This window comes from Aplidium turbinatum, chromosome 2 (assembly GCF_918807975.1).
Source record: "Aplidium turbinatum chromosome 2, kaAplTurb1.1, whole genome shotgun sequence".
NCBI classification, from domain to species: Eukaryota; Metazoa; Chordata; class Ascidiacea; order Aplousobranchia; family Polyclinidae; genus Aplidium; species Aplidium turbinatum.
The window spans coordinates 37,023,743-37,095,831 of NC_137473.1; the positions used below are offsets into that span (position 1 = coordinate 37,023,743).

Genomic DNA, 72,089 nt, shown 5'->3' on the forward strand with positions numbered 1-72,089 from the left:
AATACTCAAAATGGAAAGTTGTACGTACACCATCAAAGAGGCCCATGCTGATCTAAATGCCCTTGATTTCGGAAAAGATCCGCTTGAGCTCAAAAATTACATTAAGAAGCGATTAGACAAAAACGATGTGAAACAAATTATGGAGCTACAAAGACAAGACATTTCACCAGCGCTTTATGCAAAACTGCAGAAGTGTCAACCCACATCAGCGTCTGTGGAGCGCTCATTTTCCTTACTAAAGTCATTTTTACGTCCAAATCGTAACTTCAAAGACTCTAACATTCCACACTACATGAAACTGTACTACAACAGTGGTTTAAAATAAAAATGGATGTGTATTACTGTTATGTTGCGTATGTTTTGCTCTTTAGTTCCGTGAGTGACGTTGTTCGCATGCAAAAATAAAGATTTTCACATAAAGTCATATAAAGTCATATTTTCCAAAAAATAAAGTCATATTATTGATTTTTTAAGGTCATATAAAAATGGCCCTAGTTATTATACATTTCTAGAGGTGGGCAAAAAGTAGCGCCTCTCCTGCTACTTTTTTGGTAAAAGTAGCAGTAGCGGCGCTACTTTTTAGTTGGAATAATGTCTGCAGTAGCGGCGCTACTTTTTTTCCAAAGTAGCGGTAGCGGGAGAAGCGCTACTTTTTGCCCACCTCTGTACATTTCAATAAAAAACCTAGAACCCCTGCAATTAGTTCACCACGGATTCCTTTTTCTTGAAAGTTATGGCAGCAATTCAGTGGTGGTGGCAGTTTAATTTTATTTTCCGAATCATAATGCAATTAAGTTCATCACGCCCTGTTTGCTAGGCATCTTTTAGTTGTAACGTTTATGAGTTACTGCGCCAAAGGCGACACCCAGCGGCAGGGGGTCTGGGGGACCTCTCCCAGAAAATTTTAAAAAATCACTTTGAATTTGGTGCATTCTGAGAGCATTTTCAACAAAAATATGGGTATAAATATTCCTGTAAAATAGTGCTGTCTAGTTGCATAGCAAAAGGATAAGATCATGTTTTCTTCGGCATTTTTTCGGTAATAAAGCTAACTCTCTATGTTATCTTGTTGCTGATTCCTGGCTGAGATGTTTGAATGTTTGGTATTGGCAAAACTCGCTCTTTTAATGCAGTTTCGCTTAAAATTAGGCAAACTTTGTTTTAGAGACATAGAGACTGAAAGCATCATTCTCAATATCGTGACGTCACACGCGTGCCAAAGGGGGGGGGGGGTTGTAAGTCCGTTGTGAGACTAATATCAGCTGTTTAGAAGCATATAAAACCATTCAACAATTTCTCACAAAATATAAAGCATATAAAAATTCAACAATTTTCTCCGGGCCTCTTGGCCCCCCCCCATAGATCTCCGCCTGATCCCCACCATTGATGTGCTCGGGATGTTGCTGCAATAATTGCAGCTAGGCATGAGCATGTGAGCGCTTTCTGGACTATTTGACGTTCGCTACATTTGGCATATATTGTTTTTTGTTGTGATGGTCAGAAATAAAAACAAAACAAACAAATTCGTAATGAAAACAAAGTTTTGTCAAAACGAAACAGTTGAAAAAATTTGAATCATATTTTAGTCTTAAGTACCGGTACAGTAGTACTGTTTTAAAATTTTTTTGAAATCCAAAGCAGAAAACAAAAAGTTGAAATTTTGTATAAAGTTTTAAATACGGTTAACCAGTAGGAATTTTCTTCTTAAATGAAAGTTATATATTTCGTTTTTTTGTGAGCTGGCAAAAAAAGGTAAAATATTATGGCCACGAAACGGCAGCACTGGTGTTTTATAAAAACAAAGACTTGTTTAGAGAAGTAACTAATAAAACTTTTCTGTTTTTAGTGAACCACAACCACCCAGTTAGTAAGTTGTTTAGAGAAGAGGTTAGGTTGTTGAGCCTATACATATAGGCTACACAATTGGGAGCAGAAAGATTGCATTGATGACGATTATGTGCTTGATCTGATGCAGACGTTGGGGACCGTGGTCTTCCAATCTTCTCTGTCGTTTCACATCCTTATAAAATCAGTAGTAGTATGATTGTTTGCATTATTGACTCAGGCCTATGGATGATCTGACGCGACATGGGTACGGTAATTCAACAGATTTATGGGTAATTTGGCTAGACTTATGGTGCTTATGGGTACGGTAATTCGTGGGACCACATAGTTTCTACTTCGGCGATTCTCGACAACAGTTTTATGTCGGTACAGTAATGGTTTTATCACTATAAAAATAAGTTTCCTACAAGTCGGCAGTTTTGTGAACTGAGCAGATGACAACTGAGATAGCAACATTTCAGTAAGTGGCTGAAAGTTGGCAAAAGATGAAACTGGAAAAGTACCGTAACAACTGCGCAAGCCGTACGGGGGTCCCACGAATTACCCATAAGCCCCATAAGTACCCATAAGCACCATAAGTCGCGTCGAATTACCCATAAGTCGCGTCGAATTACCCATAAGCCCCATAAGTCGCGTCGAATTACCCATAAGCCCCATAAGTAGCGTCGAATTACCCATAAGCCCCATAAGTCGCGTCGAATTACCCATAAGCCCCATAAGTCGCGTCGAATTACCCATAAGCCCCGTAAGTCGCGTCGAATTACCCATAAGCCCCATAAGTCGCGTCGAATTACCCATAGGCACCATAAGTAGCATTGAATTACATAGAAGTAACGTCGAATTACCCATAAGCCTGTATAGTGTAGAGTGTAGTCTATAGCCGTCTAGAAGCCTAGTAGTCGGCTGCATAGCCGAGTGGTGAGGAGCACTGGCTGGACGTTCCAAAATATAGTTCGACACCGCTCAAGAGCAGGACACTTGAAGGCATGCCTAAAGGTGGACACGAAGATTGGCTTCGTTGCCTTCCCGTCCGCTTATGTGTAATCTGCAGTTTGCTGCAGCAGATGGAGTGTTTTGTCCGATAAAACACCTTAACATTGGACAATTTTCCCTATGAACCAGGGGACTGCAGCATAGCAATCGTTCTCGCACTCAGCTAGAGACTTAATTCTTGCTTTGAACTTGATAATAAAGAAAAAAAAGAATAATGGCAAGGGTGGGAATCAAACCCGTGTCACCAAATTCAATAACCTTTGCCTTAACCACTCAGCCACGCAAGAGCTCATGAAATCTTCGCTTAATTTGTTTATATGGGTAATGTTTCGAGAACGCTCACAATATTATCAGTTTAGTTTGTTTTTATTTCTGACCATCACAACGAAAAAACAATACACGACAAACTTAGCACAGATCTATAAAAGGTAGAAGCGACAAAACGCGGACGTTATAACGTGCACAATACCAAAGCCTGCAGATTACATATACGCTGACATGAGGCGTAAGTAATTCCACGTTGCTTATGGGTAATTCGACGCGACGTATGGGTAGGGTTGCCAGATGTTCACTATTTTAGTGAACAAATCACTATTTTAAGAAAATGTTCACTGTAAACTATTTTGCTAATAGTTGACAATTAATTTTTGTCTACAATTCTGTCAATATATTTTAGCCAATAGCCATGGATTAACCAGTGACTACACACTTCTGCTGCTTAGAAAGTAAAAGCACATGAGTCTGGTGCTTTGAGGAAAAACCCCTAATATGCTACCCCAGTGTAATTTCGCCAAAGCCAGGCTTGGCCAGCACGAAGTCCAACAGTGGAGTGTACACTGTACAGCCAAGGTAGCTGACAAACTGAAAGCCACTAGCCTGAGCAACTAACAGCCTAGAAGTTTGGCTATTTAACTGTTTGTTTATAGAGTGTGTAGGCCAGCTACTCAATCATGTGTGATGTGGCTAATAAGTGAAGAATTAAGATCATCGCTGGAAAAGTGGACTAACTTCTTTCAGAAAGAAACTGTACCTAAATTGTTAAAATTTGTCCAGTATACAATGTCTATCCCTGTATATAATGCCAATGTTGAGAGAATTTTCAGTGTTATGGGTAACATATGGACAGATGAGCGCAGTGGCGTAGCCAAGGGGGAGTGTTTTGGGGGTTACTACCCCCCCCCCCTTTGTCACGCGTGTGACATATTGAGAATGATGCTTTCAGTCTCTATGCCTCAAAACAAAGTTTGCCTAATTTTAACCGAAACTGCATTAAAAGAGCGAGTTTTGCCAATACCAAACACTTAAATATCTCAGCTGGGAATTAGCAACAAGAAAACATAGAGACATAGCTCTATTATCGAAAAATGCCCAAGAAATAATGATCTTATCCTTTTGCTATGCCACCAGACAGCACCATTTTACAGGAATATTTATACCCACATTTTGGTTGAAAATGCTCTCAGAATGCACCAAATTCAAAGTCATTTTTCAAAATTTTCTGGGGGAGGCCCCCCAGACCCCCCGCCACTGGGTGTCGCCTTTGGCGAAGACGCCGTCGGGCCTCGCCCGCCGGCCGTCAACCCCTCCCCCTTTCACAATTCCTGGCTACGCCACTGCTTTGAGAACATTGAGGATGCGGTCACGCGCTTTCAAAATGTTCACTATTTTGAGGAAAAATATCTGGCAACCCTACTAATGGGGCATTTGGGTAATTCGACTCGCGTCGAATTACCCATAAGTCGCGTCGAATTACCCATAAGCAACGTAGAATTACTTACGCTTTCATGTCAGCGTATATGTAATCTGCAAGTCGCTGTTGCGACTTGCGATCGTGTCACTTGTTTGTTTGTTTGTTTGTTTGTTTGTCTTAAACTGATTGTCCTGCTTTGGTATCATGCACGTTATAACGTCCGCGTTTTGTCGCTTCTACCTTTTATAGACCTATGAACCAGGTGACTGCAGCATAGCAATCGTTCTCGCACTCAGCTAGAGACTTAATTCTTGCTTTGAACTTGATAATTAAAGAAAAAAAGAATATTGGCAAGGGTGGGAATCAAACCCGTGTCACCAAATTCAATAGCCTTTGCCTTAACCACTCAGCCACGCAAGAGCTCGTGAAATCTTCGCTTAATTTGGTTTATATGGGTAATGTTTCGAGAACGTTCACAATATTATCAGTTTAGTTTGTTTTTATTTCTGACCATCACAACGAAAAAACAATATACGACAAACTTAGCAGAGGTCTATAAAAGGTAGAAGCGACAAAACGCGGACGTTATAACGTGCATGATACCAAAGCAGGACAATCAGTTTAAGTGACACGATCGCAAGTCGCAACAGCGACTTGCAGATTGCATATACGCTGACATGAAGGCGTAAGTAATTCCACGTTGCTTATGGGTAATTCGACGCGAGTCGAATTACCCATAAGCCCCATAAGTCGCGTCGAATTACCCAAATGCCCCATAAGTCGCGTCGAATTACCCATAAGCAACGTGGAATTACTTACGCCTCATGTCAGCGTATATGTAATCTGCAGGCTTTGGTATTGTGCACGTTATAACGTCCGCGTTTTGTCGCTTCTACCTTTTATAGATCTGTGCTAAGTTTGTCGTGTATTGTTTTTTCGTTGTGATGGTCAGAAATAAAAACAAACTAAACTGATAATATTGTGAGCGTTCTCGAAACATTACCGATATAAACAAATTAAGCGAAGGTTTCACGAGCTCTTGCGTGGCTGAGTGGTTAAGGCAAAGGCTATTGAATTTGGTGACACGGGTTTGATTCCCACCCTTGCCATTATTCTTTTTTTTTCTTTAATTATCAAGTTTAAAGCAAGAATTAAGTCTTTGGCTGAGTGCGAGAACGATTGCCATGCTGCAGTCACCTGGTTCATAGGGAAAATTGTCCAATGTTAAGGTGTTTTATCGGACAAAACACTCCATCTGCTGCAGCAAACTGCAGATTACACATAAGCGGACGGGAAGGCAACGAAGCCAATCTTTGTGTCCACCTTTAGGCATGCCTTCAAGTGTCCTGCTCTTGAGCGGTGTAGAACTATATTTTGGAACGCCCAGCCAGTGCTCCTCACCACTCGGCTATGCAACCGACTACTAGGCTTCTAGACGGCTATAGACTACACTCTACACTATACAGGCTTATGGGTAATTCGACGTTACTTCTAGGTAATTCAATGCTACTTATGGTGCCTATGGGTAATTCGACGCGACTTACGGGGCTTATGGGTAATTCGACGCGACTTATGGGGCTTATGGGTAATTCGACGCGACTTATGGGGCGTATGGGTAATTCGACGCGACTTATGGGTACTTATGGGTAATTCGACGCGACTTATGGGGCTTATGGGTACTTATGGTGCTTATGGGTACTTATGGGTAATTCGTGGGACCGCCGTACGGTACCTTGGCATGTGACAAGTCAGTAAATTCAGTTTTGCAAGCGGTGACTAGGGATGCACAATACAGAATATCGAATCTTAGAAAATGGAATCTCAATGTATTTGAATCGCATTTACAGTTTTTTTTTATATATCAGAATTCGAAGATAAATCTGTTTAATGAACAGTGTGCGACGTTAAACAAATGTAAAGTTGATATTTTCTGTCTTGCGCGCCGACTTTTTTCTTTATGGACTGTTTGTTCCAAGTGACTTTTTTCTTCCTTCATAGGGTTTGCGCAGTTATCAGAACTGCAGACACGCAGTGCGTTTCTGTGTGATCGTATGATGATGCTTGATAAAGCATCGTATGATGCTTGATTTATCATATGTTATACGGTACTCTGTTTGACATTTGATACTAATACAATTCAAAATGAAGTACAAATATTTTTGCTTTTTGTTTGATATTATTTGGATAAAATTGTCGTGTAATTTCAGAATAGATTCGAAATTAAGTGTTCTAGAATATTGTAGGACGGAATGGCCCGTTTCGGTGAGTCCGATTCGGCTAATCCGATTCGGCTAGTCCGATTCGGCGAGTTCCCTATTCGGCAAGAGCCTTTTTCGGCGAGTGCCCTATTCGGCGAGTTTTTGAAATTTTATTTTTGAAAGGGAATTATCGGGTACCGTAGCCTAACTGTTTTCACATCGTTTTAGCGTCGCTGAACGTGCAGAAAGGAATAATAATAAAATCTTTAAAACTATTAAATTAAAATTCGTCATGTCAGATCAGTTCAGTTGTTTTTATTTCTGACCATCATATTAAATACAATACACGTCAACATAGCAAAGGTAGAAGCGACAAAACGTGAACGCTAAAACGTGCTTGAATTCGTCATGTCCGTTCAGTTGTTTTTAAGGTAGAAGCGACAAAACGCGAACGTTAAAACGTGCTTGTGACCGAAGTAAGTTATTGAGTTGAAAGAAATTTGACACGGTCGCAACACCTTCAGAAAAATTTAAGATGTGAAGGAAAAATAAAAAAAAGAAAATGTTACAAAAAAAAAATTCATGTTTATATCTATAAGTTAGTACTTTTGAATAGTTGAAATGATTAGTTTGGATCAACAAATGTGTGGCCTACAGCTTGGATTGAAAGGAAATTATCGGGCCCCGTAGCCTAGTTATCCCTACCAGCAAAAATTTGTTCCATGAACCCAGTTAGCCTAACAGTTCATTTTTACATTGTAGTAACAGAATGAAAAGGCTAACCAAATGTGTGGCCAGGGCTGCGATTTTTGCCTTTTTCGGTGACGAGGTCACTCGACACGCGCCATCACTATTCGACAAACGCCGTTTCTTACGGAAAAAAAAAGGAAAATAAAAAGGAAAAAAAACTAAGAGAGGACTAAACATCGTCAGGTCGAGGAACAATCGGGGGGGGGGAGCATTACCTGATGCAATCATAAGAGTGCTGACTTACGTACACTTTCGTTCGCCAGGTACTTCAAAGCAAGGTCTAAAAGCGACGCTTCACACGAGAAACTCCCAAGGCGTCAGCGCCGCCATTTTGAACACTGCGGTAGAATGCTTTGATCGAAGTTCCAACGCCTGGCATCAAACATTTTGCAACACACGTTTCGTGCTATTCGACACAACGGGTTTCTTTTATAGATGAAATAACCTAGGCTACGTTGAGTTGTCAACGTCTATGCCAGTTTGTATTTCGCCGTTTGAGCTAATTAACAATATTGCTCTGGTAAAATGACTGTTGGATACTTGCTATGAAAGTTTTTCACATGTACAAAACAGCCTAGTTCCCGACCAGACGTTCAGAAATACAGATGAAAAAAGCCGCTATTTTTATGGAAAGAAACATTTTGAACACTGCGGGAAAATGCTTTGATCGAAGTTCTAACGCCTGCCATCAAATATTTCGCCACACACGTTTCGTGCTATTCGACACAACGGGTTTCTAACTTTCTTCGAAGTAGGCTACTTTTACTTGTCAACGTCTATGCAAGTTTGTATTTATGTCTGACTTATGCACTTGTTGTTCCAAGAATGGAGAATTTTTTTGCAATGTGAATAAAGAATAGTAGACAGATAAACACGGTTGCAACTCGACTTCCTTCCACTAAAAGGGTTTCTGTGATTACGTAATGGGCGATTTTGCACTTGCATTCACAAAAGCACAGAACCTAGCTAGCAAAACCCGTCGTTTTTACACTGATTCAACGTCTGCAGACGTTGAATCGAAAAAACGAGAAGTGAAAAATATACTAGAGTAGTCTATCACGACCGCACTGTTTGATTTGTTGTGATGTAATAATACCAAAAGTAGCGATACGCACGCTGTTACGTTAATTCACCTTAAATAACTCAGGGAGGAAAAGTAAGTTAATTTTGGGTTACCTTTAAAGTAAGTTAACAGCACAAATCGATTTAAATTTCCTGGAGGGTTATATTGCGTAGGCTACCCAGACAGCAAAAATCATCATTTTACATTGATTCAACGTCTACACACGTGAAGTCAATGCAAAAATAACGAATTTGATGCCTGCGTATCAATGCCCAAGAAGAAATTTACGTTTGCTTTACATTAATTCGACATCTAGCGACGTTGAATTGAATTATCATAAAATAACGTTAATTGTTCGACCAGGTACCGGTAACAAATTAATAGCTCACTGCGAGATGATTGCCTCGATTTACGTTTACACTAACATAATTTCGGCATAATTGGGATATTGCGAGCAAACACGAGTCTGTTTGATAAAGAACTAGCTGTCAGAATCGGAATTATCAGATGCTGTATCGGAGGATGAGGTTGTCGCGTCGTCACTAGAATACTTGAAGACGCAAAACTGCCCGTTCATGAACGCGCGATGTCATATGATCGGAAGCATCACTTCACTGCCCAAGAACCATTTATCGAATTTCGTATCACTTTTTTAACTTGACCCCTTAGCTTTTTTAATTCCAATTTGTTTCCGTCATAAAGTTCTTTGCAAATATTGCAAAATACCCGCTAACTTTTCCTTCTGTTTGATAATCTATAGCAGGTAAATTCTACTTTTTAACTGTATCTTATTTCACCATAATTTATATTCGCAAGGACATCGGTAAACAATAAGCATTCGATGAAAAAATAACTTTTGCGTAACAATAAGCCGGTATTTATAAGGTTGCAAACTTTTTACAGTTCACAAGAGCATTGTCAGCGCATAAAATAGCTTGCGTGATGCTCTGGGCTACCGCCATGTGACACGCGATGAAGAAACGCATAAAATTTTGCTTGATTAGCCAAAACATTAAAGCATATGGCAATTGCCGCCGTAATCCAAGGTTTGTTGATTTGGCAACGGCAATGTTTTTGCCGTCGTAGATACAAGCTAATTTCGAGGGCTGTATACATGTCCGGTAGGTACATAACTTAGCGCTTGATACTCCTTTGCAATCACTCAACCAGCGTGCGATTAAAAGCTTAATTGACTCTGATACCACACAACTTGTGCGGTAACTCGCGGCCAAACGCTTATAATCTTACTCTTGTGACGTCATATTACTATTCGACAAACAAACGCAAAATTTTTGGTCGTTCGACAAGAAAGAAAAAATTGCAGCCCTGTGTGTGGCCTATCGTTTTAACGTCGCTAAACGTTGAAATCGTGTAGAAAAGAGAACTTTGATGACTAGGATACGTTGCAAGCCTTAAAGCAGCCGGCGGCCATGGCCGCTAAGTAGTGCTTGAATGACCACCTGTGCTACCTCCTCCGTCGGCCAAGTTCGGCCGCCGGTTTCTCAATTATTTAATTTCGCAATAGAATGTTCGTGGATTAAATGTCGAAAATATGTAGTATCAAAGAGTGACGCAGAATTAGGTCAGCGCGTCAGAATCACTACTGTTGTATTGAATATATTCAGCTGCGAGCACCAGCGCTGTAAGTCTTGTTTGCAATTCCCGAATGTTTATTTTAACGAAGTGTTAATCCGAAGTGCTAATTTACATCGGCTGGCGATATTGTCGTTTTTATATCGATTCAATGTTGTCGGACATTAAATCGTTGTTAAAAAGGAGAACTTTGTTAGTTGACATCCGTGGGTAAAACACGTGCCTTCATAATTGAGAAATGTCCCCGCTGTGGTTAGTAACTTCACACCCTCAATGGTGACATCATAACGATATAAATGGTCAGGTTTTATGAAAGGCGGTATGCAGTTGAAACAATTTACTGAGCTGCGAGCAGTTAAAACAATTTAGGGTCGTTAGATGGTCCCGCAATACCGGATTACAATCCTGATAGAGCATTTAATGCGTGGTACAACGATTCTATTGCAGGACGTCGCCCAGACTTCAACAACGCTAAGTGATTATTTTAACTATTTTAACTATTTAGATTATTTTATTGTTGCAAGTTTAATGCTATTTACTTGTGCTATCGTTATTGTATTTTGGCCTCCAAGCACGCAGATTTGGCCGCCGAAAAGGAGCTCTCGGTAGGCCACGATGGCTGCCGGAAAAAAACACGAGTTTTAAGGCCTGCGTTGAAACTGAGAAACATTCACAGTAGCCCTTCGATACGTTGCATTTTTAAGATTATGCATTTTTAAGATAATGTATTTAGACGTTGAATCAATGTACAAATGAACTGTTAGGCTAAATGGGTTCTTGGAACAAATCGAAGGGCTTCTGTGAATGTTTCCCAGTTTCAACGTATCCTAGTCAGCAAAGTTCTCTTTTCTACACGATTTCAACGTTTAGCGTCGTTAAAACGATGTTAAAACGGCAATTTCTGCTGGTTGGGATAACTAGGCTACGGTACCCGATAATTTCCTTTCAATCCAAGCTTTTGTTGATCCAAACTAATCATTTTAACTATTCAAAAGTACTAATTTATAGACATTAATTTAAGAAAAATGTGAACACTATAATATAAACGACAACCTTTTAGAGTACATGCATAAAAGTGAGACAAAGTCCAATTTGAAATTCTTTTGTTGTATTTTTCCAGTTAGAAATTCCTTTGTTACATTAAACATGATTTTTTTTTTGTAACATTTTCTTTTTTTATTTTCCCTTCATTTTGTAAATTTTTCTGAAGGTGTTGCGACCGTGCCAAATTTTTTTCAACTCAATAACTTACTTCGGTCACAAGCACGTTTTAACGTTCGCGTTTTGTCGCTTCTACCTTTTTCTACACCTTTGCTATGTTGACGTAAATTGTTTTTGATAACAACTGAACTGACATGACGAATTCAAGCACGTTTGAACGTTCGCGTTTTGTCGCTTCTACCTTTGCTATGTTGACGTGTATTCTTTTTCACATGATAGTCAGAAATAAAAACAACTGAACTGACGTAACGAATTTTAATTTAATAGTTAAAACATTTTATTTTCATTCCTTTCTGCACGACTGCAACGTTTAACGATGTAAAAACGGCAATTATAATTAGGCTACGGTACCCGATAATTCCCTTTCAAAAATAAAATTTCAAAAACTTGCCGAATAGGGCACTCGCCGAAAAAGGCTCTCGCCGAATAGGGAACTCGCCGAATCGGACTCGCCAAATCGGACTCGCCGAATAGTAGCAGACCCATTGTAGGATAGCCAGGTATTCTGTATTATGCATCCCTAGCGTTGACCAAACAAGTCTGATGCTACTTGAAAAATCTCATTTGCGATCTTGACAGTAGCTGAAAATGCATTTTCTGAGTTTTTGTATGCCGAGTGGTCTAATGGCCAATAAAAATACAGAATGGCCTGTTAAGGATGATTCCTACGGTATTGTTTAAATGTTTTGTCCCTTTTCTATTTACAATTGTTTTTACCTGAACTGATGTGACAGTTATGCGTACCACTTCGTGGTTAGTGTCTCATCTCGTTCTTTTTTTTGTGTGATGTCCGGTCACGCAGTGGTGGTAAGTAAACTTTAGTTTAAATTGCTTCCTATTGGTCAGTCACTGTTAAAATTATGCTGTTTGCCACTTATTAACTACCGGTACTTTCTTTCATAGGATAAGGCGCTCGCTTTCCAGTCATGCAATCCTGGTTCGACTCCCGGCTTAAGCTGGTTGTTGAAAAACACCGGTCACCTCTACCCAGGGTGTAACAAATTGGGTGGGCGTAGTTGCTGAAGGAAAGGCGGCCGAGAGAAAGGAATTGGCCACCCTACTCTCGTTAGTGCCGAAGGCTTAGTCTAATGAGAACCTAATCTTCTCGTTCCCCGATGCTTGGATCAAGTATGGGACTCACCTTTACCTTTACTTTCTTTCATATTACAACATTCATGTCATGCTTGGGTAGTAAAGATTATAATGAAGTACACGTTTCTGCCAATTTTTAATTTTTTTAGAAATTAGAAAAAATACCGTATAGAAAGTTGCTAGTTGTACATTGAATGTTTTAAATTTTATTGCAAAGTTTTGCATCTTCGGATAGCTGAAGATGTATGCTTTCATTTGATGTCAAGATTGTGCGTCTACGTCGGTGCAAATGAAGTGCTCAGATCCAACATCGGCTTATATGCAGGGCAATTAGAGCAGTAGACCACCTGATCTCCACAGGACATGTACTTCTGGAGTAGAAGTTGCCGGTTTAAAGGCGCAGCTTTGTGCAATCTGTTACCTTTAATAATTACTTCTACTGGAGACGGATAGATTGTGTGGAAATGAGGTGCGGGAAAACGCTCTACTACTCTTGATATTAGCACATCTCTACAGGACATTTGCAATGCATCCTGAACACAAGTTGCAGCCAGATGGAACTTTACTTAATCTGTTATCGTTCGCAATTACTTCTGTTCGGGATGGATTCCCCATGTGACGAAAACGCGTAAGACGTTCACATGAATACTACTGTTCACATGAATACGTTTCTACGTTGAATACGTTGAATACGTTGAACACGTTGAATACGTTTCTTCAGGGAATATAGGCTACACCTTGGCTACAAGTTGCAAGCATAATGGTGAGACTTCGCTCGTTATTGAACCTAGTCCGGGTTTTGACGAAAAACTAAGTTACTCTTCACTCAAGCCTACCGCCCGCTTGAATATTATACAGCCTACGGTACATTTTTTACTGATGTTTAGTGTAGGCCTAGTTATTATTTGACCTAACTAAAAGTGAACTCATACATGTTCGGAAACTTGAATAATTTATTGATAAAGCTTACGCTGACGCAAACCTGGACTAACAACAAATAAATGCTGAACACGCGCATTAAAAAAACAACATATTTTTCTGTTCAATATAACATTTTATGTGAAAATCATCGCCGGTTTAAGCAGCTTCACTCACGGAAGCCATAATATATTTTTCTGTTCAATATAACATTTTGTGTGAAAAGCATTTCCGGTTCAAGCAGCTTCTCCCATATATTTTTCTGTTTAATATAACATTTTGTGTGAAAAAGCATTGCCGGTTTAAGCAACTTCACTCACTGAAGCCATGACCAACAACGCACAAGCATTAACAAAACAACATATTTTTCTGTTCAATATAACATTTTATATTAAAATCATTGCCGGTTTAAGCAGCTTCACTCACGGAAGCCATGACATATTTTTCTGTTCAATATAACATTTTGTGTGAAAAGCATTCCCGGTTTAAGCAGTTTCACCCATATATTTTTTCTGTTGAATATAACATTTTGTGTGAAAAAGCATTGCCGGTTTAAGCAACTTCACTTACTGAAGCCATGACCAACAACACACACGCATTAACAAAACAAAATATTTTTCTGTTCAATATAATAGTTTGTGTGAAAAGCATTGCCCTATGCCCCTACCTGCCAAGCTGATACAGTCTACAAACTTTACTAGGAATATCACCAAAATGACCGGGCGCCACAGTGCTCCGCACCTAAATATCCAGATGCCACAGTGTGCGCGCCTATTAGACCAGCGCCTAACTGTCAGCGCCTAAAAGACGTGGACTCCCAATTGGTTGTATTGCATTGTTTGTCAATATCGTCCCTCCATCTTACTTTTGGTTTTCCTTTCTTTCTTTTGGTTTCTCGTGGTGTCCATGTTGTTAATTTTTTAGTGCATCTATTGTCCTGATATCTTGCTATATGACCTGCCCAGGACCATTTTAGTTTCTTGATTGTGCTTAATATATCTCGTAATTTTGTTTGATTTCTGATCCATTCGGCAGTCTTTTTATCTCGCCATGTTAAACCCATCATGATTCGTTCATGTGCTCTCTGCATAGTTCTTGGTTTAAGTGTTAATTTCTTTGTAAGGTTCTAAGTTTCTGCACCATATGTAGCGGTTGGAAGGATGCATTGATCGTAGACTTGTTTCTTGAGAGAAAGAGGCAGTTTTGACTTAAACATCGAACTTGCTCTTCCGAAGGCTTGCCATCCAAGTGATATTCTTTTTTTGATTTCATCTTCTTTATTGGAGTTGGTTGTAATTTTTTGGCCAAGATATATATAGTGATCAACTTTTTCGATAGTCGCTCCGTCCAAAAGAATATTGCTGTCGATGTCTGCCAGTTTGTTAAACATAACTTTCGTTTTGTGAAAGTTCATATGAAGGCCAATCTTTTTGCTTTCTGTATTGAGTTCACTTAACATTGTTTGTAGTTGTTTAGGTTGCTCAGATATAAGGATGATGTCATCAGCAAAATGTAAATGGTTTATGTATTCACCATCAATTTTGATTCCTTTTTTTCCCAGTTAAGTTGCTTAAAAATTTCTTCTAAGGTTGCTGTAAAAAGTTTTGGAGATATTGTGTCACCTTGACGTACCTCTTTTTGAATCTGAAATGGTTCAGAGTCTTTGTGCAGCCGAATTAATTTCCGCGTAAATGTTTTTGAGAAGTTGAGTGTATGATTGGTCAATTCCCTGTTCTTCCAGTGCTGAAATGACAGCTGCTGTTTCAACAGAGTCAAATGCTTTTTTATAATCTATTAGTCCAAGGCAGAGTGGGATGTTATATTCGTTTGTTTTTTCAATTAATTGGTTGCAGGGTTGGCCAAGGAGGCTTCCCCCACTTTAGTTTTACCTGGGTAAAACCCTGGGGGAAACTGGGAAAAACCTTTTGGGGGAAACTGGGAAAAACTTGAGTTGTTGAAATTTGCAAATGTGAATGTAATAGTGATTACTCATCATAGTTAATGTTTATTACCATCATATTTTGAATGAACCTATAAGAGTTCCTGTGCTTATCCTACAAAACAAGAAAAATACTGTGATTTACTAATTTCTAATAATAGATAGGTCCAATCATTAGTTTACATAGATGAATATACGTATGATACCAGTATGTTATCAAGTTAGATGCTCCCCTGTGCCTAACATGCAGTCAGCGAACAAAATTGTGAACATTCAACAACAAAAGCCAAAGAAAGAAAGATGAAGAGCCGGTATAATCTCAGTCATTGATAACATGTCGACAGTCTTCATTGCCCACATTGAACAGCTCTTCATCTGGGGTTTCAGATTCTTTCCATCCAAAGTGTCTATAAACATGCACTAATTTGGCAACCCTCTCATTGCCCAGTCTATTTCTTTGCTTTGTGTGGATTAAAGCCATGCTACTGAACAAGCGTTCTATTCCAGCACTGGATGGTGGGCATGGATATTGCAATCATCAATGAACAAAACTTTGTTTGCAACTGGCTCATTGTTTACAACTTTTCTTATGTATTGCCAATATTTAAGCACTTGGTGACAATTTTTTCATTGATTTGATAAAAGAGATGTTTGGAAAAATAGATGTATCCTTATTCCTTAGTCCTTAGTTTCATATCCTGCCAGTAGGAGAATAAATTGTCATCTTGTTTAAAAACAAAGTTGCGTGCAGTTTCTTGCTCATCTGCAGACAAAGTCATATATTTTTGAAACTGATCAACATTGTCTCCTTCATTTTTCTCCATTTTTCTTCTCACTTTTCTCCTTCCCTGAGAGTAGCACACTAGACATCGTTTTTGAGGCCTTTCTTTTTTTCTGTGCGAGGAAGCGTTTTAGGAAAGTGCATACCTCTGAGAGACTCGGACTGGGAAGGCTATGTGGACGACCTCTACTGCTTTCTGGCAAAGTGCTGGAAGATATCAGTTGGTTCGCAAGCTGCAATTTAAACTGAAGCAATTAGTCACAACAGTACAACACTGACTGGCGTGGTCTTTGAGCTGGGGGTAGACCATCTGAATTCAATAAGAAATTACTATTGGTAGTTTGGTACTGCCAGCAGTCAGTGAGCTGTTAGCAGTCAGTGAGTCAGTACGCATTGAGAAAGTATCAAAAGAAAAACCTGAAATATCACTCTGTGATGATCTGAAGCTTTATCTATTTTATCTAAGTATTGATGCAATTCAGATGGAAAATGTCATGAGATTGAGATTACAGCTGGCTAGTCATTATATTGCATAAGAAATTCCGCAAACAACATATTTAGAAGTTTTAAGGGTTTCCCCCAGTTTTACCCAGTTTCCCCCAGTTTTACCCGGTTTTCCCCAGTTTTACCCGGGGAAACTGGGAAAGACCTCCCAGTGGTTTTACCCAACCAACCCTGATTGGTTGATAGTATGCAGGTGGTCCATGGTTGAAAACCCTTCCCTAAAACCTGCTTGTTCTCTCGGTTGGTGGTAATCCAAATCTTTAGCAATTCTGTTGGGTAATTACTCAGGTAAAAAGTTTGTAAATTGTTGGAAGAAGACTAATCGGACGATAGTTTCCCAAGTCTTTTTGGTCTCCCTTCTTATAAAGAAGTATGCTGATAGCATTCTTCCAGTTGGAAAGAGTTTGTCTTGTTTTAATGCATTCCGTAAACAGATGGGCAAGAGCTGATGAAATTGTTTCTTCTGCATCTTTAATTAGGTCAGGCGTGATATTATCTTCACCAGGCGCTTTATTTCGTTTTATCTGACCAATTGCATGTTTTATTTCAGAGATATTTACTTCTGGAGTGGTTGCTAAAATTTGAGATTTGTCACTGGAGTTGTCGACCGGCCCTTGACCCTGATTGCTAGCATAGAGATTTTGATAGAATTCTCTTGTTCTTTCTATTATCCGGTTTCTGCATTTCGTAATGGAGGCATCTTATTCTTTTATTCCAGTCATATGAATTTTTCCCAAGCTGAGCTTCCTTTTGGCAGCTTTAAAACCTTGACCTTTCCGGATTGTTTCTTCAACAACATTAGAGTTGTATTTTCTTACGTCTCTTCTTTGTTTTTTACTGATGAGTGTGTCAAGTTCTGCTTTTTCGATTTTGTTCCTTGCTGGGTTTTTTTTTTCGCTGACACTTTTCGGTCATTTGTCCGAAATGACTTGAAAAAATTCGGTCATTTTTTATTTATTTCGGTCATTTTTTCTGAGGAAAATATTTCCTTTCAAGTAGCTGATACAAACCAAAATTTGCACTTCCTGACTAGCTACAACATAGGCGCCAACTTTTTATGCTGTATTGATACATAAAACAACAGATGAACTAGCGATCGGCAGCAGGACAACATTTTTTGAATGCAAACCGCAACAGCTTCGCGATAAATAATCACTAGAACAAGTAGGATGCTACAATTCCACACCAGACAAAATTTGTCATTTTTACATTGATTTAACATCTACAGACGTTAAATCAATGTAAAAATGACTGATTTTGCTGCCTGCGACAGCAAAATCTACCATTTTGTGTCGATTCAATGTCATCAGATGTTAAATGCACCCAAAAACAACATAATTTGCTACGTAGACGGAGCGTGCGTTTAGCTTTATGCGCTTGCAAACAGACTCGATGTTGCTTTCGAAAGTCGAAACCTCTGCAGTGAATTGTCGCGGCAGTGAATCGCTCGCTGTGAAAATGAACTTGAAGTCTCGGCACGACGTAACCACCAACCAACGCAACAAGGGCTGGTTCAAACCGCATTGCGCACATGCGGAATAATCAACGCAACAACGGACTCGCGCACACTGCATGGCGCACACACGACCGTTGCCATAGAAACCTGATCAAAGGCGGGAATATGCGCATATTTTGTTTCATCTGCAACACGAAAACAGGTCAGTCATAAGTTGCGATATTGTAGTGAAAAGGGAGCTATAATCAAACGTCTCTCCGTAACTATTTTTCAAGGGCTGTTTACGGATGTCAGCAACTTCTAAATTTATTCAAGGTGACGTGCTGTTGAATTGATGTAAACGTGAATGGTTTTACTTTCAACAGGTACATTTTCAAGCGTATAATCAAGTTAGTATTTGCAGTCCATTTTCAAGACATTGTCATTCCATTTACAGTATACCTTTTACTTTTTAGTAAACCTTTTCGTCTCTTGTTTCATGGTAATAAATCTAATTCGTTGCTAAACTTTATGTTGTGCTTAGCTTAAAGAGTCGCAGTCCATCAACCGCTAGTTTACGCAGACGCATGGCATGTGTTTGCTTAACCGAAGTGGTCGAGTTTTGTTTATAATAATTAACGGTAGGTCGAACGTAGCGATAACTCCGAGTGTGGCAATAAAAGCACTCCTAGTGTGACGACATAATTATGTCATCCATCTGCGTGACATTTTGCTGAATTTACGTTGCTGCTGATGAAACACGCTTTCACCCCCACGGCCAAAAAAATAGTTAGGCGCCTATGAGCTACAACAAGTTTCGCTGAGAAACGTTGTCGTGTTTTATCTGAGAAAACTTTCTTCAACGTTCATCAGCGAAACTCAACCGTGCAACACCCAAATTGACTATATATTTTTCGGACATTTTGACCGAATTGACTATATTTTTTTTTGGACATTTTGCTAAAAAATCGGTCAATGACCGATAAATGACTGAAAAAAAACCCCAGGTTCCTTGCTGATATTGGTTGCTTGAGATCTCTACGCTTCTTCGTAAGGTTTAAAGTTTCTGTTGACAGTTTTGAACCATTGTTATTTGTTAGGCTTTACTTCTCTATACTTTTCTGCTGTTTTTGTAAGATTGATAACGATACTGTTATTTAAATCTTCAACTGTATTTCCTGTGTAATTGATTGGTTGGTCTTCCAAGGCTTGAAACTTTCATCTTTCTTTCTGAATGTCTAATTTGACAATGCTCCTCAGTATTCTATGATCGCTTCCAGTATTTACTTTGTTAAGAGTTTGAACGTTTTGGAAGATTTCAGGTTTGTTGGTAATTGTGTAGTCTATTTCATTATGTGTTTCATGATTTGGGCTTCTCCATGTCCATTTTTGGTGCTGTTTCTTTTGGAACATGGTATTTGTGATGCTGAAGTTGTTGCTCAAACAGAAATTGATTAAGTTTTCTCCACGTTCATTTCTTGTTTCGTATGGAAATTTTCCAAAGCAACTCTCTTTTCCTGTACCAATTTTTGCGTTAAAATCTCCCATGATTACATTAAATTGAGTTTTTTGACAGTCTAGAGTTCTTTGCAAATCATCATAAAAAGCCTCAATCTCTTCCTGAGAGCTGAGGGTTGTTGGGGCATATAGGCTACTTGGATAATTCTGAGATCATATAGTTTCGAAATTTACAAATTTTTATAGTTACACTGGCTACCCTGTCCAACTCGCCATGAAATTCTTTTACATTATTGACCAGATTTTTGTGGATAAGAAATCCTACGCCAATCTGATTAACGTTTTCTCTTCCTATGTGGTAGAGCAGATGGCCATCCTTGATATTCATTAGTTTTTCTCCTTTTCTTCTGATTTCACAAAGACGAATCACATGCCACTTGATAGTTTTTATTTCTTTCATTAGGCTGATAAGATGAACCTCTTCTGACAAAGTTCTAACATTGTAAGTTGCAATGAAAAAAGTTTTTTGTTGTTTGATGTACCGGTAGCCTACATTGATTTGTTTGTGCACAGTAGTCATCTTTGCACACAGCACCCCTGTTCACTGCAGGTACTGAGGATGGACCTCTTTCTGTTGATCCACCGGGAACGGGTATTCTTGTTTGTATGCAGTAGTCATCTTTGCACACAGTATCCCTGCATACTGCAGGTACTGAGGATGGACCTCTTTCCGTTGATCCACCGGGAACGGGAGGTGATGTCTTTATTGGCATATTTTCATTGGGGTGTGTTGGTCCATAGCCTTCCATGCTGGCCCAGTGCAGGTTGGAAGGTGGGAGGGTGATGTTAGTCTGACTACTCGCCAAGAACCTCTCTGATTTCGTTGAACGTGTTCAGTACAGCTTCTTGGGTCTTTGTAGTACACAAGCTTCAACACCGCAACAAGGTTTCACCCAAAGTTGAAGTACACGATTATAGGTTGACCTATATTTTTTTGACAAAATCCATTTATTTTTTCATGTAAAAGTTGACTAGCTTATTTCTGGCTCAACCTTCACAATGACAAGATTTATATCTGCAACCACAACCATTAAAACATTTTTTTCTTTTATCAGTTTTCCATTTAATTTTCTCATATTATGAGGAACTTGACATATCTTGTTGCCTTGACGAAAACTTTATGGAAAGTTTTATGACACGTTTTGCTCGTCTAGTTTTTATTGAAATCAATGACTTTGATCTTTCAGGGCTGCACTTTTCCAGCTGTTTTGATGACATCATAGTGAATTATGCTTTTCGCGTCCCGTCACTAGGTAGACACGCTTTTTCAATGTCTTTGCTCAGGCAATTCAGTATTTTGTTTGATCACTGCGGCAATTACCGATGCCAAATGTGAAAGCTGAGTTCAATTATGATTCAACAGAAAAGATTGTTTTGCTATCAGATTCATAAAATCGTAGCGATTGTGCTTACTAACACAACAAAATTAGCATGTGACTTTTCCAACTTTCCATTGTGTGCTAAATACAACCGAAAGCGAGTGATAAGAAGTCATGTGAAGGAACCGACTTAGAAACAAAATCTTGTTTCGTTTATTGGTCGACCCCTGCTTTTTCATGTGAAAATCACTTCCAAAAATCCCAACCTATACTTGAGTATATTTGGTATCTCCGAATCAGCGCCACTGCATTGGAATCTCCAAATAGTCTCAGACTGATAAAAATATGCTAGTTTTGTAGGCTGTATCATTGTAAGTTTTCTGAAGTTTTGTATTTATATTCTGGCCTGTATATTCAGTGTATTATTCCGCTCTGGTCAAAAACACTATGGCGTCATAATTATATTAGAATTGACCAAAAACTACAGGAAACTACTAATATGTGTAAGAAAAGCGCCTTTACAACTTTTCCTTTGTTTCGCTATTTTGTTACTAAAATAGCAAAGGAAAGATGAAGCAGTGAAAGCATGAAACAGAACCTTATATTTCTTAATTGATTCCAATCTACGATGTCTTGGTATTTTTGGGGAAGACTAACCAGTTAAATTTTAAAGGTTACTTTTTGTATGCTGTTTGTACAAGTATGTCTAAAATTAAAGCTGTGATATTTGATTTTGGTGGAGTCATCATACCACAACCACAAAAGGCTATAAGTGCATATGCCAGGGCATTAGGTTTGTCCAACAACTTTTTGCCTGAGTTGTTTTTGGAAGGTGTTCCAAACAATGCTTTCTGCAAACTTGAGCGAGGTGAATTAACTTTGTCAGAATTTTATTCCCATTTTGATTTGGAAGCCAAGAAAAAAGCAAAACGTGAGTTATTGGATTTGCCAAGGTCATTTAATGCCCAAGGTTTGTTTCAAGCCATGCATGGAAATATGCAAAACTTTGATTGTGGTCAATCTTCAATGACTGCTAATATGCTTTCTGCTTCAACCATTTTATGTAAAAATGGAATCTTAACTTGTGTTTTGACAAACAACTGGATTGATGAAAAAAATGCCACTACCACTTCACGTTTCATGAAGATTCTTAGAAATTATTTCAATCTTGTTATTGAGTCTTGCCGCATTGGTGCACGGAAACCTGAAAGTAAAATATATGAACACACATGCAAGGAACTGGGTGTGCGTCCTGAAGAATGTGCTTTTTTGGATGATATTGGCCAAAACCTCAAAGCTGCAAGTAAACTGGGAATTGTTGGGATTAAAGTGAAAGATTCAAAGAAAGCTTTGAAAGAACTTGAAGTGCTGACTGACATTAAATTATTAAACTACAGTTCTCTTCTTTTTCCTGCTCCATCTATTCCATCTGCTGTTGCTCATGGATACGTCAAGGTTAAGCCAGACATTAATATTCATTTTGTTCAATCTGGAGAAGGTCCGGCTGTGATACTTCTTCACGGATTTCCAGACTTTTGGTATGGATGGAGGCATCAGATTCCTGCACTTGCGAATGCTGGTTATCGAGCAATTGCATTGGACCAAAGGGGATATGGAGAGTCAAGTTCTCCACATGGTGTTGATGAGTATTCTCATAAAGAGCTTTGCACAGATGTCATTTTGCTAATGGATAAGTTGGGTATTGGTGTTGCTACTGTTGTTGGTCATGATTGGGGTGGCTCTTTGGCATGGAGTTTAGCTCTTAAATTTCCAGATAGATTCCGAGGTGTTTGTGGAGTAAATACTCCATTTTACAAAACTAATCCAGTTCAAAGTCCACTTGTGGGGATGATGAAAAACCCTGGAGTTTTTGATTATCAATTATATTTTCAAGACCCAGGTGTTGCAGAAAAAGAACTTGAACATGATATTGAACGATCACTATCCATCTTTCTCCAAGGTTATGATTCTTCACTTGGTGATATTACCTCCTCTACCAGCAATGTTAGAAAAAGGGGTGGCATTCTTGTTGGGTTTCCTGAAAAAATGCCTTTTAGTAGCTTTGTATCTCCTTACGATATGAAGGTTTATGTGAATGCTTTCAAAGAGAATGGCTTCAGAGGTCCGTTGAACTGGTATCGTAATTATGAAAACAATTGGGAATGGCTTAAACCAGCTGCTCACAGAAAGATTACAATGCCTGCTTTGATGGTGACTGCAGCTAATGATATGGTGTTAAAACCAGAATACTCATATGGGATGGAAGAGCATGTTGTGAACTTGAAGCGTTTACACATTGATAAGTGCTGCCATTGGACAATGCAAGAACAGCCATTCCAACTCAATGATGGATTGATAAAGTGGCTTGACAGTATTCACATTGGAAGTCAATGTGCCAAGCTCTAATTTTTCAAGCTGTGGTAGTTAAGTTACGTATACTTATATTATATGTAATTGTGCTAGCTGTGTAATTATTTTGCATTGATGAGGTTAAATCTGCTTAGAATAGCAGAACTTGTAATCAACAGTTGATCAGCTTATTTTATTCATCACTTCTGTATTCTAAAATATGATGAACTGTTTTGACTTGGTATAATCATTCTTTATAAATAAGGTTTTAAGCACAGGTTTCCGTTGTACCACAGCTTTTTATGGCACATTTAATTTTGCCTCCTGCTTTTTGTCTTTACTTAAAAGGCATAGTCCAATGTTGACTTCTCCAAAATAGTCAAACCCACAAAAAAAAGCAAAATCTGTAAACAGAATTAAAAGAAAAGCTTGTTGCTGGTTCCACAACAGTCTGCAAAGATTCTCATGAATAAAAGGATCCAACATAAGAAATTGAACCTTAGTAGATTGGCCATGTAGCAAAGAGTAAGTATATAAATAAAAACATGGCTACAACAAATGTGTATTGGACAAATTTAATCATTTATATTGAAATATGCATAAGTTACTTGATCTGTATGTATACTATCACTAACCAAGTCTGGTTAAGTGTCGCTCAAGTTTTTGCTGTGTGTTACCTTCATCTCAGTTGTCATCTACTTGGAAACGAGTAAAAAAATACATGTGGAAGATTGTAAAAAGAAAATTTTATTTTGGTGAAAAGTAAGACATCAAAAAGGTTGTGCATTCAAGGGTTAAAAAGATAACCCATTTTGTATTTAGTTTCATTATTTTGCTATAGGTTTCCATTCATTTAGAAATAATAGTATATAATTGGTTTAAATTTTCTATGCAATATTGTAAAGCATGCTTTGTGCTTTTTATCTATTGTCTGCTTAATACCATTTGTATTTCCTGATCTTTGGAATGAATTTATTTTTGACCTTATTTTTATGAAGTACTAATAGCTTATTATTTTCACCTGACAACAATAAACTTGCTTTAAAACATATAAAAGTTGTATTTCGTAGAAACAAAAATGGTAATAAAGTAACATTGGCGCATTGCATCCAACCCTTAATACGAGGAAGGAACATACCTAGATGATTTCTGTAAAACTTGTTATCCTGGCGATGAAGTCTCATCATAAGAATAAACTATAGATCGTAGTTCCTATCTTGGGAAGTATATTTACTGGTATTTGTGATTGCGATGAAGTCTCATCATAAGAATAAACTATAGATTGTAGTTCCTATCTTGGGAAATATATTTACTGTTGTTTATATTTGAATAGTGGTCTATCACATGTATTTCACAATGGGATCTCATAATTATAATCAGATCTAATCAGTGTTTCACAAAATTACTATGAAAATGCGGTATTTTTCATTTGTCACATATGATAATGCTGAATTAAAAATTTGTGTTCTTCAGTTTTTCTGAGCCATGCAGCAAGTGATAAGGTAAATTACTTCATGGAAATAGGCAGCAACTGTTTAAAGCTGATGTTATTGAAATTTATTGGCGACTAGTTTTGAGATGGCTAGTTTAACTGGTACCCGATTAAGAAATTGTTTCAGAACACATTCCAAGCCAAGTCTGTGTGGTACATCCGTTTGAAGTATGGATTGATTTTGTGTCAAAGCAATTCAAACTTAAAGAAAAATTTGACGATTTTTTTCATGTATTTTATCAGCTGTAGCCAATCAAGTTGTGTTGCAGAGACTTGATTTAATTATTGTTGTGATTCAATAGTAATAATACGGTAACATTCAACTTCAATAACTTTCAATTCAATGTCTGCATACTTTAAGTCAATGTAAAATAGACTGGTTCATTGGCTGGTTTGCTTCACCTGAATAGTTTGCAAATTGTTTGTGAAATATGAATAGATTCACTGTTGCTGGCATATTTCCCCTTGTCATAATGTCACAAAACGACTTAATATGTGGATTGTGGAAACAAAAACGATTGAACACTGCAGTTGTGAAATGGATTGAGACCAACCATATTTTTATGCTAATGCATGAAAGGAACAGTCTCACAAACAACCTAGGCATGTGCTTGATTGTGACCAGGTGCAAAAGTAAATATTGGTATGGCGCTTATTTATTAACCATATATCATTCCTTCACATCATACAGTGCTATCTAGGACAAACTTTGTATTTGCAGTGTTGTGCCAAAACTAATTTATAAATTTTGCTTTTTTAATTGTGCTATTTGCCTTATTGAAATTATATTTGTTGCATGTTACAGAAAGTAGTTTTGCAATCACATTTGTATTAATACTTTATATACCATGGGATGTGATGGAGGTACAATCCCAAAGCGTCATGAACTTGTAAGAACTAGAAAGAAGCCTGAAGAAAAAGATAAACAGTCTGATCTGGCATGGAAGTGGCAATATTGTGCACTTTCCAACCAAATGCTGAAAGAACCCATTGTCGCTTGTGAACTGGGAAAGTAAGGCTGCAGGAGTTTTTAATTTAAACAGTTTAATTTTATCCTGTTAGTGCAAGTGCATTACCGTAATATGTAGACTGTAGAGCAGTGGTTTCATCTGATGTCCATTGGCACCAAGAAGACCACTGCCCGCAGTAAGTTTTTAATAGTCCACCAATGCATCAATTTCAGAAGAATGTATTTAATTACCCTAAGAGTAATTTTACAAAATAATTAAAAAAGGTTTTCTTTCTGCAAAAAGCTTGAAAACTGCTGACTACAAGAGTTGTCATATGCTTATGTACCGTAGTATTGAATACTATATTGATATCTTATCAAGTTCAACCATGAAAGTTGTATCTCTTAAATGTTGATTTTAACATTGTTTTAAGATTTAACATGTTCTGAAATTGTCACAAAAGTTGTAAATATCATACAAATGTAACATTTATTTTGTTTTATAGACTGTACAACAAAGATGCTATTATTGAGTATCTGCTGGATAAACAAGAAACCAACAAAATGGACAAAATGAAACATATCAAAGGTACGCATCACATTATGTACTTTCTAGCTTTGGGCTCATAGCCTGGGTTTGAACATCGTGTTTACCCCTTTGAACTGATAGGACATTTTGTCCCATAACACATTTTGCTAAATTTTAAATAATTTATTAGGTTACGTTTTTATTTATTAATGAAATACAACTACAGTATTGACATGGCGATCACATCACTAACGCAGTTGGTAGATGGCTAATAAACAAGCTTGATAGCAAAAGTAGTTTGATACCAGTGATGGAGTTGGTTTGCTACTGTTAGTAAACCATTGATGATTAAGACTTGATGGGGTCATAAAATGGAGCAGAAGATCTGCGTGTCTTGGATAGTGAGACCAAAGTCTGGCTGCTCTGTTAGCCTCTCAGTTTCCATAAAACATCTCTAAACTAGAGTGGTAAAAGAGTACCCCTTTGCTCTCAAAAGTTAAAACAACAAAAACAAATTTCAGCATTTTAAAAGGCGCATTTTGCACACTGCCATTGTGCTAGTTTCAGGGTTATAAAAAACCCGAGTTTTTTTTTCTGTAAAACCCAGCCCGCCCAGGTTTTTATGGGCAAAAATGGGTTTTGTCACTTAAAAATAGCCAATTTTTTTTTTGCAGAGCTTGATTTTTGGTTTAAGAATAAGTTGACCATTGTTTATGCAATACGCATTTATGTGAAAAATCATGCTCCGAGACAGCGAGTTGCTAAGCCTGTTAAGTGACAAGAATTTGATTATTTTTTTTCTTTTCTAGCAATATTATAGATTTGCAACAACACTAATGCTAGAAAAGATAACAATCCCGGTAGTCAGCCAAACTTTGCAGTGTTTATTTGATCAAATGTTGAAAATAAAACTTAAAGTTTTGAAAAAAATCTTCAATGCGTTAAAGGTGTTGACTTAAGTTTTTTTCTTGGACAGCTTTGAAGTTTTCTTAAATTGCAGCAGAATTCTTCATCTGACAACACTAGTTTTGTAGATCTAGCACTAGTTTTGTAGATCTTTTTAAAACACCCGTGTTTTTTTTTATAAAAAACTCAACCCACCCGGGTAATCGGGCACCCAGGCAGCTACCCACTACAACCCTGGTTAGTGTAGGCTACAATATCTCATGACTTAATGCTGCGAGCACGAATTATGTGATCCCTATTCCAAATGACCCGAATGCCGCATAACGTAAATGACGCAAAATCTGAATGACGCGACACCTGAATCCTGCAAGACGCAAATGATGTAAGATTTGGTTAATGTGCAAGACATGAATGACACAACATTTTGTTAATTCTTGTGTCTGTTGTTATGGTTGTGCTGTTCAGAGGTTTCGCATTCACGGCATTAAAACTTCCTTTGCAAATCTCATCTGAAGCTACAGTGTCCACCAGTGCAGTTGAGAGGATAATTTTGGCCCGGTTCCAATCAGAGCCTGGTTTGTACCACACAAGATACTCCAAAAAAAACAAAAACAATAAGACTTTAAAGAATAGGCATTAGGCAATATTTTTTTCCTTCAAGGCGACAAGAATGATAGAAATGAGGCCAGGCTCCACACGTAACCCCTGGAAAATAAAAGCAACTTTTGGGTGTTAGTCACCACGATTGCCTGAAGATATAAAAAAAAATGTTAAAATTGTTAAAAAATGTCTTTTTAAATGTGTTAAGTTCGATAGGGTTGAACAAACTACTTTTTACACTAGTTTAACATCTGAAGATGCTGATTCAGTGACACTTATTTCTTGTACTAATAGGCTTGAAGGATGTGCACACTTTGAAGTTGAGTAAAAATCATGATTGGGAAAAACGTTCAGAAAAAGGAGATGGATACATCGACACGCATCTCTCAAAATACATCTGCCCAGTCGCCGGCATTGAAATGAATGGGAAATACAAGTATGGCAAGCAAATCATCATGTTTTGATAGGGTTCAGGATTAGTTTAATTTTCCCTTACAGGTTTTAGTATAAAATTAATTCTGATCATAAAGATTCATATAGCTAAACAATGGTATTTGACTGTAAAAATTTATTTTCAAACTTAATAATTGTTGCCATAATCTTTTTTTTATTTCAGAAGAAGCATAATACCTAAGCTACTTTGATGCCATACTTGTGAAGCTGATATATATGGTCGTTGTTGATTACTCGTTCATGCATTTCTTAGGTTTTGCTATTTGTTGTCTTGCAACTGTGTGTTGAGCAAACGAGCGTTAAAGCAAGTACGTGGAAAAATTTGTCCGTCTTGTTCGAAAGAATTTTCCAATGAAAATGATGAGGTCATTTTGAATCCAACAGAGGTACGAATTTCTAGTTATTTATTTCATTTATAAAAACTACCGGTATATTTTAAAATTTCATTTCAAATTACTCAAGTTTTGCGCGATTATTTGCCTCAATAATAATGATAAATCTAGTAATGTATAACAGTATTGTTTACTCTGTGTTGGCTGAAAAACTCTATTTTATGATAGATACTGGACGCAAATGCGACCAGATATATGTGGATAGTGACTAGACATAGTTTTAACAATTTTCTGTAAATTCATCAGGATGATTCTGGCTATGCCCTTATTATAACTGCCGACTGTATACTATAGCTGAACGCTCGAAAAGACGTCGTGCATGAGTGTCGTTCGACACAGTCCCATCGTGACTGGCAAAGCCACTTTATGACATTCTTGAATGTGGACAAGAAGTTTTGCTTCTCGTCTACGTACTCTAAATCTTCAATCACCTGGCATTAGCTTGGTTGTTACATAAAAAAAAAGTCCTTATTTTTGTCAGAAGAAAGGACTTTTTGGTTTAACTTTGGAAACAAGTTGTTCAATATCTTTGTACCATCATGTGAGTTTCCATCTTTGGATATATTCTATTCTTTGTTTTCCTTATAAGCTTTTTATATATTTTTGAAGGAAGAAGAGGTCCTTCTTAATGAGAAAATGCAGAAAAGAAAAGAAGACAGGAAAAAGTCGAAAAAAGATAAAAAGAAATGCAAAGCAGTTAAAAATGGAAGAGAAACGGATCAGGTACAATGTGCAAAACTTTTTCAATTTCTATATCTACGTGATAGAAGTATAATTCTGAATTTCGGTGCGGCCCCTGGAATTGTTCATTTACTTAAAACCTACGTAACCAAAATTAAAGCACATTTTTTACACCGAACGCTATTGATCTCAAAACGTTTATCCTGATTGTGATTAATATTTTTCACAATTATCCCACTCATTTTCTCATTTGTTTTGCGCTTCGTAATACTGTCCAATAACTGTCAAAAATCCAGTTTTACGGGGCAAAGGTGAATGGTGATTCCAATGTTAAAAGGACACTAGATTTAGTAACAATGTAACTTACCTCCCATGTGTGAAATCTTGCCGTCATAAGAAATTTCCATTTATAAAATCAAACATATTTTCATTCCGCACTGGAACGTGTTGAAATTGTATATTGTTTGGATCCGACTGTTAATTAATTTTAATTTATTCCTCATGGTCGTCTCTTTAGGTAAAAGCTGCCAATGGACTTACTGAACATCCCGACTCCTCCGAGACAGATGTTGCTTCCTCCAATGGCAAGCAAGATGTTGCCTCCACATCGAATCATGAGTTGTCTTCAGGTCGAGTGAAAAATCTGACCGCCTCTTGCACCGTACAAGGAGCAAAGCACAAACTGAAGGAGGAAAAGATCTTCCAAACAAACGCCTTCAAATCCTTGTTCACGTCACATTCATCCGCCAAGCGAGCCAAGGATAAGAATGGACATTGGATTACATACAACCCATACCATTACGCCGGATAGATCACTTGTGCATTTTCTTTTATTAACTTGGTTTAACTTCGTATCAGATCCAGGAGTGTGATTTTGTACTGCATGTCCTCATGACCAACACAAAATCAACGGGAACGTCATCGTGTGAACTTCTGCGGCTGAGGGTCTATCCTTTTACCACCCCAGATTTGCGATGTTCCTTGACCACATTGGAAGGCTGTTCGAGAGCAGCCAGTCTGTGGTTTCATCATCCAGAGTGAAGTCTCAGAGTTTGCGGACTGCGGCACCACATTCACAATAGAAGGAAGAAGTCATTTTCCATTGGTGCAAGATTGAGCGGAATAGTCCGACGTCCGTACGAAGACGGTTGAGGCGCACCCACGGCTGTCTTTGTAGTGTCAGGCTGGGGGCGGGAACCGGCGTCCGGGATGTACAAATGGAGTCTGGTGATCTTGACTTTATTCGATCACAAGATAAGTGAGAAGTCACTAAAACGATGCAAAATTTGAAAAAGTTTCGATTCTTCGGAGCTGAATGTATTTCGTTTGTTTTTGCTTTTTTTCTGCTTTTCTCGATTTGCTGCAGGTCAAACCCACTGCTGGTTTGTTATTTCTGAGGTCGTGCTTACACATTTGAAGTTGTATAATATGCATGTGCAAACATGTTATGTTTCTTTCACAATCATTCGAGTTTTCATATTTTGTAAAATATTTGAACCCTCTCATCTGGAGTTTGCCTGCTTCCTTATTGACATTGAAGATTGGCGTAGGATATAAGGTTTTCTTTGTCTTTGTTCGCGTAAATCGCCTTGTGCGGACATCATAAAAATAGAGTGTGTTTTATCGGAGATTTCCCCTTCTGTAGTTAATTGTGGCATATTTACCTTCAGACTAAGAAAACTTCATTGAAAAACCGATTCTGGCAGTTTGATATACAGCATTACTGTTACATTCAAGTCATCAAGGTTTGCAGCGTTTAAGCCAGGGATGTCTAACCTTTTATTATAGTGGGCCGCATTGTCACTGAAATAAATCAATGGGCCGCAGGACCTCTTAAATTTCAAGAAAAATAGGTACATAAAGAAACAATTAAAAAACCCCATTAATTTCATCTTTGAAAATAGGATCAAATAACACACACATAGAAAGAAACAAAAACTTATTTCTGCAATACAAAGTCAATGAGATTTTTGACATTGTTTTCCAGCTAAAAGGTTATCAACATTTGCATTAAAGCACGTTGTCTTGATTTTTAGGATGTTTGCTAAGTGTTTGTCGGTCTATCTGTTTCTTTCTGTAGTTTTGATGTTTTTCATGGATAAAAATAACTGCTCGCAACAATATGTGCTTCTTCGTTTGAACCTTCTTCGCCACTCCAAGGGTCGAGGGGCTCTGCCTTTTACCACCCTTGGGCAGTGGCGGCGACGCGGTCTAGATGTTTGGGCAGGTGTCGAGCAGCCATTCAATTGATTTGTCATCCAGTTCACGCAGACCACGCACACCATTTGGCGCATGGTAGATGGCGCAATTACAAATGGTGTGGTCTACGGTTTGTTCCTCCTTGCCACACTCACAAATCGCGGATGGAGCCATCCCCCATTTGTGCATGTTCGAGCGGAATATGTGCTGCCCCACATAAAGAATAATTTTCTGGACAAATTAACTAATTTAATAAATTCATTACATGAATGTAATTCTTTATAAAATAAAGGAAGGGTGTGTTCTCTGTGGAAAGTTTTCAAACTTTCTCGACTTTGCAGTTCAAGTTGGAATTCGGGTGGCGCTTTATCACACTGAAATGAAAATGGGTCACTGAATAATTTTAATTCAATTTCAATCTTATTGAAGTCAGAAAATCTGACTGTAAATTCAAGCAAATCTTCAGATAACTTAGCATACTTTTCATAGTTTTCAAACCTGTCTTGAGCTCTTTCAGATAGACTACAAAAATGTAAATTTTGCCAGCTTTCAATTGTGTTACGAAAAGTTATAATATCCTGGTAAAGCTATTTATTCGCTCGAACATTGAACTACAAAACTGGCATTTCCCTTGTAAATGCAAATTAAGCTCAGCTAGCACTTCTGTGAGGTCAACTAAGGAAGACAAATCATTCAACCATTCTTCATTTCTCTAAAGTTCACATTCACACTAGCGGGCCGTACAAAAATCTTAGGTGGGCCGCAATGCGGGCTGCAGGTTGGACATCCCTGGTTTAAGCTGGGTTTTATGTATCTTCATTTAACTTTAGCTTCTGGAGGTAAAGGGCAGGCTGAATTTTGTGCTTTATATATTGAAGTGTTTTTGTTTTACTATACTGTAAATTCAGTTGTGAGGTTGATTGTATAGGTGAAAATACAATGTATAGACATTAGACATGGAGTCGATATGTGGTTCCTTACTATGTCGCAATAACAATGCCATGGTACGATGGATCTGTTTCAAGCGCGTTTCTGACCGGGTGACGATAGAAGAGCTGAGATCCAGGCTTGGCATTGTTAAATCCAATCTTCAACGAATATCCCCGAGGACGTCCAAAGGAGCGTTGACTGGGCAGCTTTCGGGAAGATCTGCGATTAGAAAATTTTGTTTCGGTCGACCCTCCGTGCAGGTGGCATGGAAAAATGCTATCAGACAATATAGACTTTCGTTGGCGTCCGCACTTACTGTTGTTTCTCTGGGCAAGAAACTTAACGATAATTGCCTCTACCTAGTGATCGATTTCGAGTAACGGGTAGTATCAAATTTAAGTCATAAGTAAAGTAGACAACCGGAAAACAGACATTGCCGTCGGCTGCAGCGTGGGTCAGGTGTATGTCGGAAGGCGTACACCGATGCATAGCGCTCAAGTCCGCTTTCCCGCAATGCAGGATAAAGATAAACAAACAAACAATTCTTCAATACGGGGAAAAAAAGATGTTAATCGTGAAGATAGAGAAGCCACAAAGAAAGTGAAACTCCAATTTGTCTAACTAAAATGAATGTAAGAACTATAAAGCAAGTGAAAAGTTTTAGTTAGAACAACAATAAACTGGCACGCAAAAAAATACAAGGAATTTAATATACATATTGCTCAAGCAAAAACCGCTTTTCAGCAAATGAAATCAATATTGTGCAACAAGTACAATGTAGCCTACATATCTCAACTACTAGGTAGATGCATAGTGTTACAATCATATATCCAGTTTTTAAAAATAATTCAAGAACCTGGATAATCATAAAATAATGACTAAAAGAACAAACCAGTTTGAAATGTGGGTATTCCGAAAATGCAGAGGATTACCTGATTTGTCAGAAAAATCAACCAAAGTATTTTAAATCAAGGTAATCACACGAAGAATCTACTAAAAATATCATATCCCTGAAAAATATCTAAGAAAAACAACTTCAATTTCCGAGGACACGTGCTGCAAAAAGGAAAATTAAAACATCTCTTTCCCAAGGCAGACGAAGATTAACCAACGTAAAACAACACCAACATAGCCTACACCTAATTCCCATAGCAAAAAAATCCAGAATATTGGAAACTTTTCATACAAAAGGCAGTCAATGCTTGGAATCAAGTACGACAATGAAAGAAGAAAAGTAGCTTAGCTACTTGATAAATCGGAATGGCGCGTTTCGGTGAGTCCGATCCCTATTCAGTGATTTTTTAATTTTTTTTTTTAAATTATCGGGTATCGTAGCCTAATTAATTATCATTGCCGTTTTAGGGTTAGAGGTTAGGAACTCACCGAATAGTAGCAGACCTTGATAAATAGCCTACTGCTGAAATAGAAACTTTAATCATTTTAAATTAAGGAGTCATTGTAAAATTTCCACAAATTCACATTCGAGACTAGCCCTTTATGTAGCTAACGGGGTGGGGTATACACTGGTCACGCCAAGCATAGGCTACTTTTACCCATGTTCACGTCACTACCATTTGTAGGCCTACTTAATAAACTCAGCGCTTGTTGCTGAAGATACCGTAGTTTAATATAAAAAAAAATGACAAGGTAGCACTTTTGATGGAAGGTAGTCGCTTTCTTTCAGTTGCAACATTTGTCATAGGCAGCACCTTGACTGGTTAACTCAGTGCTTCCACTTTCAAATTTTCAATTTCCCTAAATTTAGTGTACAGTTTGCTTAAATTTCCCTTAATCAAACCTTGAAATTCCCTAAAAATTTCCCTAAAATAAAAGAACAAATATGTGTTGAAAAAAGCATAAAAAAACCAGGTTTCCATAGCCTATGTAGCGACAGATAAAAAAAACAACGAATGATAGATACACATGAGAATTTGATAAGCACACAAAAAATGGCAAAAAATGAAACAACAAAAGAATCTCGCTCAATCAACAGAAATTTTTAAAATTATCCAATTGTTTCGGGATATGCTACTGCCACAATTATGCATTTACAATATACACAATTACAAACCAGCCAAAATTTTGTTCTGAGTTCTCTTGCTTCTTCATACTGTGTGAGCCATTTAATATCAATTCATTGATATTACAGAGAGAAAACTTTAATTTGTCTATAGTACGGTACAATTATATACAATATGAATAAGATAGCACCATAGCAATCTAGATACCACAACAGACAGGAAGCAACAAAAGAAATCAGTCATCGAGTCAGCTTCCCTGTTTTTAATGTGACAAATGTCAAGCATCGGCAAATTACGTTTTGTTATTTTGCTAGTTTCCCTTTTGTTACTTTGCTGTTCACTACATGTTTGTGCCAGCAATGAAAAATAAAATTGAAAAGAAATTAAAAATATAACAAGTTTTCTAAACTTCTTATTTCAAGGGCATTTTTAAAAATGAATTTTGATGTCAGAGAAGACTCCACCAAATAAAAAGTTACAACAAAATACAAGTGATACTTAAACACGTTTTCAAAAATGGGCTGCCTAAAACACAATTTGAACTTTTGAAGGCACTTCGCAGCAGCCAGCTTCGATAAATTCTATACTGTAGCGAATCAGTGCAAGGCCATTTAAATTTTCAACTTCGTTGACTCCTGGCCTGAAAATTTCCTGCGAAATTCCAGTGTTTCAAAATAAAATTGAAAAACCTAAATTTAAAGCTTTTGTAGCGGACGCTGCTTTCAGCATATCCACCCATACACAGCCATCAGTGGGATGGCAACATTCCTGGGCAAAGTCGGCAAGGAATGATAGGACACGAGGTCGATTACGCTGCTGTATTGTTTACTAACTCAACTCAGAAGATCAATGCTTGCTCACAACGTAATTGTTTATAGTTTTTAATCTTCGATCCAGCAACACAGAAAGTAAAGGAAAACACCGGAATATTAAAGCTCCACCACCAACGACTGGATACGAAATGTCGTCGCTGCTACATTAACAATAAACTGATCCAAACGTCATCCTGGCAGTGCCAAAAATAGAAAACGGTAGCAACAACGAAACTGATATATTGCTTTAGAATTACCAAGACTGATTTCTTGATACCGGTTTTAAGTTCTGACTTTTGATATTGCATTCAACTGATTTCCATATTGAAAGAACCGACTTTTCATATTGAACAAAAACTCAACAAACTATTGATTTTCACATAGCAAAAACTTAACACACTCTGATTTTTACATGTTGTAGAACTCTACAAAAGACTAAAATTTCACATAGCAAACGACTGATTGATTGATTTAAAATCATGAGCTTAACTTCTTTAAGAAGGTACTAGTGTGAGATTGCGAGTTTTACATATGATCACACAACGCAACACGACTGCAATTCTACATAACGATGAACCAAGGTAGGAATTCGGCATAGTGACGTTGATTACAGAAGTTGAATTCCCGAGACGTGCAGTTATGCGCTCAAGGCGGAGTCTTCTGGAAGATTCTAGTGACGTTTACGTGTGACGTCAGAGACGACAGAGCTCTCTGGCGCTACAGACACCCCCGCAAGAAGGAAAACGGGGTGGCCGTTTGACTTCTGATGAGATGTTTGCAGCATGAAATGAAACAGGCGAGGCACAGGATGCGTATTATAACATAGACACACGGTGAACAACAAGACGGGGTCGGATCCCCTCCGCACGGCGCGAGCGCTAACAGTTCCTCTGATTCCGGGGAGCGGCTGGTCGGCTCTCGATTGGTTAAAGCAGAGGTCTCGTGCGGCGGACATCCGGCTTCGATGATTTCTAATTAAAAAATGTGGAGAGTTACAATGACAAACACAATCTGATCACTAATCAATCACAGGTGAACACTGACGATGCAGATAATGTTAATATGCAGTACGACGACTAAGTTGTGAAAATTGATGAAGCACGTCAGAGGGCACAGAGCGCACTCTCTCTACGACACGGAGGGACAGTCCGGACAACGGCCGTGCGAAGCAGTCGTACAAACTGCCACACACCGCGACGCGAGAGCAAAGCGTCATGACAGCAGGATGGGTATTCTAACCAAACGGGGAAGGTGAGAAAAGCTAACTAAGGAAAGGTGGAATGGATGGATGAATGGATGCAGTTTTACGTCATGCCCAGGACGAAGACTGCTGTAATTAATACGATAACGTTTAAATGAAACCAGACCAGGACTGTAGTGCCAGGAGACAACCAGGGGAAGTGACGAGGCTTGAAGTACCTAGCCTCACGACGACCAGCAAACATAGGAACTGAAAGATAGATAGACTGAAAGCATGCTAGCTGTGCAAAGCGACTGAGCGTGGAACCGGTCCAACAGAGCAGGAAGCGGTGGACAGATGAATGCGAGCAGCTGTGACGAAACAAGGCCAAAAAGGCAGAAAGCGACGGGCAAGCTAGTCGCAAGCAGCATGTCGACTTATATCTATGCTGCCACCTTGACAAGCAAGATCCTAGCAACAGTGACTACAAGGGTGAACAACGAGGCGCTACGTGAACAAAACAGCGGTGGTCAGACAAGGGTTATAGCAAGTACTATATACGGGAAGTGTGCTGCGTCGCACGCCTATGTGAGGGAAGCGCAGCTCCTTAAGACACAACTCCTAAAGCTCCTAAAGACAACTACAGAGCGGGGAACTGCTAAACGAGGGAGTGATTAACTGAGGTAATGTATGCAGTTTCAAGTCTTACCCAGGACTAAGAAGTGGTTGAGAGCTACTGTAATTCCTTTGAAGACTGTATGCAAAAACGATGACTAAGCTAACTAAGGAAAGGTGGAATGGATGGATGAATGGATGCAGTTTTACGTCATGCCCAGGACGAAGACTGCTGTAATTAATACGATAACTTTATGCAAGAACGGCACCTAACTGATGAAAGATGGGATGGAGGGATGCAGTTTTACGTCGTACCCAGGACGGCTGGATGGATGCCGTTTTACGTCATGCCCAGGACGGGTGGATGGTTAAGATAAATCATAGTCTTTCAAGTATGCGGGTGCAACGATGTTCCCGCCGGCACGGGAAACGACGGAACTGTAATGACGCTCGCCAACGTCCACAAGCGGAGCCCCAGAGCATTGTGCATATTCGCGTTCTACGGTGGGACCAGGTCCAGTCTGAGGCGAGAGCGCCTCCGAGTTCTCTATTCCTACTATGGGGTGAAGCACCGCGGCTTTAAGTCTGTCGATCGATATTGTATCAGCCCTGCCCTTGATGCTCAGGGTGAAATACTTATCACTGCGGTTGAGGATGAGATACGGTCCTTGATATGACCGTTGCAGGCTGCTCAACACTCTGTCCGTTCGGACGAACGCATGCGTACATGATAGCAGGGCGTCGTCTAGAAAGGTGGCTCGCTTGTTGGGATGCCTAGGGCGAGTGTAGCGAAGCGTTTGCATGAAGTATGACAGGTTCTGAACATACAGTGAGTGTTGAACGTCCTCCCCGTCACGAGCATCGAAGAATTCGCCGGGAAGCCTTAGTGAAGTGCCCATAGTCATTTGCGCGGCGGAACAGGATAGGTCTTCCTTCAGCGCAGAACGCAGTCCTAACATAACGAGACCCAGATTACTACACCAGGCAGCGGGGTTGTGCTGAGTTTTTAAAGAGACTTTTAGACTCCGGTTGAAGCGTTCATTGATACCGTTAGACGCAGGGTGGTATGCCGTGGTGTGCACAATTTTACTTCCCAAGAATGTGGCCATCTCGTGCCAAAAGACAGAGGTGAATTGCCTACCACGATCCGATGATATTACGCAGGGGGCTCCGAACCTGGAGACCCAATGTAGTATGAATGCGTCGGCACAGACCTTCGCGCTGATTTCTGGCAGGGGTATGGCTTCCGGCCAGCGAGTAAATCTATCGATGACGGTTAAGATGTAACAGTATCCACCTGAATTCGGAAGGGGTCCTACCAGATCGACGTGTACATGTGAGAAACGAGCATCAGGAGCATTAAAGTGTTGTAGTGGGGCAACGTTATGGCGTCCTATTTTGGTCTGCTGACAGGGCAAGCATTCCCTACACCATTGCCGCAAGTCGGACCTCATTTTCGGCCAGACGAACCTTGCGGCTACAAGATTACGGGTTGCTCTGATTCCCGGATGAGCCAAGTTGTGCAACGTTTGAAACACGAGGGACCTATACAACTTGGGCACTAAAGGTCGATACCTCCCGGTACTGATGTCACAAATTAAGGAGACCCCGTGGTCGGGTAGAGTTTTCCTTTCTAACTTCAAGGAGTGTTCGGATCTACAGAATTCAGCCACTGAATGGTCGTCCTCCTGCTCGATGGCTAGTTTGAGTAAGTCAATACCCGGAAGGTCTTCGAAGATGGCATTTATCTGGGGGCGACTTAAGCAGTCAGCTACGACGTTATCTTCACCCTTTATGTACTGTAGATCAGACGTGAATTCCGAGATATAAGAGAAATGTCGAGACTGTCTACCTGTAGCATGGGCAAGCGTACCCTTGAAGGCAGTGATGAGAGGTTTGTGATCCGTAAATATGGCGAACTTACGACCTTCCAGGAAGTACCTAAAGTGCCTTAAGGCGAGGTATATTGCCAACAACTCACGGTCGAATGTAGAATAGCGTCTCTGAGTATTATCCTGACATTTGGAAAAGAAAGTAATGGGCTTCTGTTTACCATCGATTTCCTGTTGGACCACGGCACCGACAGCAGTGGAAGATGCATCTACGACGAGAGAGGTCACGGCGCCGGGGGCTGGATACGCTAACAGTGAAATGCTCTTTAAGCCTTCCTTCGACCTGTCGAAGGCTGAGATTGCATCATCGGTCCAAGGTATCGGTTTCTGACCGGATAGCTTGGGAGTTAAGATGCCGTGTAGCGGCTGCAAGAGCCGTGCACAGTCGGGAATGAATTTGCGGTAGAAGTTCACCATGCCAAGATACCTCCTGAGCTGCCCTGCCTGTAGTGGACGCTGAAACTTCTGGATTGCTTCCACCTTGCCAGAAAGGGGTCGAATGCCTTCAGAGTTGACCTCATGACCTAAGAATTTTACATTCGGAACACCAAACACACATTTTTCCTTATTGAGAATGAGCCCGTAGTGAGTCAAGCGTCGAAAAACTGCCCTCAGGTGGATCACATGTTCTTCTTTATTTTTGGAGAAGATTAACACATCATCGACAATGTCGACAAATATCATCGACATAGCAAAACACGAAGTTCAATCCACGCAAAACCTCGTTCATGAAGCGTTGAAACGTTTGGCTAGCATTACACAGACCCATGCTTAATTTACAAAATTCGAAGCCGCCAATGGGCGTAACGATGGCCGTTTTTGGAATGTCCCGTTCGGCGACACGGATTTGATGGTAAGACTTGAACAAATCCAGACTAGAGAAGATGGTAGAGCCATGCAACGCGTCGACGAAGTCATGCAAGAAGGGTAGCGGATAAGTATCGCGCCGGGTCTGACGGTTGAGATTTCTATAGTCCCCCGTGATGCGGTAGCGACCTGTGTCCCCTTTTGGGACCATGTGAACAGGGGAGGCCCAGGGAGAATTGGAAGGGCGAATGACACCCAGATCTAAGAGGTGCTGTATTTCCTCGCGCGGATGTATTAACTTTTCGGGCGATAACCTGCGCACGCGCGACGCTGTGGGAGGACCAGAAGTGAGAATATGATGACACGTTTCATGTTTAGACGGACGATGATAGTTTTCCAGGGCAAAAACCTTCGGGAACTCAACGTTTAAGAATGCGTAGGCGCCTAGCTCGGTAACATTGGAGTCCTTGCCTTTCGGTCCGCTAGAGGGTGCGGTGTGTCGCACATGATTAGCATAGTTATCACGATTCGGCATAATCAGGCGCCTATTAGGAATGTCAATGGACAGGCCAAAATGCAACAAAAAGTCTATGCCTATTATGGGTACAGGCAGATCAGCGAGCTTAAAAGTCCATTCAAATTCGACGGGTAGGCCAAGTGAGAGCCGCTTGCGCACGCTGCCGAACACCCGAATGGGCGAGCCGTTCACAGCGGTAAGAACACTAGAGGGTTTAGCACGATTAAAGGAACGGCAGGGAAGTATACTTAGGCTACTACCGGTGTCAATAAGAAAAGTTAGATTCGTGTGCGGGTCGTAGAGCCGAAGCATCGCGCCGGAGTTTAAGTTGATGGTCCCCACTTCGCCCGCTCTGCTGAAGTGGGACCCGATACGTTTTTTGCTCCTTCCCAGTTGCAAGGAGGGGCGCAGCGACGGGCCCTAGGACCAAACCTATCGTGATAGAAACAGAGTGAGGGGCGACCTCGAAGGTCGTCACGTGAGGGCATGGGCCTCCGAGCGGCGAGAGAGGGGGACGCCCGACAGTCAGGCGTCCTGAAGCTCCCAGAAATCTCACTACCGGAAGAGTTCATCCTGCGATCGAATGACTGTACAGACTCAGACAATGCGGAGACACGCTTATCCAAAGATTGATTAATGTCTGCCTGCGAGGAAAGACTGCGTGAACCCTGCACAACGGCATCATCGCCGCTTGAAATTTTAACTATTTCATCCGCTCGGCGCGCCAACGTCTCCAAATCATCACCCGCATGCGCGGCTAGAATGCGCCTAACGTCAGTCGGTAACTTGCCCAAAAACAATTCACGCAACAAGGATGTATTTCCTCTAGCAGCACTACCCAAAAGTCGTCTTATTTTAGTTAAATGAGTCGATGGCCTTTCGGCTCCGAGAGGCGTCTTGTGGAACAAGGCACTCACACGGTCTCCCTCCGTGAGACCAAACTCGCGCAGGAGGGCCCGTTTAAGCATGGCATAGGGGTCGTCACAACCGTCACGGTCGACGACGGCGTCGGCGACCCTATGCAATTGCTGCTCGTTGAGTGCCTGTATAACTAAGTCATATCGTTCGTCAGTATTATCAATGGCCCTATTTCTAAAGAAGCTTTCGACTAGCTCAAGCCAAAGGGATACGTCCGTCTCGAAGAACCTCGGCAACGACATGCCATAGGGCCTGGGGTGCTTGCAGACACCACAATCCAGTGCCTGAAGGGAGTCGTCCGGACGGGGGCGAAACACATCGTCATCGCTGCTGTCAAGACGCCCCGATCGCGCGCCACGAGTGAGGCGGCGGCCAAGGACGACAACGACGAGGGAAATAAAAAGGCTTACGGCTACTACAATAATGTAAAAAGAGTATTCAAACATCATGAATTAATGTTACTTAACTTGAGTCCCACGGCGTCGTCGTTGAAGGAGCGTCCGATGAAAGGCAGGCTTGTTATAATCCGTGATATAATCCAGAATAATCCAGTGCATCCAGCGATCAGTTCACATTCAGTCAATTCACAGTTAAGTCAAGTAATTAACTCACAGTAAGATCGCGTCGTTACAGCTCACAGTTAGCAAAAATCACGTCGGGGTCACCAGAAATATGTAGCGGACGCTGCTTTCAGCATATCCACCCATACACAGCCATCAGTGGGATGGCAACATTCCTGGGCAAAGTCGGCAAGGAATGATAGGACACGAGGTCGATTACGCTGCTGTATTGTTTACTAACTCAACTCAGAAGATCAATGCTTGCTCACAACGTAATTGTTTATAGTTTTTAATCTTCGATCCAGCAACACAGAAAGTAAAGGAAAACACCGGAATATTAAAGCTCCACCACCAACGACTGGATACGAAATGTCGTCGCTGCTACATTAACAATAAACTGATCCAAACGTCATCCTGGCAGTGCCAAAAATAGAAAACGGTAGCAACAACGAAACTGATATATTGCTTTAGAATTACAAAGACTGATTTCTTGATACCGGTTTTAAGTTCTGACTTTTGATATTGCATTCAACTGATTTCCATATTGAAAGAACCGACTTTTCATATTGAACAAAAACTCAACAAACTATTGATTTTCACATAGCAAAAACTTAACACACTCTGATTTTTACATGTTGTAGAACTCTACAAAAGACTAAAATTTCACATAGCAAACGACTGATTGATTGATTTAAAATCATGAGCTTAACTTCTTTAAGAAGGTACTAGTGTGAGATTGCGAGTTTTACATATGATCACACAACGCAACACGACTGCAATTCTACATAACGATGAACCAAGGTAGGAATTCGGCATAGTGACGTTGATTACAGAAGTTGAATTCCCGAGACGTGCAGTTATGCGCTCAAGGCGGAGTCTTCTGGAAGATTCTAGTGACGTGTACGTGTGACGTCAGAGACGACAGAGCTCTCTGGCGCTACACTTTTTTTTTTTAAATTACCAGCCAAATTCTAATTTATAAAAAAAAAAATGATTTCGTTTTGTAAAATTTAAATTTCCCTAAAACAAGCAATTCCCTAAAAATTTCCCTACAGCCAAAAATTTACTCCAAATTTCCCTAATTTAGGGAAATTTCCCTAAAAGTGGAAACACTGGGTTAAGCAAGGTTGTTCGGTGCTGCCAGACCTTTCTATTGCTATATTTTGATTTGTATGTAATTGTGTTTCTTTTTCTCGACTCGTATTAGAAAGGCAAATAAACAAATATCTCTCTCTCATAGGCTAGAGCAAAGATATAAAAAATGATTAATCCCCGTTCTTGCTTGATGTTTAACAATTAATCCTACATATCTTTGCACTATCAGGCAAGGACTGGAGTTATTTATTTTATACGGTATTATAAGAGAACAGAGAGTTGCTTAATTTTGGGAGTCCAATCTTAAAATAACAGGCAACTGGCAACTTTTAATTGTTTTGTAGACCCTTTATTTTGCAGTATCTTTTATCAAAAAAATCAAACAAAAAGTGTCAATCATACAGAGAAATCACTTCAAAGCTGTTAAATCTCTGGAAGTTGACTGAGCAAGTTCAAATCTTTGCATAGCTTATTGTAGCCTAATTCTTTTTAAAGTTCCAAGGCGACATTGTGATCAGTGTTGCCAACCGTGCGGTTTTCTCACAAGTTTAGGCTTGTATGTTTTAAGTTTAGGTATTATTTTAGATTTGCTAGTTCCATGTTTTAGGGCATTTTTTCAACTCTTTGGGAAGAGGAAGAAACAGATATAATGACAAGAAAAAGAGTAGAGAAAACCTGCTCTGATTACAAGGAAATGCAGCTTTTTTATTTGTGTTGAATACCTTGCAGCAATTCATATGCATAAAAAATTACGCTGGTAAGTGGTAGATTTTTTTTTATTTGCGACTTGGCAGAAGACCACCATTTTCTATTTATTTGCACATTTTTGCTTGTGTTTTTTTTAGATTTATTTGATTGTTTTTGCAAAGTAACTTGGCAACACTGGTCGTCACCGACGCTACCTTTTCAGTTGAAGAAAGGAGCAAGTTCATGTTGCATCTTAGATAAAGTAAAAACTTTTATTTCGTTTGTTGCAAGAATAGTACGGTGCAATTATAAATAATATGACTAAAATAGCAATCTAGATTCCACAACAGAAAGCAAGCGGCGAAAGGCTAGATACTTGTCATCGAGTCAGCTGCTTCTGGTGTGCAAGTGTTAAGCATCTGTAAATTACGGTACTTTGAAACAAGATTGGCTAATTTTCAGTAAAATTAAAAAAAAGTTTACTGCTTCGATTATCAAGTAAAGCTCTGTGGTTTAATTCAAATATCAAAAAGATCATGCCCTACAAAAGTTCGGTAGTATGAGAAAAAACAAAACATAAGGGAAAAACATCTACTGGTATATGCAAAAACAACAACTGTTAACTTCTAGCATAAAGGACTATGCAACTACACTAAAAGTAGGCCTAATCATAGTTTGTAACTTTTTACTCTAACACTAAGTGTCAATAAGTGTATAGGCCAACTCGGATACTGTCAATAAAATGACAGCCTATATAGTAGCCTAGTTACAATGTTCAATCTGAAACAATTTGCAAAAGCAGTTGTCAATGCTGTGACAATAGAACCAGTCACAGACAAAGTTTTATTCTTATAAAAGTTTTTGTGAAAATTTTTAAACTGATTCTGATCTGAATAAAACACCTGGTTCAAAAACATAAGGCATATAGCAAATTTTGGTTATATACTGTATATTCGTATAGCCTACGTTGTAAGTCAACCTTTCTCGATTTTTACAGAATGATATGGAGATAAAATGTTAAAATAGTCTGATCTGCTCAATGCATAGTATTTGCTTTTGGCTGGGATAAACGGATGGCACATAAGAATGCAAAGTTTGATAGCTACCTAAAAAGAACCTTGGATGATAAGGTGCACAATCAAAGTATTTGAGCTAATTTTTAGAAAAAGAAAAGTTCCTGTATCTATGTATAAATTTTTATCAGAATAACAACTTAAATTTTTATTGAATTTTTGTTTTATAATTTTTATCTTACGAGAAGTTCTAAGCTCCTACATTAGCATATGGTTGTGACCAGAAATGTACGTGTATGCCGCAAATTCTATGCCGCACACTTGCGGCGTAGACTTTTTGTTCACGCTAACGCTTACGGCCACCTTTTTTTGGATAGTTGTTGCTTGAGGTTACGCCATAAAGGTTTTGCGTTTTTTTAGCGTATAGCATCAACGTATACTTTTTAATGTTATTTTTCGCTACAACACGCCAATACCTTGCAGCGCTACAGTTGAAAGAATGTTTTCAATGGGCAAGGACATATTGAAACCAAAACGCAGCAAAATGTCAGATGAACACTTTCAAATGCTTATGTTTCTTTGTGGAAATTCAAAATAAAACTTGTTTGTTTCGAGTGGTTTATACCGCGTGAATGTTTGGCACCTAGCAAACAAAATGAGTTTGTTAGTATATGCACTGACGCTGACACCGCCAACTTTTTCTACAAGTTACGTTGACGCATACAGCGTATGGTTTTCGAACGTGTGCGTTTACGCTAACTGCATTAATATTTTTTGTATAGGCGTACAATGTACATCACTTAGTTGTGACTTTTTAGCATTGGGTACGGTACTGGTATACATTAAGCTGAGTCTACTTTATGCAACATCTTTATGTCACATAAAAAACTTTACAATTCGATTGAGGTAGTCTTGAAAAGCACAAAAAGTAATGTGTTCTCATGTCATGACATGCATAGCCTACATTTTGTGATGCATAAAGATTTAAGTTTTTGTTTTTTTGACATAATATGATTTTATGCGAAAGTATTGTCATAGGTGTATGAACAAGTGAGGGTTAGTGATCCATGCATTGTTCATGGAAGAAACGAAAAGCACACTTTTCGCTTCATATTTATTACTGATGAAGCAATATGTGTCACTCAAAACCCACCAAAAAGCATTCTGTTTTCTATCCCATTATCTGATCTTCGAGATGTTCAGCTGGTATGTTTCATATTTTGTTAATAATTGTTTGAATCTTGGTAGCCTACATTTAACAAAATTTGGCACCTTCACATACTATGACACTTCCTTTAATTTTTTTAACATTGTGAAGTTGGCTATGGCCAAGTGATGAAAACCTTGGTATATAAACTCGAAAGAGCACAAGTTTGACCCCGTTTAAGACCCACAATGATGTCTTTAGCAAGACACCTAAGCTAATGGCGTGCTTGAAACTGGGCACTTCCTGTCCAGTAATTTAAAGCTTTCAACACTAAACTGAAGACTAGATAGTAGATATAGCATAGTTATATTTTGTGTAAATTGTTTAAAATCTGATGTGTTTTATTGTACAAACTTTGATCATGCTTATTTTCTAATCATTGTTTATAGATCTGGTCAGAGATGGACACTCTCTTCTTTAAAAGTAGTGCGCTACTACTACAATATGCCAAAAGAGTGGCGCTACCGCTACTTGGTACCACTTAATGAAAAGTAATGAGCTGCTGCTATTTCGACCAAAATTAGCATGCACTACCACTACTTTTACACACTACTGTTGTTTCAAACTGACACCTCTAATCAAATACCTTGTGAAGTCAAAATGACCTTGAAAATGAATGAGATCACTTTTCAGTACCACTTTTGTTTCCAATGCCATTGTGAAAAACAAGTTCCATGTGAAATTTTAATTTCATTCTCCATTGTTTCCAACAAAAATCCTTAAACGCAATTTATTCTTTCGACTTTAAATTGGAAAATAGGGGCCAGCAGAAGTACGATTGAAGCAAATGTAGTGCCTTTCTGTTACTGTTGCGTTGGGAGTAAAGTAGTGCACTACTGCCACCTCTGGACCTGGCATATGCACCTGAATTTGTTAACTGTCAGATCTCTTTGTTTCACATTTCATATTTTCAGGTTCATGACACTCCTAAATTTTTGCAAAAAGAACTTCAAGCAATGGTGCAACATGTTTCCATTCAACATGTAGCCAACGTTATAAAGGAAAGCGGCTCTCGTTCGCAGAGATGGAATTCGAGTGGTTCATCTAGTTCTGTGTTAAAAAATGTTTTATATTCACTATCTAATCTAAAAAGAAGATCACCAAGTGGGATCAATGTTAGCTCTGGGGTTAGTGGAAAAGATCCAAGCAATTCTACCAAAAGCAACAATACTTCAAGCAATGCAATACCTGACACTGTTATGCCTGCTGGAGAATCACAATTTTCTATCAACAAAAACAATCATAATAATAACCCAAAAAAGGGATTATTGGATCGAAGCTATCGGTCTTCTTTCCCGAAACAATTGCAATCGCCAAAGTCATCTGCAGATACTCTGTCTCACTCTGTCACTGGTCAGTTCAATTTTAATAATTTCTAGTTTTTGTATCAAATTAGACACTGCTCTTTCATACAGCTAAGCATTTAAAATGAAATAGTGAAAAAACTATTCAAAGCAATAGGCGTAATTTTGAGTTAACAGTATGGAGCTTGTATCAAAATAATTTTAGCATTTACTTTGTTAAACACTTGTGATTTTTTTCTACTCCAGTTTATTCTATTAATTGCTGTATTATTTACTTATGGTGTTAAGGATATTTCAAGAAAATATTTTATAGAGCTTACTTTGTCATTGGAAAGGCAATTACGCATTGTCTGTGACAATCTACACACAAACATTTTCAAAGTCATTTTAAAGTGACTTAATTTTTAGGTTTTCAAACTGGTCAGTCAGATGCTAAGTCATTTACTTCTTGGGATTCTTTTAAGTCGTTAAAAGGAGATCCACTCAAAATTGAAGTGGCTGAACAAACGTTGGTTAACGTTGAAGAACTTCACATTTACATATTGAATGATGCTTCTGTCTTTTTCATGATGCTGAAGGTGGTTTGGCGAGCTTATATATTGGTAAGTGATAGTTTGATTACTCAAATGAATAGCTACTCCATTTAGACTTTATATAGACAAGAGTATAATAATTAACTTATTATTATAAACCTTGAATTGCACTGACTACGCACACTTTTTATTTCTAAACATGTAGCAAGTTTAATTTTTTTAATTAGTAAGTAATTATAACTGAAAATATATGTAATATTGACTAATGTGTAACTTATTTAATGTTATTCAACATTCCTAGTCCTCAGTACGATAAGTCAGTAACCATTTTAAACTTTTTTAAAGAAATCAACAGAGTTGATGGCAGGTGACCAGAAATCCATAGTTGATGTGACCTCTACTAATCAAGACCTTACCAATACTTTGTTGGTAGATTTGAAGAATGATATCATAGACGGATTCCATCAACCATTGCCATTAAAATGCATTTACAAGTATTATGTACTTTTTGTTGCTATATTATTGTTATCGTCATATTGGGTAATGCTGGCATTTGGATTAATTAATCTATTGCTGTGCATCTGGTGTTTGATACAGTTAGTTTTTAAACCCAGTCTTAGTTATGTTTAACAAATAAATAATACCAGTCAGGTTCAAGAACTTGTAGGCTATAATGATTCATTGATGAAGACCAAGAAACTGGAACAGAAGTTGAGATACATCAGCGCTTACTTCATCACTTTGTTATGTTTACTAGCTCAATCATGCACTACCAATGTGAAAACCCGTTATTGAAGAAACTTCTTTGTGTTTATAACACTGCATTCTTATGAGTTTCACTTGATTTGATCTGCCTAAAGTTTATATTCCGCCTATCTTAGCTGTTACCCCTCTTCTTGCATACATCAGCCTTTGAATCAGCACAGAAGTTGTTGGTAGAGCAGTGAAAGCTCTTGCGTGGTGCTTAAATTAAGACGTCTGTTTAACCAACGCCGGTTTAACACCGATAGCCACTCAGCCAGGTTGCCATGTGGACGTCTTACTTGCTGATGGCAAGGCATACCAAAATGGGAACTGTTGAATCATTGACTATATAGTGTTTTTTTATATATAGTGTTTTTACACGACCAGTTGTAAAAAACACTATATATATAGTGTTTTTTTACTAGTTTAGTGTTTTTTTGCGCTTTTGAATAATTTGAGGCTGAACGTTTTTTTTTTCAGATATTTTTATGAACTGAAAACTGCTGGAGAGAGTTATTTTATGGCAAAAAAGTATTTTTGGAAAGATTCATCTTTTTTTGCCATATGTGCTGATTACTTATCAAAGTATTCCTACCCAGGAAGTGCAAATCACTCCAACAGAGCCGATGAAGTCGAGTAGGACGTCTTTAATTGTTTGTGGTGTACTTTACCCTTTTGGTTTTTACTAATTGTGATTGAAACATTTGATTTGACGTAGCCTACATGTAAAAAGTGCAGGTTTTGTTTTTGAATGCAACGATGCTTCTGAGCAGTACACAACTAATCGAAAGTAACTGTTAACAATGCAGGTGCATGGTTCTCATTTGCGAAGCTTTGTCAGAGATGCTTAGGCATACGGAAGGCTTGTCATCCAATATCAAAATTTTGTACAAGTCCTGGTAAGTGGTGCAAGTGTTAGTGTTGCATATTTTGTTAGTGTTGATTTTTTTTAATGTTTAAATACCGTATGTATTTAATTGAGGGGGAGGTTTTAACGAGAAGATTATCCGAAGTTGTTTTAATTATTTTTGCTTTGCATTGGACGGATGATATTGCTTAGAAGGTGTTTTATTGCAGATTGTAATTATGGGGTATTGGCCATTGAGGTTGCACCCGAGGCAGCTACAATAAATTAATATCTAAGTTGTGATTTTATGGTTGAATACTTTAAATAAAAAATTATGATATATATATATATATACTGCAGGTTTGTCTTAAAAATTGTTCGACATGCCTATTGCCTATTTAAGCTTTGGTATCTGCTGTATTTTGATTAAAGATTTATCTATACATTTAATTTCACAGTGATTCCGCATTTTATGAACGTTTGATGAAGTTATTGGTTTCAAAACCCAACTTGCCAACCACTTTCGAAAATGACAAGGAAATGACTTCCTTGGTCCAGGATTATACAGTGGCAGCCTCTCACGTTCTCTATGAACTAATGGCAGCAGCAGAGCAGGTATTTGAACAGCATATTACGAATTACCCCTGTTTTTGTTGTGCAAAGTGTAAATTTCTTGCACAAAATGTACAAGAAATTTATCGTATTTTGTTTGAATGGGTGTGGATGTGAACCCTTAAGACTGTTGTGCGGTACTTTTGTCTATAGGAGTCTCTTTTTGTTTGGTGGGGGATTGGGGGTGCATGAAACGATAGGCTCTATATTTAGTTGGCGATTATAATGGTTGCGACGAGGTACATTTAAGTTGTTACATTTAAGTTGTTACAGTTGAGTTGTGATGTTGATTGTTGATGCTATGTTATGTATATTGTTACGTTACAGTTAACGTTAAATTGATTTATTCACACCACCTTTTGCCCGAATTCAAAACCGTCTCTACGTTTTTTCTTCTCAAAAAATAAAACAAACAAAAATCCTTTCAGGTACATGTGAATTTATATAAAATCCTTACAGATAAAAATAAAACGACTGTTCTGTTTTTGCAATTGAACAAACGAGTTTGGTGATGAAATGGTGAAACAGCCTTCTGCTATTAAAATACGTAATCGATTTTTTTGTATGTACTTTGTTCACCGTGCACGTTTTGTAATCAGATGTAAAATCGACGTAGAAACATCAAGAATTTGCGTAGACAATCTTTCTAAAATCGACTTGTGCACATAAATTAATCATGCATGTCATAAATATATTTATGATCAAGGTCTCTTGGAACGCTGCGGAGATTCTTGAACCTGCCTTAACGTCATCTAGCTTGTTTGCCTCGCTGAACTTGCATTCTGATCTTGTAAGTGTAATCAAACTGTGTTGCTTTCACAGTGAAAAACAGTTTGAATTATTTAAAAGTATTTTGCTTTCTTGAGAGGTGTCGTTTGTTTTTGTTGCGTCAAAGATAAAAAAAGATAAAAGATAAAAAAATCTGAAACCCGAGCAAGACAACAACATAGCGTGCGATTTGTTCATAGGGATGAAGTAGATTATATAATCTTCAGACGTGATTGCAGTTTACGATTGCATTTAGTGTGACACTCTCTACTTTTTTGATTATTTTTATCGCACTAAGCATCATCAGTTAACTTAAAGGAAGATGTTAATGAAAAGTTCAGTGACAAGGTTTCATTGAAACTTTTATTTTTTCATTGGAATTTTTATTGAAACAATTTAACGATTGACTTTTAAGTAAAGTCTATCTAGAAAAATGTGTTTAACGTTTTTTTTTTTTTACTTTTCAGGTCTCTTTCCTCCAAAGCGTCTTTGCCAAGTGTGTTTCCATTTGGACATCGGCTCCGAAAACTCCAGATCCGTCGATGCCCTCAACATCTACATCCTCTCACGTTAATCCTGACAACTCGCTCGATCAGGCGCTCCCTCCAGCAGATATTGTCAAAATCTATCGCAGCTTTACCGTGCTTTACCGTTGCCTCACCAAATGCAATCAAGTAAAGCTATCCAAAAAATGCTTCAAGGAGGAATTCAGGTAATTTTATTTTTTATTTTGTTATTTTCCATGCACTATCAGTTTTTCCGCTTGGGCGGTGGCTGACTAGATGACTGCTGATGGTCTTTCGCTACCATGCTGATTGCCCCATAACTTAACCAACAGTTGTACAATGCATTGTTTTGACAATTACTTTTACTCTGCTTGTTTGTTAATATATGGCGCTATTGAAACAAAATAAATTGACTTAACTTGACTTGGGCTGCTAGCGTCCTCACTTGTGCATTTGCAAAGCGCTAGTCTGAGAGCAATGCATATTTGTGATGGACATAGCAATACATAATGGAACATTTTATAATTATTATTATCATCGTGATGGGTTTATTTTCTATGTGCATTGTTATGAGACTGATTGTTTTTTGATCGAAAAACGTTTTAGTTTTGTTTGTTTTTATATAAAGCGTTCAATGATAAGACGTAAGATTTTTATTTCATTAAAGCTTTACACCGTTTTTGAATGCATTGCCGAGTGGTGAGTACCATGGAACGACGTTCGAAAGGACGCCGGTTCGACACCGCTCAAGAGCATGTAGCTGTGTCTTTGACAAGACACTTAAAGGCATGCTTGAAGGTGGTCACGAAGATTGGCTTCCTTGCCTTCCCGTCCACTTAATGTGAATCTTCAATCACCGGGCGTAAGCCTGGATACGACTAACCTTCTTTGGACACGCATTTGCATTGTAAAAATGTAAATATTACGTTATTTTCAAATTACATTCATAATGACTAAACCTTGTACCTCAGGTACTACATTCGACCAGAAAATCTGAACCTCAAAATTCCGCCATGCTTCCCTGCGTCTGCAATCACCCGTAACGTAGTGTCTGGCGTGGGTGCGTGTGTTCTTGAAGAGGACGCAACAACTTTCAGAAGAAAGAGTGGAGATATGGCTTAGTGTTTTTACGGAATTGCTGCTTGTTACTGGATGTTACGTTTGTGCGGTATTTTAATTAACTTATTGTGTTTAGCTGTACAGTTTTTTTAGATTTGTGAAGATGCAAGTTATTGCTGATTTACGTTGTTTAATCGTATGATAACGCCAACAACCACAATTTTTTTTACAAATTAGCTTTAAAGCAGTTGGCCTTGATGTACAAAGAATAGATAACGTTTTGAAAGTCAAACATTATTACATTGTTCAAATGTCAGTGAACCATCTCAAGTAGGCAAATATTTCTTGTGTTATCCTTGATTACTATTGATCGATTTCTCAAGCTTTCAGCATTATGAAACATATCTCTTTACGTGATATGAGCTTTGTGCTATTTTCTGATTGACTTTTTTCCATCCATTCATTCGTGCCATCCCCAACCCGGGTGGCAGCGCTTCTGATTTGCCAAAGAGTCTTCAGATACGAATTGTGGATTTGCCTCAGCGATCTTGTGTTGTTATCTTTGAACTTGTTGTCGCAATTTTTCCCGTTTTTTTTTTCTCAAATCAATTTTTGGAAAGTATCGTTTCATCAGATTCAAAGCAGCATTATTTTCTGAAATACTACTTAATTCTACGCTAGATTTGATTTCACTCACAGAAAGTTACGCATATATTTTAAGAAGTTAGATTTTACGAACCACGTTTTTTCAATGGGAAACGGAGGTAGCAAGTTGCTCACGTTAACCACCACACCGGGCTCACTGTCTTGTCCTAAAGACTTACAGTTGGAAATCTTACACCACATCTTGAACTGTTAAAAATATTTTGGTAAATGTTGCACTGCAGAGAATTTTCTTAGTACGTATTTTCCTTTCCTGTTGTGTTTATGTACGATCTGTGTTCAACTGTTTATGCAAGGCTATCTAAGCAATCAATCGGTTCCATATCTCCAACCTAAGGTATCTGTCTGTTCTTGTGACAATCAATTAATTTTCAAAATGAACACCACAAAAATCTATGAGCTGTCATTATCTCTGATTGAAAACTAGAACGATGTTTCGATGTCATAAAATTGATTGAAACCTTCCAAACGACCTATGTTTAGTCGATTAGATGTCTTTGTTCAAGTTGGCTACATATTTTTAAGTATAATAATTTAACTAATTATAATTTTACCTAGCAGAAGTTTTTAAGAGTTTTAAATTAAATTTTTTGTTTGAACTCTTGAACTTTAATTAGAAGTTTGAACTCAAATTCTTTTTATTTTGTATGATGACGCGATATCTTCACGACAGTAGCATTGCAAACTATCAGCAATTGCTATTCTCCCATCGTAATGTTAGCTTTGGTTTGGCAAGTAGGTTGGTTCGCTTTCTGAAGTGCAGTAGCCATGTTTAACACAAAGTTGACAATTTCCAACAAGCTTTCCAGCCTGACTAAACGTTGCGAATCGTCAATACAATGCTACGGTTGTTTGCAAATTGCTGGTGTTGTGTAATCGTTGCTTAACAATGGATTCAATTGGGTTTAGTTTTGCTCGCACTTGAAAGCACCGCATCTGCTTCACAACAATGACGAAAGCTCGCGCAAGCCAACAATTTAATGGAAATAATATATTTCTACATTTTTAATATGTATTGTTAAACATAACAAGTTTTAATAATAGAGTAGGGACGGAAAGCAATGCTAAGCCATTTCGAAACTTTATTGTTTTTGTAATATCGGTGTAAAAGCCGTGATTTTAGTCCACTTTCTTAGCATAAAGTTTCAAAGAAATGAAGAGCAAACTTGGTACTTTGTAGTTGTGAACTCCTTATAAAAGTGAACGTATTTTATGTTGTTGTATCCAGCAACACATAGGTCTTGTAGGCTATTTTGTATGATGTCTACTCTATTGCAGCTGCGCTTGGTAAGTTCAGCTATCTCTGGTTCAAACAAAGAACGTAGCTTAGCCTGCTCTTCACATTGTTTTGACTGATGTGTACTCCGGTAATGTAAGTTTCCACGTGACCTGTATTCCCTTACTTGTCTTCCACGCTGTTACGTAGGCTACAATTACATTTTTGTTTAAAGGAATACTGCAATTTTGTTTTTAGAATTTTTCACGAGCTGTTTCATCGTAATTGTGTGTTGCTGTTACACATGTCTCAATCCAAAATATATTTTTGTACTCTAAGCAAATCCAACGTGTGCACTAGTTTGCCATCTTAGCCTACTCGGTAATCAATCCGAGAAGATACCACAGCCACTTTGGCTGGCGAACGCACTTCAAGCAGCCAACCTTGTCCTTGTTTACATGACAACGTCTGGAGACGTTGAATCATTGTAAAAGTGATCGTAAAAATAAACAATTTAGATAAAAAAAACATGCGCAAAATTTTCAAACTTCTTGCATCTCTTCAAATAGACTACCATGGCAAAGTTTTACAACTGTAGTATTTTTAAAATTTCTTTTCAGTTAAACTGTCTACCCTTGTCATAACCATACCAATACTGTCAGGGCTTTATTGTTTCACCACAGATACCCGAAGAACTACCGCCCAATCTCATTGCTCTGCATCCCCTTCAAAATCCTCGAGATACTCATCTACGTCCTGTTGAATTAATAATTAATAGATCCGCAACTCCCCCGTGATCAAGCTGGCTTCCGACACGGACGATCAACCGTAGATCAGGTCACATCAACCGTAGATCAGTAGACAGACACATGGTTCATATGATGATGGAACTTGGGCAAAACCGCAGTTTTACCCTCACAACCGGTAGCGGTCGTCGAAGACCTCGCCGACTTAAGAACGGCATTCCATAGGGCTCAGTCTTGGCCCATGTTCAACATACACATACACCTACGACATGCCCCCCACCATCTCCAGGAAATATGCTTACGCAGACGACCTGACACTCCTTTACTCAGCGGAAAATTGGCATTCAGTGGAGGGGAACCTCAGCCAAGACATGCCTACCTCCAGAAATGGAAGCTAAAGCTCAGCAAGGCTAAGACAGTGTCGGCGGCCATCCATCTTAACAACCTGGAGGTAGGCTACAGCGTGAGATAAACATCAACATTGATGGGAATGTGAAGAAGGGGTGTTCTTCCCGGCCATCTGCACAAGGCTGATCACTCGCTAGTACAGCGAGCAGCAGTAACGCTTCGCTTACCATAACGGTGTAGCTTCCACGCTAGCCATAAAGACCTCCAATAAACGATAAGTTTCTGGCCAGCCGATTGTAGCATCGAATAGACAGCGATAGACACGTGTTTCGCCCATGAGGCTGGGCTCATCAGTATCGCACCGTATTCTTGCCACTTGGGTAATCGACCGCCGCTTTACCAGTCAGTTTAACTCTTATTCTTGTGGAAGGAAAAGAGCCAACAAAACCAGCAGGTGCCAGGGGTAGGACATGTGAAGAAGGGGTGTTCTTCCCGGCCATCAGCACAAGGCTGATCACTCGCTAGTACAGCGAGCAGCAGTAACGCTTCGCTAACTATGACGGTGTAGCTTCCACGCTAGCCATAAAGACCTCCAATAAACGATAAGTTTCTGGGCAGCCGATTCACATGTCCTACCCCTGGCACCTGCTGGTTTTGTTGGCTCTTTTCCTTCCACAAGGATAAGAGTTAAACTGACTGGTAAAGCGGCGGTCGATTACCCAAGTGGCAAGAATACGGTGCGATACTGATGAGCCCAGCCTCATGGGCGAAACACGTGTCTATCGCTGTCTATTCGATGCTACAATCGGCTGCCCAGAAACTTATTGATGGGAATGTTACGAACAATCGTTCCCCAGATCAAACGTCACATAAAACCGTTTAACCGTTAAAATCTAAATAACTTGGCGTCTTATGTCATAGAACATTTCTGTAAATGATGAAATGTTGCATCATTCCGATTTATCTCGTGTGGAATTACAGAACAATATGTTGACTGTTACATCGTGGATGCCAGTTACTCGCGTGTTGAAATATTCCATTAGTTTCGTTATTTTTCGATTGTCACTTGAGAAGGTTGGCCGAACTTTAAACTGTTCTACTTTGTGCTTGCTAACTGGACGAAATTTCAGTCTTTTATCCAGAAATCTGTTCTGCGGTGTCAAGTTTTTTAGTGCGTACGTGTTGCGCCTTCTTTTCAATAGCCTTTGCTGCTGTCCTTTCTTGAAATACAATTCGTAAAGAGACTTCACAAGTGTGTTTCGCTCGGTGTCATCGCATACAGACGAAGGATTCGGGAATTTTATCTTAACAACTTTCCCACGGAGATATTATGGTTTTCCGCTGTGAGCAAGAGAACGCCTGCCTGCCCTACTGTGCCGAACCTACTTATCTCGGCACAAGCCTGGACACTGGACAGGTCACTCACGTACCGCCGACACTTGGAGTCACAGTGCAAAAAACTATCTACACGCGTCGCACTTTTGAGGCGATTGGAGGGTTCCAGCTGGGGAGCTGGTGCCAAAACTCTTCGTACAGCTACCCTAGCCTTTGTTTATTCCACCTCTGAGTACTGCGCACCAATCTGGTGCCGTAGTTCTCACACCCACCATATTGATACTGTCATCAACGATGCACTGCGTACTGTGACTGGATGCCTGCGTTCCACCCCGACGGACTTACCCATCCTAGCAGGCATCCAACCTTCTGAGCTAGGGGAGAGTGGGGTTAGTTGGAAGACGGGGTTAGTTGAAAAATTGTAATTTTTTTAAATCTCGATGACTTTTTTAAATATTTACTGCCACCATGTGATGTAGTTTATAAAAACACATAATCCATGTTAGTTTCGATTTGTTGAGTCAAGTTATGCCTGTTTGGCTGACAATTTTGTATTTTCTTACTTTCGAAGTAAAATTTTTGCGTTTTAAGAAACATCTTTTGCGTCGATGTCGTTAAAGATAGGCAGAAGTATTTTGGTGTGTGTCAGCTGTAGGTGTTCTACAACACCAAGAAATAAACAAATTTTAGTCAAATGCATCATGCTTGAATATTTTAGGAAAATAGTTTGTCATGTGCTAATGGGGCTAGTTGGAAAATAGTGGATGGGGTTAGTTGGAAAATGTTTCGATACCAGTATGACGATGTAATATGATGCGATAGTATATCGTCGTGGTATGATAGTACTTAGTATAAGCTCCAATGTACTTGTTTTAAGCAGATATACTGGTAAAATTTTAATTTGAATAGCTTGGAAAGTGCAATATATACGGTATCACAAGTTTTAAGAATGAGTTTATTAAAAAAGGTTTTTACGGTGATTAGGTATAGAATATATTGCATTTTGATTTCAAAGCAAGTAAACATATTTGCTTACAACCCCATGTAAATGTTTGTTGGTTGATAAAAGAGTATCCAGTTAATTAACGTGCAGTAAACTGACGTTTTTCAACTAACCCCAGGCATGGGGTTAGTTGGAAAATCAATTTTATGTTTGTTTATTTTAAATTTGCATTAAAATTTAAATTGACTGAATACTTATTTTTAGTTGTATGGTAGGGGACAACATAGGCGATAATTTAAGCCGCTTCAAGTTGTCAGGTTATGCACCAATTGCTTTAAATTCCACTTTAAAAAAAAACTTTCCAACTAACCCCAGTCTCCCCTACTTTGTAAAGGAGCCACGATTTCTCTCGCTCGCCATGCTCTGGACCCGACCATCTCCTCCATGTAACATTCAAGCGACCACCACCTATAAAGCAGCGGCTGAAATCAAGACGCCCCTTTGTGCCTGCCGCACAACAACTACTTAAGAACGCAGAAGAACTTAGGTTAAGTGTAGAACACTGGACGAACCACATGTACTGTAGAAGACGGAGTGGCAAAACCACACCTCCACGCTTCGTGACTTCATACCCGATGCCGATTCCTGTCTACCGGGGATGTCCCTTGCAAGGCTTGTGTGGGTCAGGCTTAACCGCCTGCGAACTGGCGTAGGCCGATTTCGTTCGGACATGCACAAGTGGGGCCTATGGCTCCTCCATTAGCCTACAGTAGAATGTGAGTGTGGTGCCATAGAACAGACCGCAGACCATGTCACTCACCACTGCCTAACTCACCGTCCTCCACATGGTCTTGAGGGTCCTGGACGACGAGACTGTTGAATGGCTGATGACTTTCTGCCCTCAAATCTAGCCTGGAAAGATCTGCTCATACGCCGATGATGACTACAGATAACTTTTTTATGGCAATTATTGTATACTTGTTCAATTTTGTAAGGTCGGCCATTACTTGACGTTACAAAAAACAATATTATCCCGATTTGTTTTCATTGAGTAGTGCAGCGTGGGATGTCATTTTCTTGCGCAGTGACACCAAATGGTGGCGGTATGTGTACGATCTGTCTAGTGTCACCCCAAGATATTAAAACTTTGAAACCCACTGTGAATGGTCTCGCGACCCAAATTTGGGTCGCGACCCACTATTTGCGGACCCCTGGGCTAACGGTCGCAAAATTCTACTGATTTTTGATAAAGTTTATAGAAAAACATAAAATCAACATATAGATTACTGATTTTCAATGTTGTATGCCAACATGAGGCTTATAACCAGGGCAACCAAAAGTGAATAAAGTCAAAAATTTTCTGCCTTGTTTAAAGTTTATAAAACGTTAATAAACTAAATTTCAGGCTGACACGAAGAGAAGTTCCAAAGTTATTAAGTAAAAAAAAGTCAAATTTCATGGTTAGTAGGGTGCCACAGGCGCCCCTCAAAAATTAAAATTGCGTCCGATACACCTGAACTTTTTTTTATATGTGACACTTAGTAAAAAAAGCATATGTGAGAAATTTCAATAAGTTTTGATAAAATTTGGACGTGCAGATTAAGTTTAAAGTTGTTAAAGGTAAATTTTTACAATTTCAATAGTAAAACCCTCTCTAGATCATCAAAACTCAGACATTTCTTCTCAGTTACGGAGTATTTGAACTTCGAACACTTTCTGGTGAACTTACTTACTAATTTACAATCGTACAGACCATGTGTCAATTGTGTATGTTCAACAATTTATGAAAAATGCCTAAAAATATGAGGTTTTATGCATTATAAAAAAGGATCCATGTAAAGAAAATGCCTATTGAGATGAAATTACTACAGCATTTGAAGAATCAAAAGTACATTCATTAACTAATCGTTTTTGTTTATTGAAAACTTTTTGGTCTTTGAAGATCAAAATCTCAGCTATGTTTGTACGGAACTTGGACTCAAAAACAAAAATTTGGATCTTTACACACTAAACATAGTCAGTAAAAACGTAACACAGAAAGATAAACACAAAGCACAATGCTTAGAGTCCAGACATCCACTACTTAACAACAAAACCACAATAGCGTAAAATTTATGGAGGCCTACATTTATTTTAACGCTTGCAATAATAGTGAAATGGAAAGGTAAAATGGCAATTAATAACACACAACTATCTAGTATCTAATTACAAAGTAAAATGCAGCATAATAGGCTACTGGTAGCCTATGCTATGACAAGCTGCAAATAATGCTGATTGCAACGTTGTGTAAGCTGACAACACTTTATGGAGTTATACAGTCAGTACTTTGACAATTACATGGTTAAAAACCATGTGCCCTCAGACTGTAGTTGTCGAGTACGTTGATTAGGTAATACCTTCCTCGCATTTTCGACTACTTGGAGAATGCTTTGGTAGCGTTCTTCAAGGTTTGAAGTTTACAAGAAGTCATGGGCCAACTTGACGCCTCGCTCAGCGGCATCATTAACGACTCTGAAAGCATCAACTTTTTTTTTCGCCTCAACATATGTAAACCACCATGATACATAGAAATAAGCTGTAAATTGTAGAAACCTCTTTAACTTTTCGAGTTGAGATGCTTTCATGATGGCATTTTTTTGGGGCAATTTATGAATTTCGTCTTGTAAGAGCACAATTTTCAGTGAATATATAAGTTTGCTCATCCACCTGGCTCTGTGTAATGCACCAGGTCTTTGGAGAGACATATCCTTACTGGTAGATGGCTCAATGTTCAAGTACAATTGATACAAACTCAAAAGTTCTAATTAGTCGCTTCTTAAAAATTTGGATGATTCTGGATGGAGCTTCATCTGATTTATCAGCTCAGACAATTCTTCCCGCTTGCTGGCAAGCAGATCAATTTCCTCGTGCGATTTTGATGTATAAAAACAACCTGATGCGCTATCAAAAAGAGTTTGAAAATTGCTTTTAAAGCGTTAAAATATGGAAATGTTGGGTCCACTGCTGCTTTCTATTTTGAGTTCTTCCCAAACATGCGTCAGTATTATCTCCCCAATATGATGCCTGCAAGCTGCCCAAAGTAGGCCTTTTCCAAGATGATCTTGTATTTGGATGCAGGCATTGCTGTATTTGAGGGTATACGGCGGTATACGCAGTATACTCTCTGTTTTTTCGAGCAATTATGGTATACCCTCTGGTTTTCCAAAGAGAGTGCTTATGCTATCCTTACTGATTCTTGACAACTACTAACTAACTACTTAACCATTTGAGGACCAATGGTACATGGGTGTACCATGAACTCAATTCCGTACTCGTATAATTTTGATGTTGATAATTCATGTTATGGTAGAATAAAGACTATTTTGTAAGTTGTGTATTATTTATCATTTTGGAAAATCTGACAGTATACCCTGTGCTTTTTTTACAAATACAGCACTGGATACAGGCCGCAGTTTTGTGGCCCGTATTGCTACTTGTGGTGTCAAACACCATTGCAGCAAGACATGCAGTACAGTTCCAATTGTTTAACAATTCTATGCTTGCATTGGCTATTTGCTTTTCGTTTGGATCGGATGTTTGTGCAGGAAAATAAGGAACACCAAGCAGTTTTGAGCCTCCAATACCTGATAGTAATATCGGAAGCCTTTATTCCAAGACCCTGGGTGAGGTCAAGCCAGCTATTTTGATTCAATGTTGCCAGATGGTGAATCAATGTAACAGGCGCGGAGCTGTCATGCTTGACCTCAATTGAGATCTTGACATACTGGCACTGGTCTCCTAACCTAATTCTTGAATTTACCTTGTTTCAATGTGGAGAAAAAGATGAGAAATAGCAAAAAAACTGATGTTCAAACTAGGGAAATCCCCTAATTTTACTGTATTTCAGTTTAGACTTTCATTTTCAATCTGCACATCCAATTTTTGTCCAATCTCAATCAAACTTTGCAAAGTGCCTTAATATGTGAAATGTCACACCAGAAAAAAAGTTCAGGTGATTTCGGCCACATGAGGGCACCTGTGGCACCCTAATGGTTAGGTCAAAATTTTCTTCTAACGTCGTTTTTCTTTCTTGATATTTTATAAAAGCTACACAGATACTGATTTTTTGTTGCAATTTCTGTTGCTATTCTGACGTATTGATCCATTTGTTGCAATTTCTGAGGTACCGGTAATAATCTTGTTTCGCCCACTGCAGAAGATTGAATATTAAGTAGGCTAGGCGTGGAAGGCAGGTGGTAATGTGGTCTTTGTTCTTGGTTAGATGAATGCTCAAACCATTATAATACATATAGTATTGAGTTTTAGCTTCCAGATGTTCTCAAATTTGTCTTTAGCTAGCCTATAATTATGCCTAAGGTTAAACAATCAAATTCTTCTAAAGTTTCTAGTACACTGCTTGATTACGCTTCTGGGTATACCTCAACACCTAAAGGTAAATGACAGAAAGCAGGAACTTCAAAGGCGATAGGCTAATGTGAAACATTACTTGAAGTATAATAGTGCAAAACCCTCTCAGTAATTTCGGGATATTTAAAGACACTCCATATTTATCTTTTGCAGTTTTTCGAGTTACTTTCATTACCTGTTCGTTAGCTGTGGTGTCGTTAAGTTTTCCAATTTTTTCTTTTATTTCATTAGAAAAAGAAGATATCCTTACCTAACGGTTTGATTGCTAATATGCTTTGTATTTCGCATTTGGGTTGCAAACACAGAAAGTTATTAGTCAAAATTAGGTCAAAATTTGTGAATTATGAAGTCAAAATTTCAAGTTTTTAGGTCAAAAAATTGGTTACCCTACTTATAACATAATTTCGTCAATGTCATCATCGTCATAAGTGCGTCGCGAGTTCAGCAAATTAACATTTGATTCCATTATAGGAGAAGCGATATACCAAAATTTCAGATAGAATTTTTTTAAGGGTCCGCGACCGCTTCGCAAGTACCAAAAGGGTCCGCCAAAACAAAAAAGTTGAGAACCACTGATTTATACTTTTAAAGAAGTGTCGTAACTGAAAGTTTGTGTCATGGAAACAGACAAATGTGAAATCGGTAGGCTACATTGTCCAAGATTTTGGTGCAAGCCACGAGTTTAATAATGTACAGTAGTTTGCCATTCGATTTGGAAAAATAGAAAGTCACGGGAAGGTCTCTAACCTTATTCAATTATATCTGTAGCTGTAAACTACAGTATCTCAGCATTGTAACGTAATGTTTATAGCAGACTACGACATCAAAGATGTTTTACTTTATTGTTTAATTATAACCTGATTAAATTGCAATGCACCTTTTCATTATTCCATAGCCTGCGCTATGTTCATCGATAACTACGTAAATGCTTTTTAAACATTTTAAAAAATATGGTTTTTATGTCATAACATTTTATGTCTCTTATAATTATCATTTAGGTTTTTGTAGCAAAATATTGACTTGAGTCGGTTACAGTTAAATTTTTTTTATAGGAATGGTTTCGCAAGATCATTAATTCATGAAGTTTATAACGCGCAAACACAGTCAGTGTCTATTATTCTTGGTCACTCTCTATTTTTAGTTGTGAAACAGTTTTTTTTATTGGCCTAAACCAATTCTTGCTACAATCGGCTGCAGAGAAACAATACCAGTTTGCAAACGTGATCCAGCCAAACAAGAAATAGGCTAACAAGCTTATTTTAGACACTCTTATAATAAGCCAATACTCCCCACTGGGATTGGTGAGTTTAATTTTGATCTATCGATGCACTTAAGGAATTTCCTTGAATGATGTAGACATATTGGTAGCCTACAGTCTTTTGACCAGTTTTGAAAACAGAACAAGGCATTTTAAGAAAAAGTTTTTCAAATAGAAGTTTACGGTAGATAATAGGTAGCCTATCCTTCTTTATGTTGAAGAAACGTCACTTACGGTAAGTCTTTTTTAGCAGTCTTGTTTTGTTTTTTTGTTTTATTATCTTTATCTTGCATTGCGGGAAAGCGGACTTGAGCGCTATGCGTCGGTGTAGGCTACGCCTTCCGACGTACACCTGACCCACGCTGCAGCCGACTGCAATGTTTGTTTCCGGTTGTCTACTCTACTTATGACTTAAATTTGGTACTACCCATTACTCGATTTATCCCGATTTTGTTTTCATTTCAGGCCACAGCTGGGGGGCGAGGGTTGACACTTTGCGTACAGCAGCCTTAGCCCTTGTCTACTCTTCAGCAGAGTACTGTGCACCTGTTTGGTGCTGCAGTGCTCACTGCCATAACATCGACACTGCCATAAACAGCGCCCTGCGCACAGTTACCGGATGTCTGCGTCCCACACCATTGGACAATTTTACCATTCTCGCTGGCATCCAACCTGCTGAGCTTCGTCGCGAAGAAGCCACTCTGTTTCTTGGCCGACGGGCACTAGAGCCTAACCATTTTCTCCACCACAAGATCTCTGCTTCCCAAAACCAGCACTCCCATTCGACTGAAATCAAGACAACCATTCGTGCCAGCCGCTCAACTTCTGATCAACGCAGCAGATGAACTTCATCTCTGCGGCTACTTGGGCGGGCTATAAATGGAATTCTGAAAGGAATTCAAGTACCACCGGACTCCATTCGTTCATCCCCGACGCCGACACATGGCCCATCGGCCTGACACTACAAAGACAAGCATGGGTGCGCTTCAACCGTCTTCGTACGGGCGTCGGGCTTTTCCGCTCAACCATGCGCCATTGGGGAATTGGCCTCTTCCTCCTCCTGTGAATGTGGTGCCGGGGAACAGACTGCAGACCACATTATCAATAACTGTACCATCTTCAAGCCACCTAACGGAGTGGAAGGTCTGCGTGTCATGGATGATGATACTAAATACTGGCTGCTCTCTAGTAGCCTTCCAGTGTAGTCCGGGAACATCTTGAGTCTGGGTTGGTAAAAGGATAGAGTAGACCCTCGGCCCCAGAGGCTTGCACGATGACGACGACGAAGCGCACGGTTAATAGGTCCACCGGCTTATTAAGCCCAATTTGGTCCATTCCGGAATTACTAAAGGTATAGGAGTGGTAGAAAATTGTCTCTCGCAGCCAAAATCGTCCGGTCCAGATGTGGCTTTAGTAAGTGGGGACGACCGTATTGGAATTGATATTAATTTACAAAGTGTTTTGCGCAAAATTAGATGCTTCCGAAACGTTTGGGTCGCGAAGACTTCGAACGATTGCTTTTTAGGTCGCACCAAAAAGTATTTGCGGACCCCTGCGTTAGCCTTACCAAGAATTTCTCCCTTTTTTCATTTCTAATCAATATTAATTCGTTATAATTTTTGTCATTGCAAAACTGTGAGTGATGATAGACTGCTGACTAACGTTTGCATTTCTAAGTTAAACATTGGTCGATTGACTGCTGTCTCAAAAGAATTAGCCTAATTTGAACATAGCCTTATTAAAAAACTAATTCATTTATATGATATTTTTTTAGTTAGGAAACCAAACCTTTGTGCAATGTCCTTTGAAGTTCAAAAAACATCGCACCAGTTCGTTGGGAAGTACAGTTTGAAAATCAGGGTAATACACAAATAAAGCACAACCAACCAATTTTTAAATTTCGTAATTTATCAATCATGCTGCAAACTCGGAAACTGTCACGGACCCCCTGAAATCGCTTCGCGGACCCCCGGTTGAGAACCACTGGTTTAAATGCTTAGATGTCATACGTAATGGCACGAATTTTTACCAACAACAACACTTTGACCAGACTTGAATGGAAATAAATGACAATAAATTGTTAAAACATTGGCTATTTCAAGTAAGTTTGCCTTCTATGGTGGAAACTCAGGTTCAATTGTCATGACGATCAGTCAATACTTATCTTTGGAAGTGATAGACATCTCCACCACAGGCTCAATCGGATAAGAGACGTAGGGATTTACGCCAGATAGTAGGCTTCAGGGATTTACGTCAACTTTCGATAAGTGTCAAAAGTGTCAGTAGATGCTTCATCTCCAGCATGTTTTTCATTCTCGGCTTGTATATGAGTCATAACCACTGCATGAAAGCTTCCCGGACCCGATAACTTATCATCTGCAGGAGGACATTGCTCCCGGAGGCTTTTGTTATTTTCTCCGTCTTCCTTGTCGGAAAGTATGTTGTTGGGTAGGCTAGACATCTGTTAAAAACATGGGTTTACTCAAATAACCAACGTCTTTCCGTTGCGCTATCACACCGCGACGAAAAGAAACGACAACAGATAGAAGCGTTTTGAAATAGCTATGCGCGTGTAAGGATTTCTTTCTGGGGTTTTCTTTGCCTACCGTTCCTCTTTTCCATAATAAGCTAACGCATCACGAGTGTTTCCCTCAAGATCATCAACATTTCTGATAAGGCACCAAAACCGATCAACATAATAACTGCTGCCTATTTGTTTTATTTTGTCTTGTTTTTTTACACATTGAAATTTTAAAAATTCTGCTTGCTCTTTTTTTCTCTTTGTTTTTCTAAATATTGACATTCTGTTGAGGTATTGCGACCGTGCCATATTTTAAACTGATAGCCCTGTTTCAGTACCAAGCACGTTAGGCTATAACGTTCGTGTTTTGTCGTTTACTCGTTTCTACCTTTTTCTAGAGCCTGCTGTATTTGGTATAGGCTATATTTTTTCGGTGTGGTAGTCAGAAATAAAAACAAACTGAATTAAAAACTAAACATCGCGTCTTTCCATATTTTTTGTTGCTTAAGTTGGACCCCATAGTATATGGTTTGAGCTTGTGCCAAACAAGAGGAAAAACCCAGCGTGCTTCATGTGATGCTGCAAAAGAATATTGAAACTACTAATTAGCTTACATTAAGAAGCACAGCAGTATTATCATCTTCAGCCACTTCTTCAATAAACTCATGTTTTGCATCTTTTTTGCCGATGTAAGTGATCCCTGAAAATCATAATAACAAGGTATTTTAATGACAAGCAGGAATGGTGCTTATTGGGAACTGGGTGGAATCCTAACCCTTGGGCTACTACTCTGTCAAGACAATATTAAAAATCGTAATTTTTTAGATCAAACTCGTCATTAGAAATCGGACGATAATTTTATTTGTGCAGGCCCACTGACGTGTGCAAAGAGGGAAAGGTATCAAACGCATTAACGATATGCGCAATTTAAGCTGCTGATGATGCTGGCATAAATAATGAAAATGGTAAACAACAGAAAAATATACACATAACAAATTCTATCCAATCACAAACTGTGCAGTCACGCCTACAAAATTTTACAAAGTGAAGAGAAATAAACGAAATGGCGGATGCTGTCAATCACTAAATACTTGCGCTTCTTCAGTGGCGGATCCAGGGAGGAGGGAGGCGACTGAGGCAATCGCCCGCCCTAAAAGACAGAAAAGGAGCTTTGTTCATGGTCTATTTGCAAGGTCGGATTAATGTACCCTGCGGATTATTGAGTTTTGTTGAAGTCGCCTCCCCTGAAGCTTCTTACTGGATCCGCCTTTGCGCTTCCTATAACTTCTAAAAGCTAAACTGTTGCCCAGTGCCATGGACTTCTAAATAGTAGCATCTGAACTGGAAACGCAGTGGGCAACAGTAGGCCAAACAGTTGGTACAACAGTTGGCCAACAGTGGGCCAACAGGGTTAGTTACTTGACTGTTGGCCCACTGTTGGCCAACTGTTGTACCAACTGTTTGGCCTACTGTTGCCTCCAGTCCAGATTCTACTACTTAGAAGTCCATGCCAGTGCCCACTCTTCTATCGAGACAAGGATTTGTCAGTTAAACTCACGGCTTATCAGAGGTGGATTTGCGACAGACACTTTGCTTTGTAGTGTTTTTGCTTGTCTGTTTAACTGGGTAGCAATTAGTTGGATTATTGTAGCAAACCAAGCTAATCCAGCTATCACCCAAATGAGAACAAAAATTGATGTTAACATTCCTCCTTGAGAACTTGGATCTAAAGCAAAATTAAAGAAGGGTTATTGAGCTACAAGAAACCATTAGGCCTACTTTACGCAATAACAAAATAACATTTAAATCTATTCTTCAATTTTAGAATATTCATCAGAGCACAACAAACGATTGGAATGGTAACCAACTAAACTATTTTAATAACCAACTATAATATTTTAAATAACCAACTATTTTAGAATATTTTTCAGTGAGAAACTTCCTTTTGTAGTCAAAACCCATAGAGAACATAGCAATATTTGAAGTCTTTCTGGCCGATAGGTTATGCCTTTTCTAGATTTTCTAGTTATAGGTACGGTAGGAATTCATTTAAACTAATCGGCCATCGGTCGAAACTGCAGCCAGGTTGTGATATCAGAAAACCAATCAATTTACAGGGGGACAAAAATATAAACATTTTACAAAGGGATCAAAATATTTCCCCGGACTACAGTATATAGCTACAATTCTACCATCCCTTTTTATCGAAGGTGAATTATCTCGTTGTTTGTCAGGTAGCCTACGTTTTACCTGGGACGTAGTCACCAAATCCAATTGTGGTTAAAGTAATTGTAACACAGTAGAGAGAGTTGATGAACGACCACCCTTCTTCATTGCCTATAAACGTGAGGAGAAGGCTTGGTAAGATGATGTATATCATAAGACCAACAAGCAATGTGATAAGTACACCGATCACCTTTGCTTTGGTAACCCAACCCATGAGGTGGGTGCTTGCCTGAAAGCAAACGTGTTCTTTTAAAACTGTTGGACTGTCAAGACCCGATAAAGCCTAAACAAGGCCATTTATGAAATTAATGTGATGTTGCAAAATATAGGCCATAACCTCAGCTCAAAGTATGGTGTAGGTGCCGTAAAACAACCAGCCGCAAAAGAGTTGGATATTGAATAGGGATTAGCGACAGTCTTTGATTGTAAAAGAAAATGAAGACTTGTATTTTTCTGACGAGCAAAAACTCTCACGAAAGGAATAATTGGCACGTAGAGTTATAGATCTTACAATAGTTTAATATTATAACTTGTTTTGCTTCGTTCTTTGCGCTTCAATCATACAATGCGCTTCCCAAGTAGTCTATGTTGTGCTTTGCATGAGACTGTGAAGTCAGACCAAAATAACAGACTCTGACTGTGCACTTTTTTAAAAGTTCTCTCCTACTTCACAGTTTTGTCAAGTGCTGTCAACAAAATGGCGATAATATGTTTGACAACATGGAGATACTGTAAGTTTTAAGACAATTTCTATGGTTAATTTGACTGTAAATTTTCACAATGGCCGCGAAAAAACTTTTTTATTAAACTCTATTTCAACTTCAATACTCTTAACAATCTCTATGTTTCTTTATCCACGAGATTTTGCACCTCTTCTTAATTTGTCTTAGAACCTTTATCCTTGGACTGACAAAGCCTTGATAAGTTATTCCTGGTAGTTTCGCATACTTGTGGACTCCACAATGTGGAGGCTTTTGACGCAGTGCCGTTTACCGAGATTGACAAAGTGAAGTTTCCGATTGTTGATGTGTTGTTGCCGTGGATTTATTCCATTTATTAGGTGCCGCTGAATGGAGAACAGTCCTGAAATGCGTTGCTCAAGAGCCGAACGAGCGGCGCTTGATCTTGAAGCTTCCTTGTTCACAAAGCCACTCGATAAACAACTAAGCTATCGGGTGGACAATTGATCAATTGTTTGATCAACATGAAGTCGAAATGCGAGTTCAGTATCTGTTTATCAATATTTTTCTTGTAAAATGTTTAAAATTTTGCGATGGAACGTTTTTTTATCAATTCTACAGTAATGTTCTAGCTTATGTTTGAGTGTGACACTACCATGGACTTCTAAATAGTAGCATCTGGACTGGACACTCAGTGGGCAACATGAGGCCAAACAGTTGGTACAACAGTTGGCCAACAGTGGGCCAACAGTGGGCCAACAGCCAAGTAACTAACCCTGTTGGCCCACTGTTGGCCAACTGTTGTACCAACTATTTGGCCTCATGTTGACCACTGAGTGTCCAGTCCAGATGCTACCATTTAGAAGTCCATGACACTACAGTGCATAGGGATTTACATTTTTTCAGTACGTAACACTCCTAGCGCCCTTGGAAATGTCCATGATGTTCAATAAGTAGCTACAGGCTACACCAGTGCTCTGAAAGTTTTGCTGACAGAAAGAAGTTTGTTTGCCTGAATAGGAAACTTTTACTGTTGCTCAAGCGGACATGAAATGAATCCAATTTACACATGAACGTTCAAGAGTATAAGACTTCTACTTAAAAAATCAGAGTTGTGGAATTTACTGCGATACTTTGGTCATAGATGACTGAAAAGTTTAATTTTAAGCATCAAACAAAAGCTGTCTTTTACACATCCTTTTACCATTTGTAGACGATAAAGCAATGCAAATCGAAAAAAATGGCATGGTATTTGGTCGGTCACTTGAAATAGAAGTAGCAGAGTCAAGCGTGATATGACAGCATCATTATCAATCAGTAATCTTGAAATACAGTAAACTGAATTCGGATGAATATTCTACAATTTCCTTGCAATTGCTTCAGTTTAAATATTAATGGCTTTGATTAGATTGAATCAAATACGTAATGAAAAGCTTTTGAATATAAATTGGTCGAAATCTGTAAAATTTTCATTACAATAGCCATAATAAGCGTGGTAATCTAGTAATAACCTACAATGTTTTTATTTATTCTTTTTAATATTACATTACTTAACAAAGAAAGGTAATTCACTGCTCACATTATCGGCTATCATACGTAGTCTACCTGTAAGCTATTCAACAATTGGGGTGCTATCTATACAAGGATTCAAACCACATAAATTATAGTCTACAACTCTACATTGCCTTGAAAATCAAGCTTTTTCGGAATGACCACCACAAATCGAAATAAAACACATTTTTGAATCTTTAGATGGATTTTGTTGGCACAAGCGTAAATTTTTGAACTTGTTAAACGCCTAGAGCTGAAACTTAAAAATTACTTTATATTTTCAAACATATTCAATAAACTTGTGAAATCAATTACAAAGCCTCAAAATTTTTTATTTTTAAACAATTTAATGGCTTGGTATAGAATTTAATTTTAGAGGATACAATTAGATCTAAGAAAACAATTTAAAATGTCACCTTTGAGGTATTTATAATTATGGAGCAAAGGTTTGAATATGTCTGACAAAGATTGTCAATTCTTAGATCACAAAAAGCAAGACGTGGCCACGTCCGGCTAAGACACCAGTATTCTAAACTCATTAAGTACTCAGCATCCAATTAGTAAAGTATTCTACTACACTTCGACTAGCCAATGAAAGATTCATGTGCTGAAACTAGAGCGGCATAGGGTTGACGTTCTTGAAAGTGCACAGAAAGATTGACTTCCATGCTTTCTGGTAAACATATTTATACATTATTTCTAAATCTAGTTCTTAAACCATCAGGCAAAAGCCTGGACACAATGTAGCCTATGTGACATGAAGATCGACAAAATCATGACGTCGAACTATCTGCCACGTCACTTTATGAAGGCAGAAAATCAAGTTAATTACAAGTTACAGCTGTACCTTTTCAATGTAGTAAGCCATAATTGATCCGATTTTGGCGGCAAGTATTCCAGTGACAGGTATAGACACCAATGCAAAGAGAATGGCAAAGACCTGTCCGCCTATTGTGATCGGTGTTACCAAGCCGTATCCTACAAGGGATAGATTGGAGTGATCACTACCAGCATTTTATAGTTTCTTTATCGTCCTTCTGCAGCAGTTAGTGATAAAACTATCATCCTCAATTAGCCTCACTGTTTTATACAAAGAAAGCACACAATCGTTATCATTTGCGTGACCTTAGGAATAGGCCGACCAGAATTTTACGATATAAACACAAGCCACTCTGTCATAGAACAGGTAAAGCCGTGACGCTAAGGGCAACATTTTGATTTTGAGCTGTAAAATCACTTAAGTTGATTTTTGCTGCAACTGATTAACACATAAGCTATATGATACAGAACCCAGGGATACACAGAACCGTGGATAGATCTCATTAATTCTCATTGTTGAAAAACAACATTAATTATTTCTTTGTTATTCGATGTTGAAATACCAGCATCTTACCTATGGTACTCGCAATAGTAAATGCAAGAATAAATCCATTGTTCAATGTCCATACTTTGGGATAAGTTATATTGTTTCCGCTGATTCTGATACTATCATTACTAGCAATTTCTTCCAAAGCCTAAATAAAATACAAATTCACAAGTTGAAACATCATCCCGTCAGTTAAATGTTGTTTTTCATTTGCAATTTACGTTATCATGAAATGGAAGATCAGGTATAAGGACTACAGATTTTTATTGATAAAATTTTATACGAAGCCTAAAAATCAGGAAAAATCCAACGAAAAAAAATCATTTTGTTGCATACAATGATATTTCCACAATTCATTGTTAGTAAGCAAAATCAACAACGACGAAAATGACAATGCATTCAAGCTTGCAATTGCTGCTGTGACGCAAATGCAAATCTAGAAAATTAATTATCTACGCAACGAAGATCGATCTAAAAAAATTCCAAAAATTTGAGTAAGTCTACTTAAAATCCTAAAAGTCGTAAAAGTCGCCAAATCTTGAATGTCCAAGTATCCCATTTAAAATTTTTTATTTTGCACACATGTAAGCTAAAGTAGACTGTTGCCTACCTCTAAAAAGTTGCAATTATCTCGTTTATAAGAGTGTTATCCAAGCTGTGAATTCCAGCAGAGAAGCTTACAGCAGGTTATAAACACGCCAAACGAAAATGTTTATTGGGTAAGCCTATAGCTTGTAGGATGACTGGGCCGGTTGCAAACCAATTTTTTCATACCCTTAAGCTTTTATCAAAT

At 38.7% G+C, this 72,089-nt stretch overlaps 4 protein-coding genes across 4 annotated transcripts in view; 3 read left to right on the forward strand and 1 right to left on the reverse strand.

Moving 5' to 3' along the window:
• Positions 1 to 21,561: 21,561 nt before the first annotated feature.
• Positions 21,562 to 25,502, forward strand: LOC145787674 (bifunctional epoxide hydrolase 2-like). The gene has a single exon (XM_082599472.1). The coding sequence runs from the start codon at positions 21,562 to 21,564 to the stop codon at positions 23,263 to 23,265; it is 1,704 nt and encodes a 567-aa protein (XP_082455598.1). The 3' UTR covers positions 23,266 to 25,502.
• Positions 25,503 to 25,509: 7 nt separating this feature from the next.
• LOC145787682 (replication termination factor 2-like) lies at positions 25,510 to 32,362 on the forward strand. The gene is made up of 6 exons (XM_082599483.1): positions 25,510 to 25,712; positions 26,156 to 26,238; positions 27,979 to 28,120; positions 28,391 to 28,523; positions 29,139 to 29,252; positions 29,728 to 32,362. Exons 1-6 carry the CDS (start codon positions 25,549 to 25,551, stop codon positions 30,019 to 30,021), a joined length of 930 nt encoding a protein of 309 aa, XP_082455609.1. The 5' UTR covers positions 25,510 to 25,548; the 3' UTR covers positions 30,022 to 32,362.
• Positions 32,363 to 44,445: 12,083 nt separating this feature from the next.
• Positions 44,446 to 54,249, forward strand: LOC145764678 (uncharacterized protein C12orf56-like). The gene is made up of 11 exons (XM_082576326.1): positions 44,446 to 44,573; positions 45,495 to 45,662; positions 46,578 to 47,016; positions 47,376 to 47,569; positions 47,846 to 47,994; positions 48,725 to 48,880; positions 49,054 to 49,143; positions 49,550 to 49,706; positions 50,410 to 50,493; positions 50,939 to 51,183; positions 51,949 to 54,249. The coding sequence occupies exons 1-11, from the start codon at positions 44,517 to 44,519 to the stop codon at positions 52,097 to 52,099; spliced, it is 1,890 nt and encodes a 629-aa protein (XP_082432452.1). The 5' UTR covers positions 44,446 to 44,516; the 3' UTR covers positions 52,100 to 54,249.
• A 10,507-nt stretch (positions 54,250 to 64,756) lies between these two features.
• The window catches only part of LOC145765440 (potassium channel, subfamily K, member 16-like), a 7,668-nt gene continuing 335 nt past the window's right edge, over positions 64,757 to 72,089 (reverse strand). Inside the window, exons 2-7 of the mRNA XM_082577260.1 lie at positions 71,324 to 71,444; positions 70,778 to 70,908; positions 67,724 to 67,928; positions 67,032 to 67,199; positions 66,088 to 66,173; positions 64,757 to 65,413 (exon numbers count right to left, since the gene is read on the reverse strand). Coding sequence (XP_082433386.1) covers positions 65,201 to 65,413; positions 66,088 to 66,173; positions 67,032 to 67,199; positions 67,724 to 67,928; positions 70,778 to 70,908; positions 71,324 to 71,444 — 924 coding nt within the window. The 3' untranslated portion in view covers positions 64,757 to 65,200. The remainder of the gene's footprint in view (positions 65,414 to 66,087; positions 66,174 to 67,031; positions 67,200 to 67,723; positions 67,929 to 70,777; positions 70,909 to 71,323; positions 71,445 to 72,089) is intronic.

Coding starts and splice junctions, on each gene's coding strand:
- LOC145787674 (XM_082599472.1), top strand. CDS start 21,562: ATGTCTAAAATTAAAGCTGTGATATTTGATTTTGGTGGAGTCATCATA.
- LOC145787682 (XM_082599483.1), top strand. CDS start 25,549: ATGGGATGTGATGGAGGTACAATCCCAAAGCGTCATGAACTTGTAAGA. Junction 26,239..27,978: donor CAAAATGAAACATATCAAAG/GTACGCATCACA, acceptor TTGTACTAATAG/GCTTGAAGGATGTGCACACT. Junction 28,524..29,138: donor TCATTTTGAATCCAACAGAG/GTACGAATTTCT, acceptor ATATTTTTGAAG/GAAGAAGAGGTCCTTCTTAA.
- LOC145764678 (XM_082576326.1), top strand. CDS start 44,517: ATGGCACATAAGAATGCAAAGTTTGATAGCTACCTAAAAAGAACCTTG. Junction 44,574..45,494: donor AAAGAACCTTGGATGATAAG/GTGCACAATCAA, acceptor GTATTGTCATAG/GTGTATGAACAAGTGAGGGT. Junction 49,707..50,409: donor TAATGGCAGCAGCAGAGCAG/GTATTTGAACAG, acceptor TTTATGATCAAG/GTCTCTTGGAACGCTGCGGA.